Source organism: Tenrec ecaudatus, chromosome 1, assembly GCF_050624435.1.
Source record: "Tenrec ecaudatus isolate mTenEca1 chromosome 1, mTenEca1.hap1, whole genome shotgun sequence".
Lineage (NCBI taxonomy): Eukaryota > Metazoa > Chordata > Mammalia > Afrosoricida > Tenrecidae > Tenrec > Tenrec ecaudatus.
This window is the reverse complement of record NC_134530.1, coordinates 6469787-6530354: the sequence shown is the minus strand read 5'-3', so window position 1 is coordinate 6530354 and position 60568 is coordinate 6469787. Positions and strand designations below refer to the sequence as shown.

At 54.8% G+C, this 60568-nt stretch overlaps 3 protein-coding genes across 4 annotated transcripts; 2 read left to right on the top strand and 1 right to left on the bottom strand.

Moving 5' to 3' along the window:
- Positions 1 to 398: 398 nt before the first annotated feature.
- CRB3 (crumbs cell polarity complex component 3) lies at positions 399 to 3010 on the bottom strand. The gene is made up of 4 exons (XM_075535715.1): positions 2851 to 3010; positions 1665 to 1744; positions 1037 to 1180; positions 399 to 694 (listed from the first exon to the last, which is right to left on the bottom strand). The coding sequence occupies exons 1-4, from the start codon at positions 2930 to 2932 to the stop codon at positions 623 to 625; spliced, it is 378 nt and encodes a 125-aa protein (XP_075391830.1). The 5' UTR covers positions 2933 to 3010; the 3' UTR covers positions 399 to 622.
- A 5333-nt stretch (positions 3011 to 8343) lies between these two features.
- SLC25A23 (solute carrier family 25 member 23) lies at positions 8344 to 31514 on the top strand. The gene is made up of 11 exons (XM_075545635.1): positions 8344 to 8957; positions 9988 to 10114; positions 12618 to 12705; positions 17122 to 17233; positions 18094 to 18252; positions 18329 to 18481; positions 18573 to 18680; positions 20384 to 20551; positions 28329 to 28479; positions 29632 to 29812; positions 30173 to 31514. The coding sequence occupies exons 1-11, from the start codon at positions 8802 to 8804 to the stop codon at positions 30324 to 30326; spliced, it is 1557 nt and encodes a 518-aa protein (XP_075401750.1). The 5' UTR covers positions 8344 to 8801; the 3' UTR covers positions 30327 to 31514.
- A 9321-nt stretch (positions 31515 to 40835) lies between these two features.
- On the top strand, positions 40836 to 49898 carry KHSRP (KH-type splicing regulatory protein). Of its 2 annotated transcripts, none has more exons than XM_075545615.1 (19): positions 40836 to 41181; positions 42801 to 42897; positions 43494 to 43532; positions 43742 to 43781; positions 44451 to 44500; positions 44730 to 44801; positions 45257 to 45314; positions 45460 to 45634; positions 45714 to 45812; positions 45904 to 46002; positions 46087 to 46189; positions 46306 to 46406; positions 46504 to 46648; positions 46721 to 46881; positions 46966 to 47075; positions 47428 to 47516; positions 47598 to 47798; positions 47897 to 47974; positions 48058 to 49898. In XM_075545615.1, exons 1-19 carry the CDS (start codon positions 40942 to 40944, stop codon positions 48333 to 48335), a joined length of 2235 nt encoding a protein of 744 aa, XP_075401730.1. In that variant the 5' UTR covers positions 40836 to 40941; the 3' UTR covers positions 48336 to 49898. The 2 variants fall into 2 exon arrangements, with proteins under 2 accessions (XP_075401730.1, XP_075401739.1); XM_075545624.1 differs by lacking the exon at positions 40836 to 41181 and adding an exon at positions 41471 to 41491.
- Positions 49899 to 60568: the final 10670 nt, after the last annotated feature.

Genomic DNA, 60568 nt, shown 5'->3' with positions numbered 1-60568 from the left:
TTACACGTTGGACTGAGATCAGCAAGGTTGGCAACCCAAAGTCACCAGCAGTTCCGCTGGAGAAAGACAGGTTTTTCTACTCCCATAGGGAGGTACAGCCTCAGACACTCACAAGAGGGGCAGTTCGAGCCTGTCCTAGAGGGTCGCTATGAATCCACATCCACTCGATGCCAGTGAGAGATTGGCTCCAAAGGCAGGAGGTGGGGGGAGAAGAATGTGGCAGGAGCCTTCATTTGGTACCTGGTGGTACCAAAAGGCTTGTGCCTGAGGTCGGCGGTTTTCCAACCCACGCCTGGCAAATGGTTCCCATCAAAGTCACAACTAAGCAAACTATCCACAGGACACAGCACACTTCTACCCTGTCACACACATGGGTCAGAATCAGCTCCCATTCAAGAGCGGGTTGGCTTTCTGTTTTATTATTATAATTATAATGAGATCACTACCAATGTTATAAAAAGGGGGAAGGAAAAAGACTCCGGCCCTCAGGGGCAGTGTTTAAAGCACCTTCATCCTTTTCTACAGTTTATCAGAGATGGGGGGTGGGGGGTCTGTGTGCCCAGGGAGAGATGTGCTTTTTCCCTGCAGTCACACATCTGGGAGGAGTGGGGTAGAGGGGGACCTAGATGGGCAGGCAACCCCGCACTGTGTCCTTCACGTCCTGGGGGGGCCGGGCCTCGGCTGCGTGGGAGCACTGAAAGGAGAGGGAGAGAGGCGGGTGTTGGGCCAGCTTGGTGGGGCCGATGCCAGAAGAGATGGTGCAGCAAGCAGGATAGTGGGTCCCCAGCCCCTGCACCCCAGCTCCAGGTGAAGTCAAGCACAAGGGGCAGGCATGCTGCGGGGTTTCCCTGGCCCACGAGTCCTTCAGAGTTGTCAGAGGCCCATCTCATGGGTGCTGAGTGCAGTTCAGGGCGGCGGCGGCAGCAGCAGCAGCAGCAGTGGCGGTGGTGATGGCAGCAACAGGCCCCAGGGTTCAGATAAGCCGCTCCTCTGGCGGCAGCTTGAGGTTGGGGGGCGGTGGAGCACGGGCACCCACCTGCTCCTCGCTGCTGGGTCGGTAGGTACCCTCTGTCTGCCGCTTCTCCCGGAGCTTCCGCACGAGCAGCACCAGCCCCACGGTCAGGAGCAAGGCACCCAGGAGGGAGAAGACCACAATGATGGCTGTGAGAGCCTCCTGGGACTGTGGAGAGAGGATGGGGTGACCTCCTAGCATCTCAGGCCTCAGCTAGGGGCTCTGCCTATCCCAACCTGCACGTCTTTGGGGGCTCCTCCTCCCAGCATCCACCCAGATCCACCTGCCATTTTGGGGGTTTTTATCCAGGACTCTTGAGCTCCACCAGCCACTGGTACTTCTACTGCATACCTGTCACCTGGGGGCTCCTGCTACAACACACCTGTGAGCACACCCCCTACCTGAGAGGTGTGGAGGACTCTGGACCCCCTATACTTGCCACACTTGAGATCCTTGTCTATCTCTACCCACACCCCTTCCTGGGGTTTCCAGGTCTTTCTAGCTTGAGTCTCTTGGTTTCCCCCTGACCTGGAGGCACATCTCTCCCTCCCTGCCCCGTTCACCTGCCAACCCTAAGATTTGAAACCCTTCAAACTTGCCACATGTAAGGCTCCTGACTCACCACCCCCTCTCACATTTACACTCAACTCACCAGGCCTCCCTCAGAGCCAGAACTCGTATTTGTAGAGGTACTGTTCTCATTTTCTCTGGGGTCCAGTGGTGGGGTGGCGGCTGGGATGGGGGCTAGGGAGAAAGATGGAGAAGAAAAATTAATCCCCAATGCTTCTTTCCATCTCAATTGAAAGTCTAATCTGTTCTGGCTCAAGACAATTCCGTGTGCCTCGGACAAAAGGGATGCAGTGTAGGAGCTTCCACGGTGGATTTTTTTTGGGGGGGTGGGGTTGCCAGGCCTTTCTTCCTAGGTACCCCGCATTAAACTGGAGCCCTTAATATCTTAGTTAACCGCCCAGCAGGCCCCGTTAACATTGTCCAGCGAGTCTTCTCTCCTTAATGAGGCCATCTGAGTGCTCCCCAGCCCCACTCCCACACACACATAAATCTGCTGCCCTGAGCAGGCCAGGAACTCTGGTAGCACAGTGGGTTATTTGTTCCGCTGCTAATCACAAGGTCAGCAGTTCAAAACACCAGCCACTCTAAGGGAGAAAGCTGAATCTTCTACTCTAGTGAAAAGTTTCAGTCTTGGGAGCCCACAGGGGCAGTTCTAATCTGGTTGGAGGTGAGTTTGGTTTTTGGTTGGCTGCTGAGAAGAGCTGCCCTCTGCCCCCAGGGAGTTCCTGAGTCCAGAAATCCTTCAGGGAACAGATAGTTAGTTTCCCTCCTGCTGGGCCCTAGGCCCTTTCAAATCTGGGCGGGTTCAGGCTTTAAGCCACCGTGCCCCTCCCCCTGGGCTCTCAACCGGAATCCAAGGACTCTAATGGTAGGTAAGTTGCAGCACACCGATAAGGCCAACCTGGTCAACAGGGACTCGGGGCTGGAACCCTAACTGCCCAAGTCACCTCAACTTTACCAAGACTCAGAGAAGGCTCCCGTCCTACCCCACCAGCCCAAATCTCCAGCTGTGTCAGGGACCGGAATTCTGAAAGACTGGCTCTGACCTGCCAAGGAAAGGCCTATTAATTGCAAACCCTCCACCCTGATCCTGATGACCACTGGCTCCCGGCTTCTGGAGGGGCTGCCCCAATCCTCAGCCCTCCTATGTCTCAGTTACCAGCACGTCTAACTCGTGCCCTCCGGGGTGTACCCTGCCCCCAGCAGGGTCCCCCGAGTCCCGGCCCCTCCCCTCGCTGTCCGCCACCCCTCCTCCCACTGGTACCTACTTTGTCCCCAAACCTGGTCCCAGGGGCCCGGCAGCAAAGGCAGGCCGAGCACCAGGAGCAGTCCCAGGCCGGGGCTCGCCATGGGCTGGGCGACGGGTGGGTGGCGCCGGGGACAGAGCTGCTGGCGCACGCCGCTCCTACCGCATCTCGGTCCCGGGGATGGGTGGGGGGTGGTCCCCCGCCGCCGGGCACCTGAGGGGCAGGAAGAGGAATGAGGCCCTGCGCTGGGAGCCGGGCTGCCCCGGGGCACAGCCCAAGGGAGAGGCACCAGGCCACTGAGAGTGCCGCCCCGCCCCCGCCCCCGCCACCGGAGGTCAGAGATTAAAGATTAACCCAGGGCCGCGCCATCCGGGGCCGGGGACCCGGCAGGGGACAGGGCCATTAGGCCCAGCCGCGGACCTCACCTGCCTACCTGGACCGGGGTGTCTCCCACTTCACACCGGTTCTTGTCTGGGTCCCTCGCTCGAACCCTCGGTGTGTCTGTCTGTCTGTCTGTCTGTCTGTCTGTCTGTCGCTCGCTCGCTTGCTCGCTCCGACGTCTCCGAGCAGCTCCGCCCGCTCACGTGACCCGGAAAGTTTAGTCACTCACCTGAGAGTCGAGCGCACTTCCGGATTATGCACCTGAGCCTGGTGAGGGGGCGGGGCCGGGCGAGGGGCGGGGCCTCGGCCGACGCACCTGTAACCCAGCTCCCACCCCACCCCTTCCTGCCGTGGGTCCGCAGGGGGCCATCACACCTGTATTGTGAACACACCTGGGGACAACAGAGGTGAGACACATGGGGCAGGTAAGCACCTGTGCATGAAATGCTTCAGCCAGAGACAGACCCAGATGGGGAGCCCGGAGTGAGGAAAAAACCACCACCAGAACGGTCCACACCTGCATGGAGCTACACCTGTATAGAACACACCTGAACAGATGTTCATGTGTAAATAGAGGGGCCGCAAAAGGAGATGGATTGACACGGTGGCTGCAACAATGATCTCCTAGGTATAACTGTGAGGAAGTTGCTGGACCAGGCAATGTGTTGTGCATAGGGTAAGGTGACCAGATTTTAACATTGGTAAAACGGGACACCACTGACGGTGGAGAGGGTTGTTCTTGATTAAAAATTTGTTCTATATTGATCAACAAAAATTTTCATAGAACGCAAAAATAGTATTGTAATATTTTTAAATTTTCAACATAAGTACAATTTACTAATGTAATACATTTAAAATGATGTTTAGTATTAATTTATCCTTTGACATATTTCTCATTTGAGGGAACTTTTTAGTAGGATGCTGTCGTTGTTTAAAAGGTCATGAAAATTTTCAAAAGAATTTGTTAAATTATATTTCACACATAAAATGACTTTCAAAGCCTCAACACTTGTGATTTTTCTGATGTCTACACTGTATTTACCCTAGAAAAAACACTTTCAGTCGCAGCATTAGTTCCTGATAAGGACAGCGTGTATTCCACAATTTTAGTGCATTATTGTATGGAACATGGTTTGTTTCAAAATGATGAAATATTTCTAACCATTTGTTCTCTATTGTGATTTTTGATGATGCCCAAGATTTAACCTTTTCCTTATCAATTATTTTTTAATAATGATACCTTATTAAGAAGATCATTTTCAGAAATATTACTATATGGGAAATTTTGAGTCATATGATCGAATGACTTTTGCATGGCAGAAAGAATGATATTTCAAAGCACTTGGAGGCACAGAAACATAAAAGATTTAAATACTGCTGCATCTTCCTCCAAAATACAGGAACTTTTTCAGAAAACAACTTATGGAGATGAAGAAAAGAAATTACCATTAGCAGAATAGCTGATTTGTTGACATCCCTTGTTTAACTAGCACTAGCACACAGTACAATGTGTATCATCTGAGAGACAGTTACAAAATGTTTTCGTCGTTGCCAATGCCAAAAAATGCCATTGTTCATTAAGACCAAACAATGGTGGTCGAATTCTAACAACTGATCAACAATGCGAACTTTGATAAGCAGATCTCCATAATCAGTGTTCAACAACAGCCGAAAACCATATATTCCCTTCCCGTTCTCCCGCCATTCCCTAGCTTGTGGTGCATTCTTTCCAAAAATCGGGACTTTTTTAAAACGCCGCGGGACGCAGGACAAATTGTTAAAAAGCGGGACTGTCCAGCCAAAAGTGGGACACCTGGTCACCTTAGCATAGGGTCGCTATGGGCTGGAACCCCCTCATGGCGCCTAGCAACAAGTACTAGAGCAAGTACAGTCCACTTTTAGAGATGTGTCTGACTTCTCTAGTGACACTATCCTAGCAGGGGGTGACTCTAAAATTGATTTTCCTCAGTTTCTCACTCACTGCCATCAGGTCAGTGCTGACTCTTAGTGAGTCCCTGTGGGTTACAGTACTGGAGTAGAAAGCCCTGCCTTTCTTCCACAGCGCTGCTAGTGATTTCGAACTGCCAACCATGCAGACGGCAGCCCAAATTTGTAACCACTACACCACCAGGGCTCCTCTTCCCATAGCTTAAGAGCCTAGAAGTCCTGACTCTGAGAGCCTGCTGTTGAGGAGGAAGGCTCCCTGTCAGCTCTGTGGGGGGCTCCTTCTGCCTTCATATGCTGTGCAGTTATCCAGGTGACTTGGGATCTCTCTCTCTCTCTCTCTCTCTCTCTCTCTCTCTCTCTCTCTCTCTCTCCTTTTTCCCTCCCTCTCTCCTGCTTGGTCTGTCTTTTTATATCTCAAAAAAGATTGTGTCTGGACACATCCTCTGTGAATGTGTATCCTGCCGCCTCTTCGGAGATCATATCCTCCAGGCATAGAGTGGAAGATTTACAACACATATTTGGGGAAGGATAATTCAATCCATAGCATCCCATCCTTGGCCCTTCCCAAAATATATGCCCTTGCCTCCAAAGTTCTTAAATCAATTCCCCAGTCCCAAATCGCATCTTCGGAATCCTCTCATTCAAACATGGGTGGAACCTTGGGCAAAGGGCATGATGGGGCTACAACACACTGAGCTGCTAAGCAAAAGGTGGCCAGTTCGAACCCACCAGTCATCTCTGCATATGACTATCTGCATCTGTTAAGATTTACAGAAGTCCTTAAACTTAAGTAGCCTGCCATCCCCTTTTCAAGGGAAAAAAAAATCAGCGCCCACACCCCACCCTGGCAATTAAAAACTTTTGGATTATAGGTTGACCATCATTCAGGATAAAGTTTGAACTGAATTCACTGCCATCAAGTCAATTCTGACTCAGAGTGACCCCACAGGATGGGGGGGGGCCTGCTTCTGTGGGTTTCCGGAGACGGTAACTGTTTATGGGAAAAGCTCTTGTCCCTCTTCTGAGTAATGCCTGATGTCCAAACTGCTGAACTTGTGGTTGAACGCTCAACGAGTCACCCACTACAGCAGCTGGGCTCCCGGGATAAAGTGTAGGTGGCTGCTTTGGCAGCGCGCCTGGATCATTCTAGTCTAGGGGTGTGATTGCCCACTTTGGGACACACTGGCTTGCAGCTTTGGAGATCCACAGGGGAAGTTCTACTCTGTCCTTTGGGGTCTCTGTGAGTCAGAATGGAGTCCGTGGTAGTGAATCGGGAAAGACGTCGGAGTTGTGTGGCGGTGGTTGTTGGGTGGCATGGACTCACGACCCATCCTCACTGTCCTCCTGATGATGCAGACCACTGTTGCAAGCACGGTGTCAATCCATCTTGTCCAATTCTTCCTCTTTTTCTTTTTTCTATCATTTTACCAGGGCCTCAGACAGCTCTTATCACATTTCATATCCCTTGTGTCAAGCACATTGGTACATTTGTTGCCATCATCCTTTTCAAAACATTTTCTTTCTACTTAAGCTCTTGGTATCAGCTCCTTGTTTTGTTCCCTCCCTCCTCTACCCTCCCTCCCTCCTGAATCCTTGATAATTTAGAAATTATTGTTATTTTTTCATGTCTTACATCAACCGTTGTCACCCTTCACCCACTTTTCTGTTGTCTGTCCCCCTGGGAGGGGACTTATATGTCGATCATTGTGATCGGTTCCCCCTTTCTCCCCCCTCCCCAACCTTCCTCTTCCCCTCCTGGTATCACGACTCGCATTATTTTTCCTGATGGGGTTTCTCTGTCCTGCATTCTCTTATCTGTACCTGTGTACATGCTCTGGTCTATCCAGATTTGTAAGGGAGAATTGGGGTCATGGTAGTGGGGGGGGGTAGGAAGCATTAAAGAATTAGAGGAAAGTTGTATGTTTCATCGGTGCTATACTACCTGACTGGCTGTCTTCCTCTTTTTCCATGACCCTCTACCAAGCATGAGGGCCTTCTTCAAGAACTGGCCTCTCCTGACAACATGTTCGAAGTACATGAGATGGAGTCTCAAGTCCTTGCCTCTAAGGAGCACTCTGGCTGTACGTCTTCCGAGACTGATTGGTTTGTTCTTCTAGCACTCCATAGTCTTTAACTACCATAGTTCAAATGTCTGGTTCTTCTTCTGTCCTCCTTATTCGATGTCCATCTTTCACGTGCATAGAAGACCGTGGAAAATACCATGGCTTGGGTCAGGTGCACCTCACCCATCAAAGTACATACTTGCTTTTCAACACTCTGAAGAGATCTGGTGCCCCCGCGGGTTTGCCCAATGTAACGGTCGTCTGATCTTCTTGACTGCTGTTTCCATGAGTCTTGATTGTGGATCCCGACTATATTTTTTAATAAAAAGCGATAAATTAATAAGCAGGCCCCTGCTGGAGAGTCTAGGATGAAGGGTGAGGGTGCAGGCTCCCTTCTAGGGCACACAGGGGTGGTTACGGATCTCAGATCTGGTTATGCCCCTTATAGGGGTTTGGCGAGCACGGTTCCGAGATGTGAGTAAAAGGCTTGGCATGCGAAACGTGCTACTCCGAAAATGTGAGCTTTTGTTATTAGTATTCGCTGTCGGTGCTGCGCGCGCCCCGCCCCGCCCCTAATGGGGAGCGGAGAAATTGCACCCGAAACTAGTGGGAGGAACTTTCGGCAGGTGCAGTGAGCATGACAAGCTGGGGCCCTGCCTCCAGCGTTCAGCCACCCGGTCCTCAGCCGCAGCCGAGACCTGCACTCGGGGGGCACCCCTCCAGGCCAGTCCGGAGAGGGCAGTCGTACGGGAGTCCAGATCCGGCCGCGCCCCCTTTAAGACGACTCGGATCGCTGTGCGGCCGCGGAACCAGACTCTGTCCTGGGTCCGCCGGGAGGCCCCGCCCAGGTGGGAGGAAGCGGGGGCCGGCCCTGGCCAATAGGAAGACGACTCTGCAGCCGCGCCGTGTGTTGATCTTGCGTTTCCCAGGCAGAGGGAGACGAAGAAAAGAGTCGCGCGGGAGGCTTGCAGGCCGACTGGACCCACCGCGCCTTCATCTCCCGTTTCTGGAGCGGACTGGGAAGCCGTGGGGAGGAGCGGGCGGGCGGGCAGGGGAGGACCAGATGGCCGTGGTTCTGACGCCCTCCGGGAAGAGGCAAGAACTTTCGTACCTGGACGAAATTTGTAAGGGGGAGAGGGAGAGCAAGTGGAAAGAGACCAGCAAACCTGATCCCTGACATCTCCTTTGAGAAGGGGGTAAACTGAGGCACACAGAGGCGGCACTCTAGAGCCAGAACTGAGGTCATGGTTCTCCCCGCCAGCTCCTACTGGGACTCAAGCGCTCCCTCGGAGATTGTCCCCGATTGCCCTCCCCACGCCCCCAGCTCCTCCCCTGGCCCCTACCCCCAACCCCCACCCCCACCCCAGCGCAGATCGGAGGAGGAGACGCAAGTTCTGGGGCGGGCGGCGACGGCTAGCTGCTACCACCTCCAGCGAGTGGCTGAGCCCCGCGGGCAGCGCGCAGGCTGCGGTGGCCGGGACCCGGGAACTGGCCCTGCGGGGTCCCGGGGGGAAGGGGGAGCCTCGCCGCCCCAGCTGAGGCCGCCGCTGCCGGGCCTCCCCTCCCCCCCGGGCTGGCGCCATGCGGGGGAGCCCGGGGGACGCGGAGCGGCGGCAGCGCTGGGGGCGCCTCTTTGAGGAGCTGGACAGTAACAAGGATGGCCGCGTGGACGTGCACGAGTTGCGCCAGGGACTGGCCCGGCTGGGAGGGGGCGACCCGAATCGCAACGCCCAACAGGTACTGGCGCTGGGACCCGCGCCTGGCTCCCTGCTCTCGGCCCCCGGGTAACCTGAGCCCCTGAATGGTGCGCCCTGAGCCACTAGGGACAGCCTGTGGCCTGATTCCAGGACCTGTGTGCACCCTGAGCGCCTCTGTCCCCTTCCCCCTGCTACGTAGGTCTGGGCCTAGACAGAACCACAGAGGCCCCAAACCTGCAGTACAGCAGGCGACAGCCCGAGCCCCAGCAAGATGAGGCTGCCTGGCGGGGCATGGAGGGGTCCCCTTCCCTGCCTCCTGCTTGAGACAGACACACTCTCTGGACTCTCCAGGAAGCCCCAAACATGCTCTACTCCCACCTGCTGCAGACACACCTTCCACCTCCCACCCCTGCTGCTTCACCCACCCACCCCCCACTGGGCACCCACCACCCTCCTAGCCAGCTGCCTCAGCCACTCTGTTTACTTTCTCTCACCTGCCCTTTCCTGAATGTAGTGCAGTGCTCCCCACTGCCCTGCCTGGGGACACATCTATCAAGGCAGGGACCCCACCACCACCTGCAGCGCCTGCCCTGCACCTGTAGCCCCACATGTCCCTGGTGAGCCTCTGTAACATCCCCTTTAGCCCAGTCGTTCCTGTTCCAGGTCAGAGAACCACAGCCTTAGACATTTAGTCAGTTGGCTTGGGTCTGCCCTGCCCCTTCTGCCTAGAGATGAGTTTTGATAGGAGCTGGAAGGACAGGCCTGAGGGCCAGAGCCCAAGGCCACCACTTCCCGGCTCAGTGCCCTTGAACTAGCTATCTGACCTCCCTGCACCTCACCACATTTCGCAGAAAACTAGACAGTTGGTGTCCACCCCCAGGCCTGCTGTGGCCTTGGGCATCTTGCTGGGAAGTGGACTTGGGGGGTGGGGTGCTGGGAGAAGGGAGACTTTCTCGGCCCTCTACCCACTTGGCTGCTGCAGGCCCTGGGCTCTAGAAACAGGTGGCTGGTTATAGCCCCTATCCCACCACCCCCTGAAGCCCTTTCTGCATCCCCCTTCCCTGTGCCAGGGCCTCACCCCTGAGGACCATGCTGACCCCGAGGCTGGCCTGGACCTGGAGGAATTTTCACATTACCTGCAGGAGCGGGAACAGCGCCTGCTACTCATGTTTCACAGTCTCGACCGGAACCAGGACGGTAGGGCAAGGCTTCTGGGCAGGGCTTAGGGCCGAGGGTGCCCAGCCACCAGGGGGACAGAGCTGGCATGCTGGGCAGAGCTGAGAGGGAGGGAGGCTGCTGCTCCTGTTGACTCACCTGCTATTTTGGGAGTGCTCCCCACCCCCACCCCCCAGCTAGTGGTTCGAAACCCAGCCAGCCCATCCTACCTCTGCTGTCTTGGGGTATGACACTGCCCCTCCCCATTGACACCCCTGTGTGTTCCCCAGAGACAAAGGACCCTATGCAGCTCCTCCAGTCCTTATAGAATCACACCCCACCCAATCCCCTCTTCTGCTGGGTCCCTCACATTGCCTCTCAGTCCCCTCTTGAGAGCCCCTGAGTCCTCTGTGACCTGCATGACCCTGCATGGCCATGACCCTCTGTGACCCTGCATGAGAACTTGCTCCAAAGGGTTTGGTTGGGTTTTTTCCCCCCAAGTTGTGACCTTTTCAGAAGCAGATTGCCAGGCTTTTCTTCCGAGGGACCTCGTGGTGGGTTTCGAAAGGCCAACTTTTGGGCTTAGCTGTTTGCGTCACCCAGAGACTGACTGCTCTCTCTACCATTGGGGTTGCTATCAGGGGTCATCAGGTATGCTCTAACAGACAGCGACGCCAGGCTCGGCAGCAGGAAACGCTGCCTATTCCTGCACAAGCCTGACATTAGTGAGGTTTGAGCTCATTTCCAGCATACTCACTCCCTACAGTGGAAGCCTGTTCCCATTGCGGCGACCCTACAGGATGGGGTAGAACCGCCCCTGTGGGTTTCAGAGACTGCAGCTCTTTATGGGAGTAGAAAGCCTCGTCTTTCTCTTGTGGAGTGGCTGGTGGTTTCAAACTGATGACCTCGCAGTTGGCAGCCCAACACATAACCACGGCGCCATCAAGGCTCCATGTATGGGTTCTCTAGGGCTACCATTAACAAAGGCACCGTGTGTTAGCCTGGGTAGACTTGAGAAACAAATCCAGAGACACTCATATGTGTATGAGAGAGAGCTTTATCTACAAGGAGCAGTTGAATATTGAGGAAACACCCCAGCTCAGGCCAGATCAAGTCTATAAATCTGATATTAGCCTATATGTCCGATACCACTCTATAAATTCCTCATCAGGCTCATGCAACATATGCAATGACACCAAATACAGGAATACCCTGGGCCAATGGATGGAGAGTCTTGTGGATCCAGTGGCAGTAGAAGCATCTCAGCGCCGGCAGGGGTCTCCACATGGCTCCTTGGGCTCTAGTGTAGCTCCGTGTGTCTTCCCAACAGGAATGTGTCCCAGGGAGACAGCCTGAGTCCCGTCCCGCCTCCAGAGAGCTATTTATTTCCTTAGCGCCTCCAAATGAGATCATCAAGCTGTGACCTGATTGACAGACTAAACTTTACCCTTTGACTCCTAAGTCTCAAACTGACAACAGAATATGTAACGACCACACCCACAAATTATTATGGTGAGCAGATTCCGACTCAGAGTGACCCCATGTGGCAGAGCAGAAGGTCCCAGGGGTTTCCCGAAACTCTTCTCTACAGAATCTGATGGCCAGGCCTTTCTCCCGCTGGACACTGGATGACGTTGTGCTGCCAGGGCTGCTCCTCACAGTCTGGGTGCCCTACAGTCTGGGTGCCCTAAGGAAAGGAAAGGTCAATCGCCTTAGGTCATAGAGGCTGGAGGTCAAGGGCCAGGGGTTGGTGGGGTGCTCACACACTCCAGAAGGACAGCTGCTCCAGCCTCTCCCAGCTCCTGGGGCCCCCTTGGCGCAGCCCTGCATTCGGGGCCTCCATTTTGCCCTTGGCGACCTTCCCTACCTGTCTGTGCCTCTATAATTTTCTCTTCTCAAGAGAAGACTCGGGACCCTCTGTGGGTGGGACCAGTCGTTGGCAATGAGCTGCCAACCTAAGAGCAAGCCGTGGTGGTGCAAGAGGTCAGAGGTCGGGCCGCTGACCGCAAGGGCTACACGGTTCGAACCAGCCAGCCAGCTCCTCGGGAGACAGACACCTTCTAGAAAGTTTCACAGACTTGAAAAAGTCCCGAGGGCTCACTATCAGTGTTTTAGCAACGCTGTAGGACCGGGTAGAACTGTCACTCGTTCCAAGAGTAGACAGTCCCATCTTTCTCCCGAGAAGCGGCTGGTGGTTTCAAACTGCTGACCTTACCTGTTAGCAGCCCAGTGTGCAACCACTACACCAACCAGAGCTGGCAGACTCCTGTAAAGACAGCTGCCCAGGAAAACCTATGGAGCAGTTCTCTGCTCTATCACACGGGGGCGCTAGGGGGCAGAATCTACAGCAAGTCCTTCAGCAGGGCTGAGGAGCACAGTTGGATATTGGTACTCCATCTAGCCTGCCTCCTATTTACTGGTCACGTCTCCAAAGAGCCTATTTCCAAACAGGGTTATGATCTGAGGTACTGGGGGTCAGGTCGTTAGTTGAGCTGATTGGAGGGCACTGTTTGAGCCCTAACCCCACCTGGGGTCCTCTCTGCAGGTCACATCGATGTCTCCGAAATCCAGCAGAGTTTCCGAGCGCTGGGCATTTCCATCTCGCTGGAGCAGGCCAAGAAAATTCTGCACAGGTGAGACCTATAGCAACCCCATGTAAAACAGAAGGCAACCCTGTTCTGATGTTGGAGCCCGTTGTTGTAGCCGCTGTGTCCCTCCATCTTGTCCAGGCCTTCCTCTTTGTCGCTGCTCCTCCACTTGACCAAGCAAGATGTCCTTCTCCAGGGACTGGTCTCTCCTCACAACATATCCGAAGCACGTGAGACCAAGTCTCGCCATCCTTGCTTTTAAGGAACCAGTCTGGCTGGATCGTCCAAGGCAGATTTGTTTCAGGGCTAGTCCCTCGTATCTTTCCTATTCCTTGCTCATCCCACCACTCAAATGCATGGATCCTTCTGGGCCCTTCCTTGCTCCTGGTTCATCTTTCGTGTGAGGACAAGGCAATGGAAAAGACCGTGGCGTGGGTCAGACATACCTTAGTCTTCCAAGCGACGCCCTTGCTCTTCAACACTGTTGAGAGGTCTCGGGCAGGAGGTTTGCCCAGTGCAACATGCCCTCTGATCTCCTGACTGCTGCTCCCATGAGCGTTGACTGGGGACCCAAGTGAAATGCAGTCCTTGCCAACTTCGATCTTTTCTCCTGTGGTGATCATTTCTTTTAGGGGAATCCATACCAGACTAGCCGCAAGGAGTTGGCGATTGACCGAACCAAACACACAAAGAATAACTCATGGCATTGAATCCATGCCAACTCATGATGACTCTTCAGAGCAGGGTAGAACTGCCCCTTGTGGGTTTCTGAGACTGTAACTCTTTACGGGAGTAGAAGACCTCATCTTTCTCCCTCGAAGTGGCTGGTGGGTTTGAACTGCTGACCTTGTGATCAGTGGGCCAGCGTGTAACCCCACTACACCGTAAGGGCTTGGTGATTAAAGATGTCCCAAATACCCAGCCTCTCCCAAGATGCTCTTCAGCGCTGTTCCCCACTCCCACCCCACTCCTCCTCCCTTGAGGATGTGCCCCCCACATTTCTGAGTTCTTCGATTCTCTGCAACATCCCACAGAAACTCACACCTTTGAGGAAATGTCCCACATAGTAGTGAGGGCTGTTCAGTCCAAAATCCAAGGGTCAGATAGAGGCAAGCCAAACCCAGGGGCCAGAAGCCAAATGGGTCCAAATGTCACAGCAGGGCTTCTTGCCAAAGCTTAGCTAGGATCTAGAGGTCGCTTTCCAGGTGAGGCGATGGTGCCGGAACTGTGCTTCCAGTACACACCGTTGTTGTTAGGCGCCATCACGGAGCTCCCAGCCCACAGTGACCCCATGCACAAGGGAATGGGATACTGCCCGGTCCTGCGCCGTCCTCACAACAGATCCGATGCTTGTACCCAGATCAGTATGTATAGTCGTGGTGCCTTACCCTACTTCCAAACTCAAACTCACTGCCATCGACTCGATGGCGGCTCACAGCGACCCTAGACCCTGTAGGCTGGGGCAGACTGCCCCTGTGCGCTTCTGGGAGTGTAGCTCTTGAGGGAGTTGAAAGAAAGCTCGCCTTTCTCCCATGGAGTGGCTGGTGGTTTCAAACTGTGGGCCTTGTGGATCACAGCCCATTTTGTAAGCACTACGCTTTAGTTTTAAAGATGTCCTCAAGGGAAAAGGGTGGGACTTGGTTTACACTCTCTACTAAGCCAGGTTTTACTTAATCCCACCCTAATCTTGTGCATCAGCACAGCAGAGAATGCCCTGCAAAATGGGATCACAACCCCAGGCTGGAGTCCAGAAGTATAACACATCACTTACGGAATTGTGGCTGGAAGGGCCATCTTAATGGGACTACACCTCACCTCCGTTTATCATGATGTTATCTTGTGGTCCAGTTGTGAGTAGCTGGGGTTATCAAACCCATATACCCCAGGCCTCTCCACCTCTGGGAAGGTGTAACTATGGATGGAGGAGGGATGTGGGAGTCAGACAGATCTTGGGCCAGCAGCTTCACCTCTGTGACCCTCGGTTTCTTCCTCTGAATAATGTGGGTGATAGGGTTGCCCCGGTAACCACTGCACCGGTTTCTTGTAGTTAGTTGACATCCAGTCAGCCTCAGACTCACGGGATCCCTTGTACAGTGAGTCCAAAGGCTGCCCCCTCCCACACCACCCGCAGGATCTGTCGCAGATCAAACCAGCGATCCAGAGGGTTTTCAGGGGCTGATTCTTGAAAGTTGATCACCAGGCCTTTCTTCCTAGTCCCTCTTCATCAGGAAGCTCCCCCTGACACCCATTCAGTCGCCTGTCAATATGTCAGCTTTCACGGATAGAGAAGGAGGCGGCCTTGGCCTCAAATGGAGGGTGAGGATTCTATCGTGGAATGGCCACTGCCCTGTTAATCCCCCCGGGGCTGCCACACACAAGCCCACACACCAGGAGGCTCCTAGCACAGAGCTTCCTTGCTCGTGGCTCATAGTGCCGAAGGCTGAAAGCTGGGCAGCGGAGTAACGGCCGTGTCATGGCGCCGGAGCCTTTGCGACAGCTTCTGGGATGGTTGTCCAGCCCTGGTCTCTGAGTCACATGGCAGGCATACTTCCTCCCAGGTTCGGGCCTTCCCTCCTCTTTCCCAAAGAGTCACTCTGATGGGACAGGAACCCCCCTATGCCAGCCAGTGAGTGCCTGACTGTGAATGTAACTGAACCCAAACTCTCTGCTGTTGAGACCGTCCCAGCTCATCTCAGTCCAACATGCCTTTCTGAGCTGTAAGTCTTTACAGGAGTAGAGAGCCTCATCTCTCTTCCATAGGACAGCTGGTTGATTTAAACAACTGACTTTGAGGTGGGCAGCCCCCCCTGTAGCCCACCACAGCTACACTGATCAAAGCTGAAACCCAAACTCCCTGCCATCGAGCCCATGCCCCCTCACAGCCACCCTTCAGGACAGGGTAGAACTTCCCCTGTGGGTTTCCTAGGCTGTTAGCTCTTTGCAGGAGTAGAAAGAGCTTCACTTTCTCCTGAGGAGCAGGTTGTGGTTTCAAACTTCCAACCTTGAGGATCTCAGCCCACTACAGCACCCGGGCTTGCAAAGATCTTATATCCAACCATGGTCCCATTCATATATCTGAAGCAAGGGTTAGGATTTCAGTTGTTTTTTTTTAAGCTGGGGGTGGGAAGGAGATACAATCCAGCCCCTAACAGGTTGTCACGAGGAACCAATAAACGACAACCCATGAAGCATGATTAGAACTAGTACTCACTCAAGACTGAACTCACTGCCTTTGAGTGGATGCCAACTCAAAGCAACTCGATAGGACAGGGTAGAACTGCCCCCCGTTGGTCGCTGAGACTGTAATATTCATGTGAGTGGATGACGCCACCAGGGCCCCTGAGCTAGGTCTAGAACTAGTAGAATCAGTATTGGTACTAGGTGTGTAAGGCACCCCAGTGGTGCTGTGGTTAGACAATGGGCTGCTAACCTCAAGGTTGGTGGTTCAAACCTGGCAGCTGCTTCTTCTCGGGAGAAAGGCTTTCTACATCCCTAAAGAGTTATCTCCTCAAACATTCTACCTAAGGCTGTTAAGAGTTGGAATCCGCGGAATGCCCGTGGGTTTGGCATTCTTCTAGGTGTGTGGGCAGAACTCCTGGATGGAACAAATGGTCAACAGGCTGAGCTGCCAACCCACAGGTTGGAAGTTCACCTCCACCCAGTGACACTGAAGAAAGGTCTGGCTACAAACTTCAGTGGGGAGTGGGTGGGGAGAATCAGCTCTGAAAATTCTACAAAGCACAATGCTCCTTTGACTCACAGTGCCAGGTATGTGCCTGTGGACCCCTGGTGAAGGCGGTGGGGAAGCGCTCCGCCTGCTAACAGGCTGACACTGCGAGCCCTCCCGCCACTCAGTGGAAGAAAGGCCTGGCCAACCGCTGGAATAAAGATGACGTCACATCCCTCTATCTACAATTGAGAGATGGGAGGAAAGTGGTTACTAAGCAGAGCGTTTGGGAGAAATGAGTATAGAAGATCAAAGGCCTAAGTCTGACTTGAACAGTGAAAACTTTGTCAGTAGGGTCCCCTGGGGGACCTGATCTGGTCCCTTGTCCCTATTAGGGGCTATCTCAGAGGTGCCCTGTCTTTGGAGCTCACCCTCTTGTTGTTCCATGTTTTCCCATTTTTCCATACAGGAAGCCCAGGATTGATGAACCTATAGAGGCAGCAAGTAGAATAAGGGTTTGGGGGAAGGGGGTACAGTGGTGGAGGGGTGGTGGTGAAGCGGACATGATGCCAAGGACTCCGTGTAGAAAAAGCATGTTTGGAAACGGATTGTGGTAGCAAGTGTACAATTCTGCTGACGTCATTGAACTATGGAATAAGGTAGATATTTATTTTAAGATGACATCACATGGGGTTGCCTCGAGTCGAGGGACAAAGGGTCCCTAAAACAGAAGCGGGCGCGTGCTGGCCCCGAGCCAGCCTCACCAAGCCCCGCCCCCGCCCCTCTGCCCCCAGCATGGACCGCGATGGCACGATGACCATCGATTGGCAGGAATGGCGAGACCACTTCCTGCTGCACTCGCTGGAGAACGTGGAGGACGTGGTCTACTTCTGGAAACATTCCACGGTGAGTGGAGGCCACTGCCCCCAGCCCACCTTGCCTATAGCTCCCCCGGGCTCGGAGGGGCGGGGCCAAGAGCCCTCCTTTCTCCCTGTTGTGGAGTTCAGGGGCCCCATTGGGGATGGTCTCTGCTCTCTGCTCTTCTGCTTTGCAAGGACTGTGCCCTGGGGGGACCTTGAAGGCAGGTTGTGGAGTGCCCCCTGCCCCCCTTTACCTGGCTTCCACTCAGTTTGTTGAGGTTCACGGCTGCTTTGAAGAGCCATCACCTCTCGAGTGTCGAGCGGGTTCTGGGGCGATCCAGAGCGAGATCCCAGAGGGTCCCTGGAGGGAGGGGCTTTGATGGGAAACTGGAGGTGACCTATAAGGGAGGCATGTCCTGGGCAGAGATCTACTGGGATCTGGCAGGATCGAGTGAGGTCGCAGGAGGGATCTGCCCATCCTCATTTGGAATCTTGGTGTGTTGGTGGGGGGGGGTTACCCAGGGGTCTACACATGGTGGGCACTAAGGTATGTTTCGCTGGGATTTGTGGGGTCCCCAGGAGGGATACTGGGACCTTTCTGTGGGAGATGGAGGGGCACAAGGGATGTTCCTGGTCTCTTCAAGGAAGACTCATCCCTGGACTCTGGGGTGACCTAGAACCCAGAGGACGCTCCTTTGTTTAGGACAGGGTCTTATGTTTGCAATCACACATACACACACACACACACATGCGCGCGCGCGCATTAAACTCACAGCTGCAAGTCCTAGATGCGGATGATAAAGTGGGGTTGGGTCAAGTCCCCCTACAGGTCCTGGATCTGAGTGATTAGGTGGGGTCGGTTCCCCCCACCCCACCCCACGTGACTTGACAGACCCCACCCCGCAGGTCCTAGACATCGGTGAGTGCCTGACGGTGCCAGACGAGTTCTCGGAGCAGGAGAAGCAGAGCGGCATGTGGTGGAAGCAGCTGGTGGCCGGCGCGGTGGCCGGCGCTGTGTCCCGCACCGGCACAGCCCCCCTGGACCGCCTCAAAGTCTTCATGCAGGTGAGGGGTCCTGGAGAGACCTCCCCTCACCCCAGGCCCGCGTGAGCCTTCCCAGCCCCCTTGTCTCCCTGCCCAGGTCCACGCCTCCAAGACTAACCGCCTGGACGTCCTGGGGGGCCTAAGGAGCATGGTCCGCGAGGGCGGGGTCCACTCCCTGTGGCGGGGCAATGGTATTAATGTCCTCAAGATCGCACCAGAGTCGGCAATCAAGTTCATGGCCTACGAGCAGGTGGGGGCTGGCGAGGAGGCCTGGTCGTGGCAGGTAGTGACCAGGGCAGGGCACAGGATGTTAAGGGACCTGTACCTCCTCCTACCCACAGATCAAACGGGCCATCCGCGGGCAGCAGGAGACGCTGCGCGTGCAGGAGCGCTTCGTGGCTGGCTCCCTGGCAGGCGCCACGGCCCAAACCATCATTTACCCAATGGAGGTGAGGAGGGGGTGGAGCCCACAGCAGGGCGGGGCCTGCGTAGCTGCTCCCTTTTGGAATGTGGCAATGGGAGGTAGGGTTTCCAGAGATAGAGATCAGGTGCCACCACAGAACTAAGCCTTGCCTGCTCCCACACCTTCCCCACTGTGATCCGTAGGGATCTCATTTGCAGGTTTGGAGAATTGGTTGGCAGGCATTTCTTCCTCATCTTAGCGTGGAAGCTCTGCTGAGCCCTGTCTGGCATCAAGCCCCACTGACAAGTAGGTGGGGGCTGCTCAGGGCCTGCCTTGTCTCAGCATAGAACCTGGGTTTCCCACATGGAAGGCAAGAATTCCACTTGGAGGCAAACCAACCAACCACACAAATAAACAAACAAACAAAAAAAACCACAAACACTGCCCTGAGTTCTTTCCGACTCTTAGCAAACGTACACAGCAGGGAGACTTGCCTCTGTGGGCTTCTGAGGCTGTAACTTGGTGGAAGCAGAAAGCCTCATCTTTCTTCCAAGAGGAGGCTGGTGGTTTTGAACTGCTGACCTTGAGGTTAGCAGCCCAATGCCTAGCCGGCTTCGCCACCAGGGCAGGACATTGGTTATAACTGTGTGGACGGTGGTGGGAGTCCGATGTCATCTGAGGATGCATGTTTAGCGTACTTGCTCCCAGAGAAAGCATCGCTCTCTCGTAACTGCCTTCAAAGAACATGATTTCTAGTCTCAGGATAGGGGTTAAAATATGAAAGTGACCAAGACAAAAGAAAAGCCACCTCAAAGCCAGTAAATGAGATCAGGATGGGGGTGACCAGTTCAGGGTGGACATGGTGGCTTCAGTGTTAGGGACCCAGGTTCCTTCGGTCCATCACCTCGTTCCACCACCTCAACTTAGAGCTTCTACCTTGTGGATCAAGGTGACCACCTGTGGTCCCATCATCACACTTACCTTCCAGCCAGCCAGGAGGAAGGAGACATAACGGAGGGGCATATACCGTGCCTTTAAGGAAGGAATGTCCTCCTATGGGTCCCAGTCTGTCTCACTGGGCCAAGACTGAGTCACATGGCCCAACCCTAGGGCATCTGGGAAATGTAGTCTGTTATTCTAAAGCTCACGTGCTTGCGCTTGACTGCGAACCCAAAGGTCATTGGTTCAAACCCTCCCAGTGGTGCTGCAGAAGAAAGGCCTGGTGATAGGAGCCAAGTGCATTCTACTCTGCAATGCATGGGGTCACCAGGAGCGGGAGTCAACTGCACAGCAACAGGGTTTTCTTTTGCTTGGTTTTATCACCATTAAGGGGGCGGTCGCTAGTGGGTAGACACGATTGATGTGCTCAGCTGCTCCTCGAAAGGTTGGTGGTTCGAGTCCAGCCCAGACTCCCTGGCAATCTACTCGGTCTTCAAAACATTAGCCGTACGAAGCACAATAGCTTCGTAGTTCCCGGGGTGGTCAGGAGTCAAGATAGACTCTCGTGAGCACTGGTGGGATTGAGGGAGAAGGGACAAAGCAGAGGACAGTTGGAATGTCAGGATGTCAGCTGCCTTGAGTATCCCAGCAGGCATAGTCATTTCAGGGTACAGAGTTTGCAGGGGTAATGGGAGAGTCGAGGGTAAGTGGTTTTTAATTGAATTGTTTCCAGGATGCCTGGTTGACAAAGAGTAACTCACCAGGAAGGGGCAGCTCTGCTGGGATAACCACTGTCCCGGCTCTCCCCAGGTGCTGAAGACGAGGCTGACTCTGCGCCGGACGGGCCAGTACAAGGGGCTGCGGGACTGCGCGCAGCAGATGCTGGAGAAGGAGGGGCCCCGGGCCTTCTACCGCGGCTACCTGCCCAATGTGCTGGGCATCATCCCCTATGCGGGCATCGACCTGGCCGTCTATGAGGTCTGGGGCAGCACCTTCTTTCCCTGATTCTCCCTTGGGTGTTTGCCCCTCCTGGGGCGGGCTGGGGAGGACAAAGCCGTGGAGGAGCGGAGCCCCAAGGTCGTGTCTCCCAGGGCTGAGGTCACAGAAGGGGGCAGGGGGTGCCACTTGAAGAGCAGGCACTCTCTTCCTCCCTCAATTCATGATGCTGGTGCTTGCCCGGTTGGTGGCCCCAGGCCTGACTTGGCGCCTTTCTCTAACAAATATCTCTGTGTCTCTCTTCCTCTTCCTCAAACTCAGAAAGTCATTAGGTTTAGGACCCACCCTCTACCTCGATGAATGGACTACGTGATGTCCACTTTCATTTGGGAAGCTGTGAGCATGAGGAGCCTTGGTGGGGTAGTGGGTTACTAACCGCAAACTAAGTTCAGAACCACCAGCCGCACCCCAGGAGAAAGACATGATTTCTACTCCTGTCAAGGGTTATAGTATCGGAAACCGACGGCGACAGTTCTACCAGGTCCTGTAGGGGTCGCCATGAGTCAGAATCGACTGGAGGGCAGTGAGGGTGATGAGTGAGAGTTTCAGTTTACAGTATAAACCCAGAACCACAGCCATTCGGTTGACTTGGACTGACAGGTTTTCTGAGAGTGTCAATCTTTCTGGGAGACATCAGCCTTGTTTGTTTTTATTTCCCCCAAGGTGAGTTTGAACTGCCAACCTTGGCGGTTAGTAGTCAAAATACCTCACCCACAGCGCCACCAGGGCTCCTTGGATGGCATCGTGGCAGGCCATTGTATCAGATGAGCGACCATTAGAGAGGGCAGTGGCAGGAAGCTTTCCCCCCAGGTGTGAGACCCAGGATCCACACCTGCCCAACACACTCATACACGGCGACCCCATGTATCAGTGGAGGGCTTCTGTGTTGCTGAAGGGGTTTCAGCAGGAGCTTGAGATAGGCTGACTCTGGGGAAGAGATCACCAGGCCTTTCTTCCTGGTCTCACCTAAGCCTAGATACTCCACGGAAACCTGCCCACCCTGGGGACCCTGCTGGTGTTTAAAAGACTGAGAGCAGGAACACCCCAGCTGCCACAGTGTGGCAGACTGATGGGTGTCAGGGGCGGGACTAGAGGGGGTGGGCGGGGAGTGGGAGGTCTCCGAAAGTGATGTGACCCACCCAAATATTCCACGACTCCCTACCATCGCTCTCCAAGGCCTTGCCTTCCCAGCAGTCAGACTGGTGTTAGTTGCCATCACGTGGTTCCGACCCATTGCGACCCTATGCACACCGGAACAAAGCACTGCCCAGCCCTGCACCATCCTTACTGTTGTTCCCGTGCTGGAGCCATGGTGTCAATGAATATCTCATCGAGGCCCTTCCTCAGTTACTGCCTCTCTCCTTACTACGGAGCCTAGAGGCAGAGCGGTTCCTGGTTTGGGCTGTGATCAGAAAGGTCCGCAGTTAGAAACCAACTCGAGAGGAAAACAGGGCTTTTGACGTCTGTAAACAGCTAAAGTCTAAAAGAAAACCCCAGAAAAGTCTCGGAAACACGCAGGGGCAGTTCTACTCTGTCCAAATGGGTCCCTGAGAGTTAGCATTGACTCTGTGGATGCACGTTTGGTTTGGGTTGGTCTTCTACCGTACCGAATATGATGTCCTTTCCCAGGGACTGGTCTCTCCTGACAGCGTGTCCAAAGTATATGTAAGATGTTTCGCCTCTAAGGAGGGCTCTGGCCGTACTTCTTCCAAGACAGATCAGTTTGTCCCGTTATCCATCCGTGGTGCCTTCAACATTCTTCTCCAGCTCGCAGCTCAAATGCATCCATTCATCTTCAGTCTTCCTTATTCAATGTCCAACCTTCACCTGCAAAGGACAGGCCATGGCTTAGCTCGGGGCACCTTAGTCCTCCAGGTGACATCTGTGCTCTTCACTTCTCTAAAGACTTGTTTTCTTATAATAAATCATTTTATTGGGGGCTCTCACAACTCTTAGAACAAGTCATACATCAATTGCATCAAGCACATTGGTACAGATATTGCCATCATCATTTTCAAAACATTTTCTTTTTACTTGAACCTTGGATATCAGCTCTTTTCCCCCTACCACCCCCAGGAACCCATGATAAATGATCAATTATTATCTTCATATCTTCCACCACCCACTGTCTCCCTTCACTCACGCTTCTGTTGTTCATCCTCCTCAGGGCAGGGGAAGGGGTTATACGTTGATACATTGATCATTGTGATCGGTTCCCCCTTTCTCTCTCTTCTTTCCTCACCTCCCCCCTACCCTCATGGTGTATCGCTGCTCTCGTTACTGTTCCTGAGGGGTTTACCTGTCCTGGATTCCACGTGTCCAGAGCTCTCATCTGTGCCAGTGTACATGATCTGGTCTAACCAGATGTAAGGTAGAACTGCTCATGATAGTGGGGTGGAGTGGTGGTGGTGGTGGCGGAGCATTAAAGAGCTAGAGGAATGTTGTGTGTTTCGTCTGTGCTGTACTGCACCCTGGATGACTCGCCTCTTCTTTGTGACTCTTCTGTGAGGGGATTTCCAATTGTCTATAGATGGGCTTTGGGTCTTCACTCTGAACCCCCTTGTTCCCATCAATATGACTATTTGTTTGGGGTCTTCTGATGCATGATACCTGATCCCATCAATATCTCATGATCACACAGGCTGGTGTGCTTCTTTCATGTGGGCTTTGATTCTTCTCAGCTAGATGGCCGCTTGTTTAACTTCAAGCCTTAAAGACCCCACATGCTACATCTTGTAATAGCCGGGCACCATCAGCTTTCTTCACCACATTTGCTTATGCACCCATTTTGTGTTTATTGATCCTGTCGGGAAGGTAATCATCACAGAATGTCAGGTTATTAGAACAAAGTGTTCTTGCATTGATGGAGGACTTGAGTAGAGGCCCAATGTCCACCTGCTACCTTAATTCTTAACATATAAATATCTGTACACAGACCTAGATTCCTATTGTTACATATTAATATGTTTACATGTATACATGCCTATATGAATACCTTTATAGAAGTCTTTTGACTTCTAGTTCTTTCCTCTAAAGAGCTCTTGTGCAGCAGATTTATCTAATGCAACTCATATTTTAAAAAATTTTAAAAATCATTTTATTAGGGCTCATACAACTCTGATCACAATCCACACATACATCAATTGCGTAAAGCACACTTGTACATTAATTGCCCTCATCATTCTCATGCAATTCATATTGTGATCTCTTGACTGCTGCTTCCGTGAGCACTGATTTTGGAGCCAACAAGATGAAATCCTTGACAACTTCAACCTTTTCTCTATTCTCCCCGTCTGCACACACCTAAATGAGACAGAGACTCCGTTTACTCATCCCTCCACTCGCCCACTTATTCAATCATTCAGCATATATTTTCTGACAGTCCCCAAGATCCCAGGCCTCCCACTGGCGGAAGGACATGGGTCTGACCCTGCGGCCTGGCCAGACTGTCAACCTGCAAACAAAGCAGTTTCAGATCCTGGTCGCTGCTCAGAAAACCTCAACAGGATGCGTGGTCACCAGTCACCGTGGGGAGAACGGGGATGGGGCTCCTCTGCCCACCTCGCCCAGCCCCCACCCTCACCAACCAGGAGAGGAGCCTGAGCCAGGGGGGTGTGGAAAGGCGGAGTAGCATGGTTAGACTAGACATAGGCCCCCAAACTTATTTGTCCTACTTCCCTCATTTCAGGACCAAAAATGGTTCCGCAATCTCTGCTGTCAATTCAAAACGACATTTGTACAAAGTACCCTCATGCAGGATAAACTCATTGGGGTCAGCTTGGGCGGCAGCCCCTCCATCGTTCCAGCATGTCTCAGCAGGGGGCGGTAGCACTGCTTTGGGAAGCTCTGGTCAAGAGGAACCAGAGGGCAGCTACAGAGAAAGATGGGGCTTTCAGGGCCTGGATTAAAGAAAGAGACTTCTGGTCTAGGAACCCACAGGGGCAGTTCTACCCTGCCCTACAGGGTCGCTGTGGGTCGGAATGGACTTGATGATAGTCAGGGCTTGGTGGTGAGGAGTCTGGGGTTATCCCAAGTGTAGTAGGGGAGTTGGGAGCAGAATGAAGGGGTGTAACCTTAGGGTTCAGTTCTCCCGTACTGCTGTACCAGAAATATCACCAGCGCGTGGCTTTCATGAATGTATATTCTCACGCAGTTTGTTGTTAGGCACGATCGAGTGGGTTCCGACCCAGAGGGACCCTGTGTACCACAGAACAAAGCGCTGCCTGGTCTTGTCCCATCCTCACAATTGTTCTCCCAGCTCGATCCCATCATTGCAGCCACAGTGTCCGTCCATCTACAAGAGTAGAAAGCCACATCTCTCTCCCGAAGACCAGCTGGTGGATTTGAACTGCTGACCTTGGGATTAGCAGCCCAACCCGCAACCACAAAGGCCATACCACAAAGCACAAGGGGAGGTTGTTGAAGCTGGGAAGGTAAGACCGACAAAGGCCACTTATCCCTCCCCATGTCCAGGCCAGGCATCACCAATCTATCACAGCAGTCATTCTTCCTGAGTCCCTTTCAACAAGCTCCAGGCAGCCATTAACAATGGATTAGAACAGACAAAGGGACTGAAATCTATGAACCAGCCCAAACCTAAGGCAAGGTGTTTGTTTTTTTTAAAGGCACGATTAGGGTGGAGACCCTGCCCTTTCAAAGGCCTTGCAGAAGGTTTCCAGAGGGATTGCTGTTGTTAGGTGCTGTCTTGGTCAATTCTGAACCCTACCAGGTCTTGGTGCTGCTGGATCACCGAGGTTCATTCTACAGGATTTCAGGGTCCAAAGGATGGGCTCCACTCCTGGTTCTTGGTGGTGACGTGATTCCCCCCGCCTTCCTGCTTCTGAGACTTTGTACCTAGCAGGATGGTGTTCACAATGAACCTTGGTCCACTCTCTCACAGCTGGACCCTATAGCCCAATCAGTAGCCCCCATCATCTTCTTCCCCGCACCCATCAGGGAAGGGAAAGAGAAGGTTGTTTGGGCAAGGTGGCCACAAGGTGGCTCTGGCTAGAAGAGCCACATTCAGTGTTCATTGCATTGCACACCTGCCCTCAGGAGGTCTGCTTGTGGCACCTTGGGAGCGGTCAGTGGCGGTAGCTGGGCACCATCTAGTTCTGATCTCAGGGCCAAGGGCGGGGCTCATGGGATCTGCCAGAAACGTGGGCTAATTGTTGCCACTTGTCTTCAGTTTTCTTCACTCAGTTTCCCCCTGAATGTGCAGAGACCAAGAGTCGCACCAGCAGAAGTGGCTCCTTAGGCGCTTTGAGACCCCAGGGAAGACCCACCTGAGGAAGATGTGGAGCGTGGTTGGGGAGTTGGGTTTGTGTTTTTGGTGTTTTAATATTTAGAGAGTTTTTCCTTTGTGGTCGCTGTTGCTGAGAATACACACAAGAGGACATCGACCAGTGCCACAGATTCTAGGAGTCCCGCTCCTGCATGACATTCTTCACGTTGGGGCTCCGTTCTCGCCCCCCTTTTCTGAGTTGTCCCCCTCCCATGACCGGGACCTCACTGCCCCTAAATTCCTATGGAATCTTGTGACTTGGTGTCCTCCATCTCACCCCAAGAAGGCTTTCACAGGAGCACAATGCTCCAGGAGGTCTTTCTTCGCAGTGAAGTAAACTGTGGGTTTGAAAGACTTGAGGGGCTATTTGGGGTCCATGACTTCAAGATGACCTCATGGCAATAGTGTGTCCGGCGGTGCTCTAGCTTCCTGGATCCAGTGAGTCTGCAGTCCTTGGGAATTTTTTAAAGGCACGATTAGGGTGGAGACCCTGCCTTTTCATCAGGTAAAAGATGCCATCGAGTCCTTGATTGAGATGTTCAGGCGTGGTACCCGGGCATCATCTAGTTCTGCAGGCCTCATGGCAAAGGAGGCGGTTGTTCACGGAGGCCATTAGCCACACATTTCATCTGCTTCTGCAGCTCCGACAAGCCTCCTTCCTCTGTTGCTACAAGGGAAGAGAGACCATTCCCTGTACTTTGGAAGCCCAAGAGCTGGAGTTCTGATTCACCAAGGCCTATCAGTTGTCATCACGTAGCCTGAAGGTTTCTTCAGGGGGCAGCCATTCCCCAGCACTTCCTGCCCGGTCCTATCTGATCAAAGCAGCTGGACTTGCCCCAGAAGCAAGTCCTCAGGCCAATAGCTATGGACGCTGGGAGCTGGGAGGTTTGAACTGAGATAAGGGCCTATCACAGGTACCTGCTATGTTGGAGGGTGTATTTGTCTCTGGTGGCTGCTGTGACAGAGGACTATCATTTTAGTGACTTACCACCTGGCTGTTCCGGGGTGTCAGAGTGAGGAGTGGGGCTCACTGGGTTGCACCCAGGTGTGGGCAGGTCACCATTCCTTCTGGAGGCTCCAGGGAAATTTTCTTCCCATGGCTTTCCCAGTGTGTCCAGGCTACTGGCCTCCCTGGGCCCCGGCCCCACCCATCGCCATCCAAGCCTGCATGGTCGCATCTTCTAGTCTCTCTCTCTGGACTCTGTCCAGGGTCATATCGCCGTTCCTTTTGACCTTCTCCCTCAAACACACGGCCATCGAGTGGAGGCTATTTGTGGCGACCTGATAGGACAGGGTAGACCGGTCCCCGTGGGTTGCCAAGGCTGTGCCTCTTGACAGGAGTAGAAAGCCCCATCCGTCTCTCCTTGGAGCGGCTGGTAGGTTCAAACTGCTGACCTAGCACTTAGCAGCTGTAGGGAACTCAAACTTCTCTGCTCCCGTCTTGCCATCGGGTGGGTTCTGACTCACAGCGACCCCATGTGCAAGAGAAGGAAGCCCTGCCTGGTCTGTGCCACCCTCACCATCGTTGCCATGGTGGAGCCCACTGTAGCGGTCCTTGTGCCCATCCATCTTGTCCAGGGCCGTCCTCTTTCCCGGGGACCCTCTGTTTCTCCGAGCATGAATGGCGTCCCTGGGTCAAGGGCCGGTTCCTCTTGGTAAGAGGTTCAGAGCCCGTGAGCACTTCTCCGTTTCTGACTCTTGCCAGGACTCCTCAGTCTCTGGGGGAGTACAAAGGGGTAAGTGTATGGCTTGCTAACCGAGAGCCTGGAGGTTCAAGTCCACTTGGGTACCAGGGAAGAAAGGCCAGGTGATCGCCTTCCCCCCCAAACCAGCCATCGGAAGTCCTGTGAAACCCATTTCCACTGTGACCAACCTGGATGTGCCACAAGTCAGAGTCTGTGGGACAGGAACTGGTTTCCATGTGATGATTGGGACCCGCCCCAGTCACCTGCCTTCTCTGTCCTTCCCTCAATGACACCGAGCCCGAAACAGAAGAATCAACACACATGAACGAAGATGCTGGCAAAAAACCTTGAAAGTACCCAGGCCTGCCGAAAGAACAAAGAGGTCTGTCTTAGAAGAAGTCTGGCCAGAATGCTCCTTAGAGGCAAGGCTGGTGCAGCTTCATCTCATGTACTCTGGGCATGTTGCCATCCAGAGAGACCAGTCCCAGGACAAGGTCATTTGCTTAGGAGAGTGGGGAGGCAGAGAAAGAGATGCAGGCCCTCGAGGAGATGGGTTGGCACAGTGGCTGCCACCACGGGCTCAGACATGAGAACAATGGTGAGGAGGCGCAGGAAGGGGCAGTGCGTCCCTCGGTTGGGTGTGGATCAGGCTGCTAAGAGTCGGTACCAACTCCAAGGCACCTGGCGATTCGATGTAGAGCCAGGGACACATACACACCTGGCAGACCTGCAAAGCCGGGGTCCCTTGTCATCCACCAGCCTGCCTGCCTTCCTTCCTGCCTCCCCCCAGACCCTGAAGAACCGGTGGCTGCAGCAATACAGCAACGACTCGGCGGACCCCGGCATCCTGGTGCTCCTGGCCTGTGGCACCATCTCCAGCACCTGCGGCCAGATAGCCAGTTACCCCCTGGCCCTGATCCGGACTCGGATGCAGGCCCAAGGTGAGGCGGGCCCCAGGGCTGGCCAGCGGCCTTTACCTCCGTGTGACCGAGAGAGCTGAAATTCAAAAGGGAGAACAGAGGTCACCAGCAGTGGAGGGAGCCAGTCTCTAAGTGTCCGGACACCTGGGCTACTCATTTGCAAGGCAGGGTAATCCTAAGGGAGTGCCTGGGGGCCTGAGTGAAGGAGGGGCAGGGCCAGGCGGCCTTTGGCTTTTCTTTGTACTGTATTCTGGAGAGGAGTCCTGGTGGGACTCTGATTGTGTTAGGCTGCTTGCTAACCACAAGGTGAGCAGTTCAAAACCTCCAGCCACTCCTCAGGGGCAACACAGGGCTTTCTCATCCTGTAAAAGAGCTGTGGTGTCTGAAACCCACAGGGACAGTTCTACCCTGTCCTATAGAGTCACGGTGAGCTGGAATTGACTCAACACACGTTGTATCCTTAAGGGGTCCCCTCTGGGCTCAGGAGCCTGGGTGGCACAGTGGGGAATGCATTGGGCTGCTAACCATGAGGTCAGCAGTTCGAACCAGCAGGCACTCGGCAGGAGAAAGGTCAAGCTTCGACTCCTAGAAAGACTGGCAGCCTCGGGAACCCACAGGGCCAGTTCGACTTTGCTCTGAGTTGGAATCAAGTCAATGGCAGTGAGTTCGCTTCTGGGCTCACCAGATTTGCAAACTCCCTAGAGAACTTCAGCTCCAGCATTACAGGCTTTTCACTAAGACATAACTGGTTTGAAACACCGCCGCTGCCCTGGGGCTCACAGGCAGGAGGGGCAAAAAACGATGCTAAGCACAGGTGTTCCACAATTGAATAGGAAGAAGGGAGAGGGGAGGGATCAGGAGAGCTTCCTTCAGGTGGCTTTCAAGGCCATGAGGTGAGGGGTGAGCCAAGGAGGGCAGGAGCCTCCCAGTCAAGGACACTGCTCTGCTCTAAGCCACATGCACATCCCCAAATGCAGGCCCTTATAAGGGGCATGGAGTGAGAAGGAGGGCAGCTAGTGGAAGCCCTGATTCTGAGTGGTAGGTCCCACTGTTCTGGGGGTCTAGCCTTGGTCCTTGCTGCTGCAGTGGCCAGGCCCTGCAGGGGGAGAGAGGGCAGGGCAGGGGGGGAGGGTGCAAGAGGCCTTTGGGGCTGACCTGCCTCCCCCCACACAGCCTCCATGGAGGGCACCACCCAGCTCTCCATGCTGAGCCTGCTCCGACACATCCTGTCCCAAGAAGGCCTGCGGGGCCTCTACCGGGGCATTGCTCCCAACTTTATGAAGGTCATCCCGGCTGTGAGCATCTCCTACGTGGTCTACGAGAACATGAAGCAGGCCCTGGGGGTCACGTCCAGGTGAGGGGCCCGAAGCCCGCCCCCAGGAACCCTCAACCCAACTATGGCATCCCCCTTACCTCAACCACATAACACTGGATCCCACATTTGAGACCCTGGGTTCCACTGCTGAGGTCCTGGGTCTCTGCCATCCAGCCGTGGGGACCTTACTTGCATGACCCACGTCTAACGTCCTGACTGCCAGATCAAGTCCCCCACGGTCTCGTTCTTAAATTCTAACCTCCCCATGTCACTGGGTCTTGCTCCTGACTTCCTAGCTACTAGATTCCCACCTTCCCCTGTCCTAATCACTGTGATCCGCACAACTTAGTTGGTGGATCCTAAGCCTTCAACCACATATCCCCAACACCCGTCTTCCAGCTCTCCCAGGCTCCAGATCCAGTGTCCCATGTTGTACTGGGTCTTTGACCCCCGATCCTGCCATCAAGCCTCAGAACTGCAGGATTTAGGCCTGGGTCTCCAGGCCCAGTCACTGGAGGCTAGAGAGGGAGAAGCCGCAGTCCCCGGATGCTGACAATGGATGCCTAGATCCCGGGGCCCCAACCACTGGATCCCCCCTGCCCCCGCACTCACTGCTGGATTCCCAAGTCCCTCTACCTTGACCATTGGACCCCAAATCCCTATGTCTGCACTGCTGGATGTCCTACATATCAACCACTGTACCCCCAACCCCCAGCACTGGATCCCAGATCCCTAAACCCCAACCCACGGGATCCTGGTACCTCAAACCACAAACATGAGAGGCCAACAGCACAGCATCAACCAGATCCCTGCACTGCCGTCAGTGGGAGGATCCCAACTGTGCATTCCAGATCCCTTGATCACATGAGCAGGCTATGACCCGCATCCGGGAAATCAATCACTTGATTCCGACTAGTTGAGCCCTGAATTTGAATCTAACTCACCCAGGCACTCAATCCCCAGTCGTCAGACCCCAAACTCTAGGTCCAGGGTCCCACCCCACCCCCACCCCCAACACACATACAGGACCCCACAGTCTTGGGAGCCCAAGGAGATGCCCATGAGAGCATGACCCTGGGGCCCCACCAGAAGCATGGGAGTTCTCCACGGTCCTGACTCAGCCCAGGCTGAGGAGCAGGGGAAAGGGGTGCACCTGCCACTCCCTGCACGGCCTCCACCCAATCCTCCCTTGTCCTCCTCATTCTGGATGACTGGTCCCTCAAACCCCCTCCCCACTTTATAGACAACTTCCCTCTGGATTTCTCAGGGGCTGGTAAGGAGCCATTCTGAGGTCAGGGGGCCAATGAAGGAGATCCCCCACCCTCCCTCACCCCAGCACTGCCCAGTGCTTCCCAGGCTTTGTCCCTCAGGCCTCAGAGAGTTGAAAGCCTGAAATGCTACCCCGTGGACCCCCTGCCATGGACCCCAGTCTCAAATTATGCAACAACCCCAAGGCCAAGTCTCCGTTCCTATCAGAGGAGCAAGCACCCGGCCTCAGTCCCCGCTCTTTCTCCTGTTTCTGCACTTTATGTTAAAGAGCTGAGGGTCGTTGGAAGTGGAGGTCTTCCCCCTCCACTCCTTACTCTCTGGGGAGACCTGCTTAAGGACCATAGCAGAGGAACTGAGGTGTTGGGGGGAGGCTGGAGGGCCCCCATGGTGTACACCTCCCTCCATTCACGCCGTGCCCCCTTCTGCCCATGTGTATTACTTCATAGGAAAAACAGCAGGAAAAGCATAAACTTTCTAAGCTCTTTCCTTGTGGTTTTTACTAAAGGGGGTGCTGGGTGGGTTGGGTAAGAGGTCATGGAGCCGTCTCCCTCCCATACAGTTCCACGAGACCAAGAAGTGACCTCAGTGGCCACATCTATAAACAGGGAGCAAAGGGAGGAGCCCACATCCTTGGATGGGCCCAGTCATGAACTCGCTGGGGTTTGAAGCCACCGGGCACAGGGACTACGGCAGAAAGGCCTGGCAATCCATGTCTGAAAGCTGATGAAACAGCTGGTGACTACGCCAACCCCCCATCCCAGCAGCCACTTCCATCCATCTGCAAACCACACTGTGGCAGCCCGTGCCAGGGCAGACTACCCGCCGGGAGCAATTAACCTAAAAGTCGACACCAGGAGGTGGGGGGCGGGGGTCGCGACGATGAGGGTCTTCAGACGTTCAGAAACGGGGTGGCCTAGCCTTCACTTCTGTAACTCGCCTCTCGGGTTCAAACCAGCCACCTTCCAGTGAATAAACCAGGCCTAGACCGGTTCCCATGGAGAAAATCCCGTGGCGTAGTTCCTCCTCGGGAACCAGTGAGGACGCCATGCGTGGGGCCGGACTCCAGGTTGGGGGACGAGCCCAAAAGCCTGGGCAGGGAGACAGGCCTGGAGATCTGCTTCTGCCCAGAGACCAGCAAGAAAGTCCTTTAAGGCACAGTTCTACTTGCTACCACTGGGGGGCGCAGTGGGCCAGTCTGACAACCGCTTATTTATGGGTTTGTTTTCACTGTAACACATTTGGTAGGTTTGGGGAGCCAGGCAGGGGCCCCCATGGGGCGGGTGTGCAAGGGTTCAGCTGCAAACCTAAAGTGTGAGGGTTCAAGCCACCAGCCCTTCCGGAGAGCGATGTCAGCACCCTTGGTGGCAGTTGGACTTGCCACCTTGGGGTGGCTCTGAGCTGGGGCTGTGGAGTTTCCTGCCACACACTGGGGTTCACAAGGACCTCTGTGACCTCACTGGCCCCTGGAGGCCTTAACGCCCTGCAGACGGCTCCTACTTTGAGACGACAATGGCGACTCGACCTGACAAGATGCAGCAGTGTTACTCTTGGGCAAAGACCCAATTGCAAAGATTCAAGACCTTTTTATCCCCCAAAATCCAACCCCGTGCCCATCCCCACCACCACCCACCCCGCCCCTGCCCCCTCCACCTTCCCAGGACTGGAATTCCCCGAACACGGTCGTTCACGGGCCTGTGTTCAGCCAGGTGGCTGACCACAAGCAAAAGCGTGCCTCCATCCAGCAGGTAAGACTCAGGGTTCAGCCGGCAATGTTGGGGGAGGAGAAAGCTGCCTGTGCCCTGGCCTTAGCTCCCTATGTCCGTGTCAAAAGGGGGGGGCTTTGTCAGTCAGGCTCCTATTCTCTCACAGGAGGCTGAGCGGATTCTAACAGAATGAGCCTATGGGACAGAGTGGGTTTCTGAGGCTAGTGATCTTTCAGAGAGCAGGCAGCCTCAACTGTCTGTTGAGGAAAGGGCTGGTGGGTTTGAACCCCTGGCTTTACTGTTAACAGCCCAACACATAACCTGTGACACCACCAAGGCACCGAGTTAGGAGACTACAAGTCCAAATTCAGAGCTAGCTCTCTCTCTCTCTCTCTCTCTCTCTCTCTCTCTCTCTCTCTCTCTCTCTCTCTCTCACACTCTCTTTTTCCTCCATTTATGCTTCAGTGGTCTCTTAGAGCTCAAAAGAGATGGGCTCAGAAACCTCTCTGCACTCATGTCAGAAACTCACTGCCATAAATCCGTGCTGACTCACAGTGACCCTACAGGACAGGGTAGAAGTGCCCCTTGGGGTCCGGAGACTGGAGCGCTTTAAGGGAGTAGAAAGCCTCATCTTTCTGTGGAGCGGGGGGGGGGGGGGAGAAGGGCTGGGATTAGTCACTGCTGACTTCCTGGTTAGCAGACCCAATGCATGACCCCCAGGAGGCCAGCAGGGCCCCTATCACAAGTGTGGTGGTTGACAGCATGTTGACAATGTGAGGCAAGGCAGAAAAGGCCGACTATCACACAAAGGTGGGCCATCTCAAAAAACTGCCAAATCAAGAAAAATTTAAATTATCATTCAAAAAAGATGGACCCTCTCGGGAACTTGCCGGGGCAGTTCTACTCTGCGGGCAGGGCGGCTGTTGGTCAGAGTTGGCCCGATGACAGTGGGTTTGGCTGGGTTTAGCCTGGTCCTCTGTAAGCTTCCAGTCTGCTCAGCCCTGAAAGACTCCATGCAGAAGAATGCACCCATCACATCTGTCTTCTCTTGCTGGTTGGTGTGGACTGCTGACCGTCCGGTGAGCAGTGGGGCGCTTACCCACTGCACTTACATGCTGGTTAAGTGTGACCATGATTATCTTTTGGGGAGCACACCTCAATTCCTAAGCCCCTCCAGTTAAGCTCAGAGTTCCCCCTCCAGGCAGAAGGGACTAGCGTGAGCTTCCCACCTGGGCAAGGAGAGGAGGGACCATGACACTGGGTGGGGATCTCTACTAGCCGACAGCTGTTGGATATCGGTGAAGTCCTGATGGTTCCCATGGGGGACACAAGGATGGACAAGGAGGGGGCCTGGTGGAAGTTTCTTCTCTCAGGAGCCATGGTGGGGGCCGTGTCCCACACCAGCCAGCACCACCCCTCTGGACCGGCCCAAGTGCACATGCAGGTGAGGGTGGGGCAGCAGCTGCAGCCACTGGGGCACAGAAAGCAGGGCAAACCGGGCTTCAGGGTGGGGCTCTGGGTATTGGGGATACAGAAATGAGAGTGTGGTTTGGGGGGGTAGGTGGGAAGCTGAGCAGAGGGGAGGTGGCAGCTTGGAGTGAGGGAGGGAGTCTGAGGGTAGAATGGGGCTGGCTGCGGGCCAGATGGGGAGCTGGGAGCTGCAGGCTGGGCTGGGTTGAGAATGGAGAGGGCTTTGGGGTGGGGTTTGTCCAAGGGTCAGGTCTTTTCCATCCTCAGATTCACTCTTCCAGAAAACACTGTATGAACCTGCTGGGGGTGTTACGGAGCCTGATCCAGGAGGGGGGCTTCCGCTCCCTGTGGCGTGGCAATGGTATAAACGTGCTCAAGATTGCCCCTGAGTATGGGATCAAGTTCCTTCTTTGAACAGGTAGGAGGGATGGGTATCTGCAGCCCCGCCCTCCGGATCACCCACCCCCTGTCCCGTCACCCCTCTGTGTCCTTAGCTCCTTTCCAGGGTGGGTTTGAGGCTGGAAGGCCCAGGAGCTGGGCTCACCCTCCTCTCTCTGACCCGCAGTGTCAGGCTCACTTCGGGGAGTCCTCGAACCCCATCTTCCAGGAGCGGATCTTGGCGGGGTCTCTGGCGATGGCTGTTTCCCAGACACTCATCAACCCCTTGGAGGTGAGTGAGAGCCTGCTCAGTGGGCGGCCTCGTGCAATGAAGCGACCACAGCTTCCACATACTGAGCAGTGACCCGCGGGCCCCAGGTTCCGTGCACAAAGCACCGTATTCAGCCCTCACCAGGCCCCACCGCATGCTCCATTTGGTTGGGGGTTGCTGTCAGATTGGCTCTGATGCTTGGTCACCTGACCGTAGCATTCTTGGGTACCTCCTATGCATGTGACAGCTGGACGTTGACTGAGAAAGACTGCAGAAGCATCGATGCCCTTGAATGATGGTGCTGGTGAGGGATATGGTCGGTTCCCCGGGCTGTCAAAAGAACCCCCAGATCTGCCTGGGAAGTAGAGCCAGAATAATCTGAGGCCAGGATGGTGAGACTTTGGCTCCCAGACTTTGGCCACCTTCCTGGAGAAGGACTTCATGCTTGGCAAAGTGGAGGGCAGCGAACCAGAGCAGGGCCCTCAAGGAGATGGGTGGACACAGCGGCCGCAACCCCAGGCTCAAACATCAGAAGCACAGTAAGGATGACTAGGATGGGGGGGGGGGTTCCTGCTGCTCCAGTGAGTCCCTGTGAGTCAGACCCAAGTCCCCAGCACCTCACAGGAACCACTGCGCATGACAGCAGGGAACACTGCGCGGACAGAGACACCCAGTCCCCTTTGGGGATACTGTTAATCCATCTCTGGGAAGCTGGCCCTTGTGTTTTACTGACCTCCTCCTTTCGCAACCCGGACATCTTTTTTATCACCACTGGGTCTCATGGTCGCTCAGCCAAAGTCTTGCTGTCCTCACATCTGAGAAGGCTCTGCTGGCATTGCCCTAAGCCGGGCTCCTCCTTCTGGTGGTACATCGTCCCGATACTGTTCTTGCCAATCCTTCTAAGGCATCGACTGATTGCCCAACTGTTACGTGCCTATGACGTTACCATGGCTCCCAGCTGAGTCCTGCCTGTGGCATTGTGGCTCTTTTCAAGAGGAGTTTTGCAGAAGTGCCCAAGGCAGTGGTCCCTTGAGTGCCTGATTGTGGCTCCAGGGGGCGCTGGTGGCAGATCTGAGCCAGACGGAAACCCTTGCCTGCTTTGCTCTTTGCATCACACTGTTGTTTCTCGGTCCAGTTCTGAGGTCGTTGGTTTCCTCTGTGTTGGGGTGCCATCCATTCTGACGGCTGTAGTCTTTGATCTTCATCGGTAAGTGCTTCCAGTCGACTTTCCTCCCAGCCAGCAAGGCTGTGTCCTTGGCACCCGGCAGGCTGCTCAATGGCCTTGCTCGGCTCCTGATTCCACGTGCTTGTTGGCATCGCCCAGCATCTGGGATCACTGTCTGCACACAGGATGGAATCCTGAAGACGGAGGGGATCCGGCGTTGAAGCACACCTTCCCTGGTTTGAAACCATGCGGTCTTCCTGCCTCTGCTCATGTGTTCATATGAACGTGGGGACACAGCTGGTCTGGTTCAGGGAGCGTGAACATCAATTGTTTTGTGTTTCTGGTGTCCAGCGTGGGACCTAGAAGGTTTTCACTCCCTGTGTGTAGTTGACAAGGCCAGGGATGGCTGGGAATACAATCCCAGACAGTGCACCTGAGGCACAGTTGCCACCCGTCAGTTGGAGAGGCTGGCACACAGCTGGAATGGTTTCAGCAGAGCTTCTAGACCAATGCTTCCCAGAGTCGGTGGTCCTGACCCACCCCGGAGGGAGGGGGGAGGGGGCCCAGCTGGGAAGACCCAGTGAGGCTGCAGAAGCAGATCCCTACACGTTATGTGGAATCATGGGCTGTAGTACTACAGTGCTGCATTGCCAGCGGGGCTCAGAGTCACGATTTTGTTCTGAAAGGGGGCGGAAGGCACAGTAAGCTTGGGGCCCACTGTTGTACCAGATAGACTAGGAAACAAGGGCTGGCCATCTACTTGCCCAACTCGTGAATAAAACCCTGTGGGTCCACCTGCCTGCGGGTGAGGGGAAGGGACCTGGGGAGGGCTGGGGAGTGTCTGCTTCCCTGAGGCAGGGGTTGCCTTGAGGCAGGGCTGGCTCCAGGGCGCTTAGCCCCACATGTCCCTCTGCACTGCACTGCCCGGGCCCCAGGGCAGAGCTGCCCATAGGGGTTCTGTGGCCGTCATCTTGATGGCACTGGAGAGTCTCACCTTCCTCCTGGGGGCCTGAATGGCCACCCTGTTGTTGAGCTGCCCTCCCAGGGCTCCTTGAACCGGGGCCAGAAGCACAAGTCACCTCATGAGCACCACTGAGAGCAGCTCCCTGACCTCCCCGCCACCCCAGGTGCTGAAGACTCAGCTGACACTGGGTCAGACAGGCCAGTACCAGTGACTGGGTGAATGTTTCTGTCAGATGCCTTGGTGCCAGGGGATCCGCTCATTCTATCTCAGATATATCCCAAACATAGGAATTATACCCTATGCCTGTGACCTGGTTGTATACAAAGTTGGCGGTGGGGGGGGGGGCGGGTCCCATAGGGGCAGTGGGGTGGCCCAGGGCTAGGACCCATTCTGAGCCTTCTCTGGTCCCCTGCCCCTTACAGATGATGAACATCTAGGACACCACAGGGAAGAACATCCAAAACCCCCAACAACTTGGCCGGGAACATCTGTACCCTAACAGTGTCCACAGTCTGCAGCCAGATGGCCAGCTACCCACTGACCTTGATCAGAATGGGGATGCAGGCTGAAGGTCTGCCCGGCCCCAGTGATGCCTACCTTGTGCCCCCATCGAATGTCCTCAGCACCCTCTCCCCTAATTCTCCATAGGACTGCCTTTGCCGCCCACCAAACTCCCTGAACTCATACTTACCTCCAAATCTGAAATCCTGCCCCATTTTCCCTCATTCCCAAAGGTGACCTAACCCCATGCTACACCCCACCCCCACCCATGCACACTTTCCTCCTGACCTTGTGACACACCACTTGCCCATGAGTACATGGCCACCATACACGTTCACATGTCAGAGTGGAACTGGGCTCCCGAGGGCATCGCAGGGACCGTTTGGGGAAGTCCATCTCCAGGCCTTTCTTCCATGGCATCTTCTGGTGGGCTTCAACCTGTGACCTTCCAATTAGCAGCCGAGCCAATTTCCCATGTGCAAACCACCCAGGGACGCCAAGACATAGGCACCCTACCCCCAAATGACCCAGCTTCCTCAAATCAGACTTAACCCTCGAGTGATCCCCTAATTACTCCCCATACTTGTCAAGTCAGACCTGCACTGTAAAGTCAATCCAGGGATTCTCACTGACCCTAATGGACAGAGCAGAATGCTTCTGAAGTTGTCAGTCTTCATGGGAGCAGACAGCTTCATCTTTCATCAGTCGATACTGATTCAGGGGCCCTAGAAGACTGGGTAGAACTGCCTCTGTGGGTTTCTGAAACGTAACATTGTTACAGGAGTAGACAGCCTTGTCTTTCTCCCTTGGAGGGGCTGGTGGGTACAAACTATTGACCTTGAGGCTAGCAGACCAGACTCAACCCACTTGGCCACCTGGGATTCCTTGATCTTTAGAAGCTCCTCCCACCAGCATCCCCCAAAACCAACTCCTCAGATCCAGTTTCCACACTGCCTTGATAACCCCACCCCAACCAATCCGAAAGCCTCAAAACAGAACCAGGGCCCGCCCTGACCCTGACAAAGCCTCTCTCCAAAGTGCCCCCGAACACATGGCCAAAGCCCTCGCCAATCACAGGAGTCCTCACCCCCTGTCACCTGTCTGAGGGGACTGGTTTTGAAACCCGTTCCCTACATGGTACCTTGAAAACGGCTCCCTGAATCAAGTCCTTTGCTGCCTCCTCCACGCTATCTCATTTCCTCTACAAGTCTCCCAGACCCCTGGCTTGGCCTGCTGGCACCCCAACTTCTACTATGCTATGTGGATAACTTGGCCTCATTTCCCATAGATACTGATGAGGGGTGAGAACCCCATCATGCAAGGAGTCTTCTGGCAGATCCTGGCCCAGTTGGGCTGGCCTGGGCTATACAGAGGCCTGCCCCCCCCCCCCCACTCTCCTGAAGGTGCAACCCACTGGAGGAATCAGCTACTTGGTTTATGAAAACATGAACATCCCTGGGAGGTTAGCAGAAAGCTGAACCACAGGCCCAGAGTCCGAAGGAGACAGAAGGGCTCAGTGTCCCCTGGCCCCAAATAACCTTGCTGTTTCATCCATGTGGAACAGCTTTGGGAAAGTGTGCTGGAGCTCTAGACCAGAAAGAAGCTGGAGGTTCCCTCACTGGAGTACAGGCCAGGACTGCAGTCTGGATCCTGCCGGGAATAAGAAAGCATGCTGTCGTCTCAAGGGCCTGAATTGGGAAATAAAGGATGTGCTTGGCTACGTGTGTCTGGGACGGTGGGCCTAGGAGGAGTGCTAGGAACTCAGAGCTCCAGTGGTGCTGTCAAGTAAGCACTGGTCTGCGAACTGCAAGGTCAGAGGTTCACAAACAACAGACACTCTTTGAAAGAGGAAGTTCTCTGCTCCTATTAAGTTTGATACCCTGGACAACCGTATATAAAGTCACTGCGAGTTCAATCTATTTGATAGCAGTGGGCTTTATTGATTTTAGGAGGGGGTGCTGGGGTCCTCAAATTCCTGGGTTTGGAAGAGGAATGGGGTGCTTGGAACTCCTCATTCTAAGGGGTACATGAATCCCAAGGCCCGGAAAGAAGAGTACTTGGGATCCTCGAGTCTAAGGGGGGGAGCATGGATCCTCAGTTCTAAGAGGGAGGCACCTGGGATCCCCAAATCTAAAAGGGAATTTCAAAATCCAGCAGGGGAGCAGAAATTTTTCCAGGTGAAGAATATGGTGCTGGGAATCCCTAGGACAAGAAAAGACACCAGGGAACCTGGTCCCTGAATCCTAAAGTTGTAAATTAGGATATTGTCAGGGTTCAGTAGCAAGATGGAGGCTGGGATCTGATCTTGTGATCTTAAGGCCTTAATGGAAGAGTGGGGTGGTGGTATGGTAATTAGAAACTAGGATTCCCATGGTCTGAGGATGGACCAAGGGGTCCTGGATCACTAGGGAAGTCTGGAGTATGGAATTCTAGGGGTCCTGGGAGAGAAGTGGGGTAGGGGACCTACACCCCAAAGAGTCACGGGGGAGGAGTTACTCTGGAACCACCATTCTCTGGCAGCTCCTGAACCTCAAGCCGGCCGCGTGCTCGGCCTACCTAACCGGACGCCAAGGGCGCTAAACCCAAAAATCAGGCCCGATTTCGTGTATCCCGTCACCATTGCCCACGTCGCCTGCCATTCACGTGTTCCCGCCAATCCAGTTCTCCCTCTTAGGAAGGTTGCCGCCCACTGAAGCTGTGTTTTCATTGGCTCCCACCAAACCCAAGCACCTGTATCGCCTTCTTCCCAGTGGCCGCAGTCACCTATTTCCCGCCCCCTCACCTCAGCCAATGGCTGCATTTAGAAGTCAGGGCTAGAAAAGGATTCTGGTTAACAGGGAAAGCAATCAAGTGTAAATCCAACCTCATCAAGTCGAACTCCTCAGGGATTGGCTAGAGCTAGCTAGCGTCTCCTCAAGGCCGCCCTCCATTGGTGGTCGTCACGACCATCCCACGGGGCGCCCGCCTAGCCTGTTCAAAGGGGCCTCTCGAAAGCCCGTCCTTTCAGCCCACTTGACTCTTTGGAACCGTCAATCCAGTCCCGAAGCCGCCCAGCGAAACTGGAACTCCAGCTTCATTGGGCCTTCCGTCCGCACGGATCGCCTCGATTTCCCCGCCCAACACCGGCAACTCGAAGTCCATTGGCTCTCAGAGATGTCGAGTACTCCGTGCCTCCCGCCCACTGACGGCCGCTGCTGTCCGATTGGCTGTTCGCCTCCAGGGCCCGCGATTGGTGTCCGGGGAGCGAGGACCGTCTCCCATTGGTCGCACGTCGCTGTCCGTCACGCTGCCGGCGGGAGGGGGAGGTCCCCTCCCCCCTCGTCCTCTTCCCAGCCGCTGAGTTCCCAGAGTGCTCCGCGGCCGTGTAGAGCGAGGCCTTGTTCCCGCGTTGAGCCGCCGCCGCCTCCTCAGCTTCTTCCTCCGCGCCAGGCCCGGCCCTGCCGCGCCATGTCGGACTACAGCACTGGAGGACCCCCGCCCGGGCCACCGCCGCCGGCTGGCGGGGGCGGGGGTTCCGGGGGAGGCCCTCCGCCAGGCCCGCCGGGTGCGGGGGACCGGGGCGGCGGCGGTCCCGGTGGCGGCGGCCCTGGCGGGGGATCGGCCGGGGGCTCCTCGCAGCCGCCCGGCGGGGGCGGCCCAGGGATCCGCAAGGACGCCTTCGCTGACGCGGTGCAGCGGGCCCGCCAGGTGAGGAGGCCGCGGGCCTGAGGGGCGCGCTCGCGGCCCGGCGGGCGCGCGGGGGAGGGGTCGGGAATCACGTGCGCGTGCCCGGGGTCGCCGTCCGGGGTGGGCCGGGGTCACGAGCGGCGTGAGTTGCCTGAGGCGGGGATCCTCCGCGAGTGACCCAGTGACACAGGGAAGGGGGTGTGTGGGGGTCCCGCGGCGCGAACTCGGGGTGAGCAGAGGACCCTGAGAGTTCGGGAACACCCCCCCCCTTTCCCCTCAGGACCAACGAGAGTTTCACCCGTGTCCTGGAATCAAAAGGTCTTCCTGCGGGGTGGGTCTGCCGCGCCTCTCCACCCCAATCAGGGTCGTGCTTGCCCCCCTTCTGCCGCTTTTCCGCGCCAGGCGGGGCTTACTTAAGTGGAAGTAAAAAGTTCTTTGGGTCTAGAAAGTGATGAGGGGGCCAGGACTCAGGCTATGATAGGAGAGAGGGGGGTCTGCGCCCCAGTCTTCGGAGGCCGGTGTGACACCAGGTTAGTGTCTGTCAGTCATTGGGGAGATCCAGCTCCCGGAAATCTGCTCCCCTATCATCCATTCGGCTAGATGAGAGGTCCTGTGCCTGCAGGGCTGGGAGGGCCCCTCTCCTGCTCCAGGACAGGATTCTCTGATGGCCCCGGGCTTGTCTCTGCCCTGGGAGCTTTGGCTGGATGTACGTCTTGTCTTGTCTTTTGGGGTGGCGTCCGGTGAGAGCCTGAATGTGGAGGTGCACTGTTGGTTCTTAGCACAGGGATTGTTTCTTCCAGAAAAGTACCCTGTTGGGTTGCTTTAAATGGTCCTTTACATGTTGAAGATACATCATGCCTTCCCAAAAGAGGCGTGTGGCCCAAGTGAAGCTTGCCGGGTACGGGTGGCACCCAGGGTGAATTGGTGGTTCCAGTAGCTCTGAAAGAGAAAAAGGGGTGAGGATCTACCTCTATATGAAATATAGGCTTGGGGTACCCAGGGGGCAAGGCAGGTCTACTCTGACCCCACCAGGCCACTCTGGTAGGTACCGACTCACCTGCAACAAACAGCCTTTGGACCAAACCTTTCCCTGGGACGGGCTAGGCCTAAAGGTTGTGAAGGAGAGGTAGCCTGGAATTGGGGGTCTCCAGCATCCCAGAAGAATGGTCATCCAGTCCCAACTTTGGAGCCTGCCGGGGAGCACCTGGAACTTCCAGGTGCCCAGAGCCGCTGTCCCAACACCAGAACCAATGTAGGGAGAGCTCTGGAAACTCAAGCAAACTCACTCATGAAGCCGATCCCCACCCATAGCAACCCTGTAGGACAGGGTAGAATTGCCTTGGTGAGTTTGACACTAACACTGTATGGGAACAGAAAGCCTCTTCTTTCTCCCATGGACTGGCTGGTGGCTTTGAACCACTTATCTTGCAGGTAGCTGACCAACACATCGCACTGTACCCAACTTTGTTGGGTCATGTGCCACAACCATTGGACTCTGTCCCATGTTGGGGACAAAACAGTGGGAAAGTCTTGGTTCTGGGCCAGTGGGGTATCAGGGATGGTAGCCGTCAGGGACCCCGAGTTAGGCCCCCAGCAAGACCTAGTGGGTTGGTAACCGAGTGCTCCTGCTTTATTTCTAGATTGCAGCCAAGATTGGAGGCGACTCAGCCACCACCGTCAACAACAGCACGCCTGAATTTGGATTTGGGGGCCAAAAGCGACAATTGGAAGACGGAGGTAACTTGTGACTCCCCTGAAGTAGGAAGAGGACTCACGGGCCAAGCACCCAGTGATTTTGTTTGGAGGTGGCTCAGAGTAGGGAGGTACCAGCTGCACTTTGGGCTTTTAAACTGTCAGCAATCCCTGCTTTGTTCGTTCATTCCTCCTTTGTGCTCGGGCCTGCAACCTGAGGTGTCAGGTAGCCGAGAGGAAGGCTGCTTTTATGGGGCAGGGGTCTGAGCAGCAGTTCCCAGGTTCCCATCCCTTCTGGGGACTGTGATATATGACAGCTTTGTGGAGGCTTGTGGCATCACCCACCATGAAGGGCCAAATTATAGATCCCTGCCCCCTCTGAACCAGGCTGGTGTAGCGGTCAGCCGCCACCATCATTGTGTGTGTAGCGGTCAGCTGCCACCATCATTGTGTGTGCTTCTTAGAAACAGCTGTATGACTGGACTGTTTGTCCAGGATGGGGAACCTCTTGTCTCCCGCAAGCATGGTCTCTTTTAGGGGCCAATCTGGGCTGTTGGTCTCTAGGACACGTGGCACCTTGGTCGGGTGTGAGGCCAATGGGGTGGGTTGGACTGCAGCTGACTCTCTCTCTCTCTTTCCAGACCAACCTGAGAGCAAGAAGCTGGCCGCCCAAGGAGACTGTAAGTCCAAGGGGTTGCGTGGGCCAGAGGCTTCCTGGCTGGGAGAAAATCACGTGGAGCAGGCCACAGCTCACCTTTTGGGGGGGGGGCAGGTGTTGATAACCCTGGAACCAGGCACATTGTGGAGTTGAGGGGCTCTAGGGGCTGGACTACATTGGTGTTCCTTTGAGAGATGCCTGGCCAACCTTCCTTTGACTTTCTCTTTGCAGCAATGAGCTCTCAACTCGGGCCTGTCCACCCACCTCCAAGGTATGTTGGGGTCCTGTCTGGCTATGGTAGGGGTTCTCTGCAGGGAGCTCCAGAGGACCAACCCTCAGTCCTGAGCTCATGTCAGGGCAGTGGGTGATAACTGTGGACTGGTGGAGCCTGGAGACTTCTAGCCTTTTTGTGGTGCCCCTTAGGCTCAGGTGACTAATGTCCCTTACGAGGGGGGTTCTCCCAACGGGTCAGTGGCATAGTGGGCCACCCATTGGGCTGTTCACCGTAGGTCACCAGTTGGAATCCCCCAGCTGCTCCAATAAAGATGGAATGGAGTTGTCTGTTTCCTCGAAGATGTACTGCCTCAGAAACCTACCAGGACAGTTCTACCCCTTCCTGTAGTGTTGCTATGATTGTTCCTATGTGGTCTAGTGGGCCAAGGGTGTTGAGGAGCATGATGTAGGAGACCGATCCGTCCTGTTAAAAAGAGTCGGCAGGTTGCCTCTCAGGACCCAGGAAAACTAGGCCTCCAGTGATGGTGCCCTGCTGTGGATGCAGAGCCTCTGCTGAGGGCTGGCTCTTTTTTGTGCAAAGTGAAGGGTGATGTCGGGTCTGGGGTAATCCTCCCTGGGTGAGGGCTGGACTTATGTCCCCAAACCCTGGAGAGCCAGCTTCTGCCCCTCCCCCTAGCCCCAGACTGACCAAGGTGTCTCCCTATAGGACTTCGATGACAGAAGAGTACAGAGTCCCTGACGGCATGGTAGGACTGAGTAAGTGTGGGGCAGTGGCCAGTCTTTGCCACCTTGGGATAGATGCCATTGTGTCTCCTGGGGCACACAACCCAGGAGCCTAAGCTCTGAAAGGGCCCCTCCTGTTTCTGCTCTGGGTGTCCCTCAGCCGGCCTGGGCCCTGTTCAAGAAGTGGCTGTTTTCTCCCTGGGTGGGACTGGGGACCCTCGAGGTTCCTCACCCGCAGTCTCTCTTTCTTTTTCACCCCAAGTCATTGGCCGAGGAGGTGAGCAAATAAACAAAATCCAGCAGGACTCAGGCTGCAAGGTCCAGATCTCGCCAGGTATGGCAGCCAAGTGGGGGTGGAGAAGCTCTTGTGTCAGCCAGAGAGACCACTGTTGGGGGTAGGGATGCGGGAGGGTGATCCCAGGTGTGCCCTGGAGGAGGTTGTCGGGCGGCGGATGGGGAAAAGGGAGGGTGTGGGCTCCTCAGGAGACCTGGTGACTGCTCTGAGCCTGGGGGGTCAGCAGCTGTGGTACAACCAAGCTTGGGCTTTAGTGCCAACTCATTCTGGTGGCCAGTTCCTCTAGTTTGTGCCTCCTGTCTCTGAGCTGCTGGCGCCCCGTGGGGGTATGTGACTCCCTGTCTTCGGGGCTGTGGGTTCCTCAGCCCTGTCCTCATGCAGTTGTAAGCAGTCTGCTCTTGGTCTCCCCTGGGGCAGCTGCCAGGTGCTGAGGTGGGCAGGGTCTCTGAGATGTTCCCAGGGAGGACACTGACCCTGGTTCCCCTTCTTTGCAGACAGTGGTGGCCTTCCAGAGCGCAGCGTGTCCCTCACAGGAGCACCGGAGTCTGTCCAGTAAGTCCCCATGCCTCTTCCACACTTGAGACACCTGTGCTCTTTCTCCTTCCTTGGACTCTCCCTGGGACGCTTACTTCCCTCTGAGCTGGGTGGGCCCGGGAGGACCCTGCCCTCACTGAACACTTCCTCCTCCTCCTTTCAGGAAAGCTAAGATGATGCTGGATGACATTGTGTCTCGAGGCCGCGGTGGCCCCCCCGGACAGTTCCACGACAGCGCCAATGGGGGCCAGAACGGCACCGTGCAGGAGATCATGATCCCTGCAGGCAAGGCCGGCCTGGTCATTGGCAAAGGCGGGGAGACCATCAAGCAGCTGCAGGTGAGGTGGCCGGGCTGCTCCCCAGGAGCCTCCCCTAGCCCCTGAGGCTGCCAGCGCTCACCTTCCCCTGGCTTCCCAGGAGCGAGCTGGGGTCAAGATGATCCTCATCCAGGATGGCTCCCAGAATACTAATGTGGACAAGCCCCTGCGCATCATCGGGGACCCCTACAAAGTGCAGGTGAGCCCACCCAGGGGGTGGTGCACTGTGCCCATGGGCCTGAGGCTGTGGAGACCATGCCCCCTGAGGACCATACCCCGTCTGTTCACAGCAAGCCTGTGAGATGGTGATGGACATTCTGCGGGAACGTGACCAGGGCGGCTTTGGAGACCGGAATGAGTATGGGTCACGCATTGGTGGCGGCATTGATGTGAGTGTGGGCCTCCCCAGAGTGGGCAGTGGGCATCAGAGGGGGAGACATGGAGCTGGCTTTCTCACCTTCACCTCCCTGCAGGTGCCGGTGCCTAGACACTCGGTTGGGGTGGTCATTGGCCGGAGCGGGGAGATGATCAAGAAGATCCAGAATGACGCTGGGGTGCGAATACAGTTCAAACAGGGTCAGTCTGTCCTCCAGGGAACCTCCACCCCCTTCTATGTCCCAAATTCCATCTTCAGAGACTTGGGCTTCCCACTGCCGCAGGACAGTGGGTGAGGCTTTCTTTGCTTCTCACAGATGATGGGACGGGGCCTGAGAAGGTAGCGCACATCATGGGGCCACCTGACAGGTGTGAGCATGCAGCCCGCATTATCAATGACCTCCTCCAGAGCCTCCGGGTAGGTTCCCCCCCTCCCCCCAGCCCTAGGTTGACCTGGCCTTGCAGGATCACACCTAGGCTCACCCTACCCCCCCGCCCGCCCGCCAATCTTGCAGAGTGGTCCTCCAGGACCCCCCGGCGGCCCAGGCATGCCCCCAGGGGGCCGGGGCCGAGGAAGAGGCCAAGGCAACTGGGGACCCCCAGGTGGAGAGATGACCTTCTCAATCCCCACTCACAAATGTGGACTGGTCATCGGCCGAGGTGGGTACCTCCCCTATATCCCCTCCTTGGCCTCCAGGCCTATGCCTTTTTACAACCCTACCCCCACCCCAGGTGGTGAGAACGTGAAAGCCATAAACCAGCAGACGGGCGCTTTTGTGGAGATCTCTCGGCAGCTGCCACCCAATGGGGACCCCAACTTTAAGCTGTTCATCATCCGGGGCTCACCCCAGCAGATCGACCATGCCAAGCAGCTCATTGAGGAGAAGATTGAGGTGGGCCAGGAGGGGCCCTGGGGTTGGGGGACTGCTGCCACCTGCCCTACCCCACTGACCTCTGGCCTGTGCTCCTTCCTGTAGGGTCCTCTCTGTCCAGTTGGTCCTGGTCCTGGAGGACCTGGCCCTGCCGGCCCAATGGGGCCCTTCAACCCCGGGCCCTTCAATCAAGGCCCACCAGGGGCACCCCCACAGTGAGTATTCCTGCTGGCTGTCTCTTAGTGTGGGTGCTGTCCTTGCCCCACCCTGGGCCACCGCTCCCCGGAGCGCCAGATCTGGGGTCCTCCAGACTGTCCATCCACTCCTGAGGCACCCTGCCCGTGGGGATTGGTGGAACTGTCTTCAGGAAGATTGCTGTGGCTGCTTGATTGGTTTTGCAAGAAGGTAGCTAGCCCTTTTTTCCGCAGCACCCCACTCAGGCAGTGAGGTGTTGGGTCTGGAGGTGGGCCTGGCCTCGTGCCCCCTTCTCACTAGCCACCCTTCTCTATAGACAGCAACCCCATCCAGGAATGTACCTTAACTTGTGTTTCCCCTCTCATTCTGCAGTGCGGGAGGCCCCCCTCCTCATCAGTACCCACCTCAGGGGTGGGGTAACACATACCCCCAGTGGCAACCGCCTGCCCCTCATGACCCCAGTAAGTAGCTGGCCCCTGGGGTGGGGTGGGGCTGAGTGTCTGACTGCCTCACCCCTGAGCCTGGTCCCCTTCCTCCTTCAGACAAAGCTGCAGCTGCCGCAGCTGACCCCAATGCAGCCTGGGCCGCCTATTACTCCCACTACTACCAGCAGCCCCCTGGCCCCGTGCCGGGCCCCGCACCGGCCCCTGCGGCCCCCCCAACCCAGGGTGAGCCCCCACAGCCTCCGCCCACCGGCCAGTCGGACTACACCAAGGCCTGGGAAGAGTATTACAAGAAGATGGGTGAGTGCGTAGTGCGGCGGTGGCCGTGGGGGGAGTGTGAAAGCATGCTGCCACCCCTGAGCTACCTCTTACCCTGAGGGTACCCTGGCTCCCCACAGGCCAGCAACCACAGCAGCCTGGAGCCCCTCCGCAGCAAGACTACACGAAGGCCTGGGAAGAATACTACAAGAAGCAAGGTGAGGTCAGGGGCCAGAGAGGTCAGCGGGGCTCCAGGGTGGACCCCCAGACCCCTCCCCTCACCTGTATTTCCTCCTCACAGCTCAAGTGGCCACTGGAGGGGGTCCAGGTGCGCCCCCCGGCTCCCAGCCAGACTATAGTGCCGCCTGGGCTGAGTATTATCGGCAGCAGGCAGCTTACTACGGACAAACCCCTGGGCCCGGCGGCCCCCAACCGCCACCCGCACAGCAGGGACAGCAGCAGGCAAGTGGGAACTGCCACCCTCCTCCTCCTCCTTTCTCCTTCCAGCCCCCGGCTACCGTCCACCCAGCTTTAGTGGGCAGTGCCGGCAACCCCTTTCCCTGCGGGGTATGCCCCTGATGCCTGCCGCAGGCTGAGGTCTCCGGGAGCCCCCGCCAGCCGGGGGGTGTGCGTGCTGGGTCCAGAGGCTCAAGGAGAGGCCTCCGCCACCAGCCTGCTTGTTCCTGTGACGCTGTCACGACGTGGGGGGCACGCCCGAAAGACATGGCGGGACTCTGGAACTGGTGGGTAGTGGGGGGAGGGGCAGCAGGCCGCACGGGCCCGCTGGCTGCTGGTCGGGCCGCCAACTTGCTCCCTCACCTGGCTGCTCGGGAAAAGACAAAGTTTGTTTTCCTCTCTGCATTACTTTTTTGGTTTTTGTTCCTTTGGTTCTTGGCGTTTTAGACCCATGGTTCCCCCACCCCGCCCCTGTGTCCAAGTGACTGTGGCAGGTGACGCCAGCGTGGGGCCAGTGCTGGCTCGCTGGGCAGGGTGTGGGGAGGCTGCCTGCCTGCTGCTGTGTCCCGGTCTTGTCTGTGAAGTGGGCATGACGATCGTTGCCACCTTCCAACCTACCTCACAGGGGTGTTGTGGGGACACCGTGAGCTCAGAAATGTTGATGTTATGACGCGCCGGGAGACTCCCTCCCCTGCCCCCACTCTGCCTCTGCTTCTCTCTCTCTCTCTCTCTCTCTCTCTCTCTCTGCCTCTGCGGCCCTGCTCCCCTCCTCCTCACCATCCTCCCTCAGGTGGCAGTGAGCAAGTGAGCACATGGCCTTTCCTCAGGACACACGTCCGCCCCCTCCGGAGTGACCCATTCCTATCTCTCCCCTCTCCGCAGGCTCAATGAATCGAATGAATGTGAACTTCTTCATCTGTGAAAATCTTTTTTTTTTTTTCCTTTTTTCCCATTTTGTTCTGTTTGAGGCTGTTGTGTTGTTTGGTTTTTCTTTTTGTCTGGCGAGAGCGTGATGGTGGCCATGGGGTGAGGGCAGGGTGGCAGGTGGGTAGGCAGGCTCTCACGCTCTCACCGTCCTATCTCGCAGTTTTTTCTTTCACGAGCAAGGGCTGCCCTGTTGAACCCGCCACAGGAGATAGTGAGGGCCAGAGCTCTGCGAAATGAGAGAGAGAAAGAGAGAGAGAGAGACAGAAGCAAAAGATATCCTATAAAATGATATATATATTAAAAATCTATCCCCCCCCCCCAACCTTCCTGAAACTGCCTCTTTCAGGGTATCACAATTCATTTTTCTCCCCATACCACCCTCTGCCCTCTTGTTTTAAAATAAACTTTTAGAAAAGGAGATAAGGGGGGAGGGAACCAAGTCACTCGCTATTTCTTTTTTTTTTCTTCTTTTTAGTTATAGTTTGGAACATTCCTTGGACCAGGTGTTGGTATTTCAGGAAAAGCCCCCCCCCCCATTCCTGTCCTTATCCGCCTAGCCCCTGGGCCTCTTGCTCTTCTCTTGCTCCCTCCCCCCCCCCAGCTCAGCTCCCCACTGCCCCCCAGGACTGGTCTTTCGTGTTTCATCTGTTCAAGAGGAGATTGAAATTGAAAAAGAAAAAAAAAAGAAAACAATTGTATGGCAGTTTTTACTTTTTATCGCTCGTTTTTAACTTCACAAATAAATGATAACAAAACCTCCCCGTGTGTGCTGGGTGCTGTCTGTCCCCCACCCCTCTCCTGTCTGTGGTTCTAGCTGTTGTAAACGCCCGGCAGTGGTGATTGGAAACACGAGCGCCTGTGGTCCCCAGTGTTCGTGTTTCTAAAGACATGAATAGAGAAGCATTTTCTGCTTGTGTATTGTGCTTTCTTACCTTTCCCTTTAGGGGAGGGGGTGGGTGAATAAAGTGCTTTTCTGTTTAAATGCTGTGTGCTGGCTGCGAGTGCTAATTGTAGGGGAGGCGGCCACGCCTGGTCCGGAAGGACAGTACGATGTCCTCCAGGGGTGGGGAGCAGCCCAAGGGACAGCAGGGTTCCCATGGATTCAACCTGCTAGTGTATGCCTGCTTGGCCTCCTGGGAGGCGGCCACTGACTCTAGCCTAGGAACGGTTAGAGGGGCCTGCTTAATGGGTGCCTTGCCTGGTTGGGAGGGGACAAGGGCCAGGTCAGTGCACTCTACTCCGTGGGGCTGCATTCTAGCTGCCTGGCCACCAGCCTGAGTGACAGCGGCAGTGACACCTGCTGCCTGCAGGTGGGGCCATCACAGCCCCACCTCCTCTTGGCAATTTGGCCCAGGCTGCCAGAGGGCAGGCCTAGGTCAGAGCCCCTAGTGGGAGGGCATGGCCACATAATCTCACCCTGTGGTCCTGAGTTCCCATCCAGTCCTGCTCTGGGTCGGAGGCGCCCGCCTGGTCCCACCTCCCTCCTGGCAGACTCTCAATGACAGAGCAGCACTTGGCAAAGATGGTCTCCGGAGCCTCTTCTGCCAGGATCTGAGCAGCAGGAAGCATGAGTCAGTGGGATGCTGCCTGGATCCTCAGTTAGTGGGGGTAGAGGGTAAGCAGGCCCCCCACCCTTATAAGAACCAGGGCCTTAGACTGGGGAGGGGAGGGTGGGGTGAGTCATGGACATCTTCAGGGCTGCGCTCTGAGGGGCATAATGTGTGGCAGGTAGGGTCTCAACATTTACTCTTCATGGAGGGTCAACCCCGACGGGCATGGCAGTCCCTGGCTTTGGGAAAGCCTCGCCAGGGAAGAGCCAGTGGTACGTGCCTTTCTCTCCCCCCCACGTCCCCCCATCTCATCCGTAGCAGAAGGGGTCCTGAAGGACAGGCAGGCCTCATGTATTCCCCATGTGGCTGGCTTTGATGTGGGTGCGGGTGACCTTGGAGAGACGGCTTTCTGCCTCTCTTTCGTCTCAAACTCACAAGGCACTTCTGCTTTGTCATCTAGGGTCCCTTGAGTCAGATTTGACTCAGTCGTGAGTTCTGTTTGGGTTTTGGTGGGTGACCAGTTGCCACAATCTTAGGGTTGGTTACTATCTTGCTGTTTTTGGGAGCCCCAACCTACTTGCTTTGGGAACCTGGGGGTCCAGCAGTGAGCAAGAGACCAAGCTCACTACCATCAAGCCAGTTCTGACTTGGTGACCCTATAGAATGGGGCAGAACTGCCCCCTTGTGGGTTTCCAAGACTTATTCTTTATAGGAGTAGAAAACCCTTCCTTTGTCCCATAGAGTGCCTGTCGGTTGGTTTTGAACTGCTGATCTTGCAGTTAGCCCAGCTAGAAACCACTAGGTCACCATAGCTGAAGATGGCAGGTTCAAGCCCACCTGGCTGCTCCCTGGCACATGGTTTGGTCTTGGGGAGCGCTTTAGTCAGGCGATGAAAGATGAAAACCCCATCTCCATCCAACATTCCCTTCGGGGACCTCCGTTTGCTGACTGAGCATTCGTTAGTGGAAGCAAGGCGGCCCACTGTGACTTCAGACACACTGAGCTTCTGGCTCTGGCCTCTGCTTGACCCTCTGCTAGAGACTGAACAGCACCCACTGCCACGTGAGACATGTCCCCAAAGTTTTGTGGGTCGATGTTGCAACGAATCTCACAATCTCACAATGCAGGGGAATGTCCTCAAGAGAGGAGTGGGGAGGTGGGGGGTGGGCGCAGAGCTGAAAAACATCGTGGAAGAGCTGGACATTTGGGGACATCTTCAGCCTCCCACTCCTTGTGACTAATCTGATACTAGTTTTTCTAAAAGACACAGACTAAGGGGACCCCCAGACTCAATGCCTGGAAGTCATTTCTAAAACTTGAATCTGCCATGGGTGGGTTTAGAAGATAAAACACTGAGTCAGATTAGTCTGTTCTGAAAGATAAATAACCAATGAGACCACTGTTAGTTAATTTTTTTAAAAGCGAGGTTTTCATACTAAAGGACCAGACGTCACGCTTTTGGCGGGACAGTCCCGATTTTTAACAATATTTCCCGCATCCCGTGGCATTTTAAAAGCGCCATAAAGGGTTTTTGGCTGCCATGTGACTATTTCACCAGGATATGAGTTTTACCAATGGTGTCCCGCTGGTGTTCCACTTTACCAATGTTAAAATCTGGTCACCTTATACTAAAAGAATAAATCTTTGATTTGGAGGGAGTGGCAAGGGGAGAGAGTAAAGGAATTCATTTAAAAAATCAAAGAAGGTAGCCCAAGAAGCCATTGCTGCACTAAAGATTTGGACCCAGACACCATCTTTTTCTGCATATAATTCACCCACGGGAAATGTATACAGTTCACAGGCAGTGGTCGCTGGGGCCTAATACTGGAGGGGCTGTATGTGTGGGCAGGTTGCTTGCATCAGACAGAATAAATGGTGTTTGCCCCCCAGTGCTCTTACAAGGAGCTCTCTGTCCCTGTGAGTGGGCTCAGGTGAGGGGCTGGGGCTGAGTACCTGAACGGCGTGGAAGCAGGGAGGGAGAACGGGTGAGTCTGAGGTGACGTGCAGGTACCTACGTTTCTCAGCAGGTTCTTCTGCTGGTAGAAGGTGAGCAAGGGCTGGCACAGGGCGTAGTGGGTCTCCAGGCGCTGGCGGACAGTGGCCTCACAGTCGTCGGCCCGGCACTCCAGACGCCCTCGCTGCTGCACCCTCCGCACCATGGTCTCCATGGAGCAGTCGAACACGATGACCACGTTGGGGGCCCGGCCCACCTGGGTACTCGAGAGAGAGGGGAGGAGGTGAGGAGCCTCGCTCAGTTCCCAGACATCAGGACTCAAAGAAAGCATGGCCCCGGGAAGGAGTGCTGAGTTTCAGGTCCCTTATATCTTAAAATTTCAAGTTTTTGTCTTAATGTATCTATTCTTTGGTGGGGGGCGGGGGGTGATGGTGGTAGTGGTGATGGTAGTTGAGTGCCATCAAGTGAATTCTGATGGGTCAGGATCTACCCTGTGTGGCCCAGTAGACCCGCTCCTAAGCCAGGGGCTCATTGCTTAAGCGCTCAGCTGCTGACTCAAAGGTTGGCAGTTGGGATTCACAAGCTGCTCGGGGGAGGAAAAACCTCTGGGTATCTGCTCCTGTAAAGATGTCAGCCTTTTGTAAAAGCCCCTAATAAAACAAGTTATTAAAAAAAAATTACTGCCCTTCAGGTCTGGAACTGAACCTGCCCGTGGCTTAACTTCCAGCAGAACCATCAAAACCGCTGCCAGCGAGTCTGTAGTGACCCTAGAGGACAGGGTAGAACTGCCCCTGTGGGTTTCCGAGGCTAACTTTCCAGGAGCAGACAGCCTCATCTTTCTCCCTTGGAGCAGCTGGTGGGTTCAAACTGCTAGCCTCGGGGTTAAGCCACTCCTTCGGCAAGAACAAGACAGGTGTGTGGGGTGAACAGGATCACCTTAGAGCAATCAGTCATAACCCGATCCCAAGGGCAGCATTTGCCCTGGGATGGCAGAGCAGGCGGGACGGAACGGGTCCACACCAGGATGACGTGGTGGGAACACAGGGACGCTGTGGGGACTGCAGTCCATGTCACAAATCAAAATGTCCATGAACTGTTGAATGGAAAACCAGCTTCCACCCAAAGTACAGTAAAAAGGACTTGTGCTTCCATGTACAAACACACACACACACAGATGATGGCTTTGGAAACCCTATGGGGGGCAGTGCTCTGTCACAGGGTCTCTATGGGTCAGAACCGTTTTGACACACGCAGATTGCCACTGGTGGTCCCAACCACCGGACCACACAGCTATGGTGAGCAGCTGATCTACAGCACCAGCAGGAGGTTCTAAAAAACACACCCATGAGAACTCTCTGGAGCATAAGGGTCCTGCCCCGGGGGAGCCACCAGCCATCGGGGACACAGTACAACAGCAGCAGCCAACAAACAACCTGGACCCAAAGTCAAAAGACCCACGATAGAACCAGCAGTACCTGCAGGTCCATGTCACCCACCTGGAGGGGACCAGGATACTGGTGGCCTGTTGGTTCCCTCTCTAGCCTTCCCTCCCCTTTTTATGCAAACACTGGTTGATTTTTGTCTTACTTGATTCCTGGAGCTTGGAGACCATTCCTTACCAATGGGCTTCAAAAAGTTTGTGGGAAAAATCCTAGTGTGTTTCCATGCCGTTTTTTTTCTGACAGACTTCTATTTTTTCCCTCACCCACGACTTTTCATTGTGAATTGGATGAAGGTTTACAGAGCACATGATCAATTTTCCATTCAACAATGGTCACACTCCTGTTGTCCTTCAGTGCAACCCCCTCTAGGAACCATCGCTCCTCCCACTTCCTCCCTGTGTTTCCTGTTTCCATGTAAATGCTGCCCCCTTGATCTTACATGGTTGTGTGTTCTAAGGTGTGCATACCTCCTTCTGCTTGTTGCTTCCCTGTACAGGCCTGTTTCCACACACGGGAATTCCCCTCCAACCGGCACATCACACACATACCCCTCTGCCATTGAGTTGATTTGGCCTCATAGTGACCCCAGAGGACAGAATCGCATTGCCCCCGTAGAGTTGTCAGACCTTATGGAAGCAGGCTGCTTCATATTTCTCCCTTGAGGAGGATGGTGAGTTCCAACCACTGAATACTTAGCAGCCCAGTGCCGCCAGAGGGTCCTGAAAATGATATTTAGAAGCCAAGCTAGGGTAAGATGGAGTGTTCATTGTTACTGGGGTGTCGTTGCCCAGAGCACGGGGCCCTGGGGGGCAGTGGTTTGAGGGCTTGGGTGCTCATTGAAAGATGGGTGGTTCTAGCCCACCGGCCACTCAAGTAGAGAGTGCAATATGGCTGTCGGCTTCCATAAAGATTCACGGCCTTGGAAACCCGTCAGAGCAGTCCTACTCTGCCCTAAATGGTTGCTGTGAGTTGTGGAACTAAGTCCCTCTCAGAGGGTGGGTTGTGTACACACATGCATTTATAGAGATGGTTGTGTCAGACTGTGTGTGCATATGCTAAGGTTGAGGTCTTACCAATACCTCCAATTCCAATCCAGTACCTTTGGGATCTTTCTAGTCTTCCTCTCCAAGCAGACCCCAGTGGTATTTCCCACAATGCAGAGAATGTTGCCATAAAACAGGTCACATGCATGTTTGGGTTTCTCAGTACATAAAGGAAAGTTACGTGTAGGACATGCACGCCCACTGTCACCCTCCTCCCCCCCCCCCGCACTATTCACGAGAACAAAATGATGAGAACCACTAACATGCCCATCCGCGGGAGAATGGAGAAGAGCGTACGGATACGCAGACACGCTGGACCAAAGTGGTGACAATGAGAAACAAACGATAGAAGTCAAGGGGTTTGTCGTGCTTGGATCCACAATCAATGCTCACGGACGCAGTAGTCAAGAGATCAAATGATGCAGAACATTAGGCAAATCTGCACACGGTCTCTTCAACGGGTCGCAGAGCAAAGGTGATGCTCTGAGAACTAAGGTGTACTTCACCCCGCGGTCTCCTCTGTGTGCAAAAGTTGGATAAGAAAGACCAAAGAATCGAGGCATTTGAAGTGTGGCGGTGGTGAAGAACAGCGCAAGTACTCGGGGCTGTCAAACTAACCAATCTGCCTGGGAAGGACAACCAGAATGCTCAGAGGCAAGGATGGTGAGACTTCCTCTCACTTACTTAGGGCATAAGGCCAGGAGAGGCCAGTCCCTGGCAAAGGACATCAGGCTTGGCAACGTAGAGGGGCAGCAAAAAGATGGATCGACACCGCGGCTGCAACCATGGGCTCAAATGTAAGAACCATTGTGAGGATGGTGCAGGACCCGGTACAGGGTCCCTGTGCATCAGAACCAACCCGGGAGACCCTGGAGGACCTGATGCTGAGTGAAATGAGTCGATCCTAAAAGACGGTTGTATGAGGCCACTCTCCTAAAAAGTCAAGAAAAGGTTTCGCACTAACATAACCCTCTGATGGGGTGGGGGTGGGGGTGGGGGTGTGAGAAAGGAAGTCATCCGTTAGAGAACAGACAAAGTTAACTTGAGCGAAGGGGAAGGGAACATCCAATAGGAGGAGGTTGGCAACCACAACAACAAAAAATGATGGAGGCAGGGGAAGACCCTGGGAGGTTTTCAAGAGTTAATACTTGCAAGTACTGTTATATCCACAGTCTCACAATCGGGGGCATCTACAAGTACATGCTGAAATAGACACCGCAGGCTGCGGGAGGAGGAGCGGGCATATGCCCGCAGGTAGACGTAAGTGTGAGAGAGGACATTTGCGTGTATTTAACTTTGTTGCAAATATCTACATGCATGTGATGGAGCTTATGGGAGGCAGAGTGATGAATGTTCCTAGACATAACCAAACACTAAGGGAATGAGTTCCTGGGCTTACGGGATCAGGCCCACAGGCTCATGGGCACCAAAGTCAATTGGCCTAACAAGTTCTCAAAGGCAGTCAGTGTTCTACATCCTACTTTGGTCAGTAACGACTGGAGTCTCAAATGTCTCCCTCTTGGTAGCCATCTAGGGTGTAACTACGGGCTTGTCCCCATCTGGAGGAAAGGAGAGACGAAAATAGAAGAACATTAAGTTTCCACAAACCTGAGACCAGAGGAACTAGATGGTGCCCGACTATCAGTACCAACAGCTCTGAAAGGAGTCACGTGAGCAAATCCTGGAGAGACTGTGAAGAAAACGTGGAATAAAACCCCAAGTCATAAAAGAGATCAAGCTCACAGGTTGGATAGAGACCGGTGGAATCCCCAAGACAGACTATGGCCCTGGGTCACCCTTCAAGTCTGGCACCAAACCTACCTGTGTTAGAATAATCCACCTCGCAAAATCCAAAGGGCAGCATCTGCCCAAGAACAAAGAACACAGCCCTGGGAAAGAAGGAGGGATGGAAACAGGAAGCGGGGAGGAAGTGAGGTAAGTCAGAGGACGCCGCTGGGTGAGTCAGTCCTGACTCATCTCCACGCTGCTCAACAGTCAAACCTGGGCCATCCTCACCATTGTCCCTGTTTGAGCCCGCAGTGGCGGCCACCGTGTCCATCCATCTCACGGAGGTCTTTCCTCTGCTTCGCTGACCCTCTACCAGGGACCGCTCCCTCCTGACCACATGTCCAAAGTACCTGAGATGAAGTCTCGCCATCCCCACTTCGAAGGAGCCTTGCAGCTGTGCTGCTTATGAGACGGACAGATCGCTTCGTTGTCCGGGAAGAACGCGGCCGTCCAACTGTGCCGCACAAGGTCGCCTGACACCAGACACCAGCACGGAGCATCCTGTAGTAGTGTGAACCTGTGGGAGTCTCCCTGGGCAGGAGAAACACTTTAAAGTGCTCGGCTGCTGACCCCAAGGCTGGAGATTGGAGCCCAACAGAGGTGCCTCCGAAGAAAGGCCTGGGTGCCCCCACAAGCTTTCCCAGCAGGGGAGGCTGGAGGCAGCCTGTGGGTCGTGATAACATCAAAGGAAAGCGGTTGGCAGCAAGTTATCGTTATTGCTCAGCTGTTCCCAACTCCTAGCACCAAGACCAGACAACCGAACTCACTGCCACCGAGTCCCCTCTGACTCACAGCGACCCTATAGGGCAGATGAGACCTGCCCCTGTGGGTTTCCGAGAGGGGAACTCTTTATGGGAGCAGACAGCCTCAACTTTCTCCCAGGACGTGGCTGGGGGTTCGAAAGGCTGACTCGGTGGTTAGCAGCCCAACTCGTGACGTGACCCGGAATGCCATGGGGGCTCCTGACCCCGCGCCGCACACAGCTGCACAAAATGCTACCCAGCTCTGCTCTGCGTGCTGTGACTCCACAGGGGTTTCCAAGGGCTGTTTCTGGGAAGTCCATCGCCAGGCCTTTCCTCCTAGCCCACCTGAGTCTGGAAGCACCACTGAGTCCTGTTCGGCACCCTAACCACACATAAGCCTCCACCACGGACAGGCAGGTGGTGGCCAGACATGAAGTGCACTGGCTGGGCATAGAACCCGTGTCTCCCACGCGGAAGGTGAGAATTCCACCACCGAGCCAGGCTCGGGTAGATTGGAGAGAGAAGGGCCGATGATTGACGTTTGAATATCAGTCCCCAAACCTTCCATAGATCACAGGGGTCCCATCTGCAGCCAATCATGAGAGTGTCTCCTTCAGTTGAGCATGAGGGGATGGGGTGCATGAATCGGGGGCAGACTCCATGATGGCTGCCAACCACATGTGGCACTCTGGTAAACTCAGAAGGGGCAACAGGCAGAGTTCTATGCGCATGCCAGATTTTAAAGTGACAGCAGCACCCAGCAAGTCGGTTCTGACGCACAGCAACCGCCCAGTTCTCAACGGCGCCGTCCCCACCACCGTTCTTGAGTTTGAGCCCATGGTTGCAGCCACTGGGTTTGTCCATGTTATCGAAGGCCTTGCTGTTTTTCACAACCTCGCCAATTTACCAAGCATGATGTTCTTCTGCGGGGACTGGTCTCTCCTGACAACATGTCCGCAGGACAAAGACAAAGTCTCGCCATCCTTGCCTCTAAGGAGCAAGGAGCTCTGGCTGTACTTCTGTCAGTCCAGGACTTCTTTGCCAGCACCACGATTCAAGTGCATCGATTATTTCCCCCTCTTTCTTATCCAACGTCCCCATGCATATAACGGGATGCATCCGCCAAAACAAGGCTCCAGGGATGGACGGAATTCCCATCGAGCTGCTTCAGAAAGCCGAAGCCGCACCGGAAGCACGTACCCGTCCATGTCAGGACATTTGGAAGACCGCTACTTGTACCCGGTCCAAAGAAAGGGGACCGACAGAAGGCTCAAACTGTGGAACAAGAACATTGATCTCGCACACCGGTAAAATGTTGCTGAAGGTGATCCGACAGCAGTTACAACAGCACCCGGACAGGGAGCTGCCGGAAGTTCAGGCGGGATTCAGAAGAGGAGGTAAAACAAAGGATCTCAGGGCTGAGGTCGGACGGATCCGGGCGCAAAGCAGGAAGATGCTTGCTTGTGTTGCACTGGCTATGCAAAGGTATTTGATTGTGTGAATCATAACAATCTGTGGATCATCTTGAGAAGAAGGGGGCTTCTGTAACACTTCCTTGTGCTCCTGTGGAACTGGCACCTGGAACAAGTTGTGTGAACCGAACAACGGGATACTGCTGGTTTAAAATCAGGGAAAGTGTGAGTCAGAGTTGTCATCTCACCATACTTGTTCAATTGGCCTTCTGAGCAATCATCAGAGAAGCTGGATTATATGAAGAAGACTGCAGCATCGGGATTGGAGGAAGGCTTATCAACAACCTGCGGTACACAGATGACACGACTCTGCGTGCTGAAAGTGAGGAGGAATTGAAGGAAGCACTTGCTGATGTAGATCAAAGACAGTAGCCTTCAGTAGGGATTACAACTCAACATAAGGAAGACTAGAATCCTCCTAACCTGTTGGACCAATGGGTAGGGTCATGATGGAGAAAAAGTTGAGGTTGTCAAGGATTTTGTCTTACTTGGATCCACAATCAATGCTCATGGATGTGATAGGCAAGAGATCAAAAGATGTATAGCATTAGATAAATCTAAAGACTTCTTTGGAGTATTGAATAACAAAGATGTTCCTTTGAGGACTAAAGTGCACCTGACCCAAGCCATGGTATTCTCCATTGCATCATATGCAGGCGAAAGTTGAGCAATCGGTAAGGAAGACCATAGAATAATCGATGCGTTTGGATTGTGGTGCTGGACAGGACTACTGAAAGTACCATTGACTGCTGAAAGGACAGACCGGTCTATACTGGAAGAACTAAGGCCAGAGTGCTCCTAAGAGGCAAGGATGGCAAGACTTTGTCTTACATACTTTGGACATGTTGTCAGGAAGGACCCATCTCTGGAGAAGACATCTGTGTTGGTCTGGGTGGACTAGAGAAACAAATTCATAGGCGCACTCATATGTGTATAAGAAAGAGGTTTATATACAGGAGCAGTTGAGTATTGAGAAAACATCCCAGCCCAGGCCAGATCAAGTCCTAAGTCCTATATTAGCCTATATGTCTGATAACAGTCTATAGAGTCCTCTTCAGACTCACGAAACATGCAATGATGATCACAGGCCAGTGGGTACAAAGTCAGGGCGGTAGATGCATCTCAGCGCTGGCAGGGGTCTCCACACGGCTCCTCCAGTTCCCAGGGCTGCATCAGGGTCGGTCCATGTGGCTTCTCCTCAGGGACGTCTTGCAGGAAGTGAGTCAGGAGAGAGTCTCCCCTGCCTCCAAGGAGGAAATCCAGGAGTTCCCAGAATTCTCAGGAGAAGGCCATGTCCACAAAGAGGCCTCATTGGCTATGACCCGATCGACAGGCTACACTCCACCCCTTCACTCTTAATAATCTTCTCAAGTCCCACATTGACACCAGATTACGTAACTACCACAACATCACATTTGATTGTAAAGTGGCGGGGCG

What these genes read in the sequence shown, in the direction of transcription:
- CRB3 (XM_075535715.1), bottom strand. Translation starts at nt 2,932, where the DNA reads ATGGCGAGCCCCGGCCTGGGACTGCTCCTGGTGCTCGGCCTGCCTTTG. An exon ending in GGACCAGGTTTGGGGACAAA is followed by an intron (nt 1,745 to 2,850) that starts GTAGGTACCAGT and finishes CCCCCATCCCAG; the next exon opens with CCGCCACCCCACCACTGGAC. An exon ending in CTGGCTCTGAGGGAGGCCTG is followed by an intron (nt 1,181 to 1,664) that starts GTGAGTTGAGTG and finishes CTCTCTCCACAG; the next exon opens with TCCCAGGAGGCTCTCACAGC.
- KHSRP (XM_075545615.1), top strand. Translation starts at nt 40,942, where the DNA reads ATGTCGGACTACAGCACTGGAGGACCCCCGCCCGGGCCACCGCCGCCG. An exon ending in TGGACTGGTCATCGGCCGAG is followed by an intron (nt 46,649 to 46,720) that starts GTGGGTACCTCC and finishes CCCCCACCCCAG; the next exon opens with GTGGTGAGAACGTGAAAGCC. An exon ending in TCATTGAGGAGAAGATTGAG is followed by an intron (nt 46,882 to 46,965) that starts GTGGGCCAGGAG and finishes TCCTTCCTGTAG; the next exon opens with GGTCCTCTCTGTCCAGTTGG.
- SLC25A23 (XM_075545635.1), top strand. Translation starts at nt 8,802, where the DNA reads ATGCGGGGGAGCCCGGGGGACGCGGAGCGGCGGCAGCGCTGGGGGCGC. An exon ending in GCCTCAAAGTCTTCATGCAG is followed by an intron (nt 18,253 to 18,328) that starts GTGAGGGGTCCT and finishes CTCCCTGCCCAG; the next exon opens with GTCCACGCCTCCAAGACTAA. An exon ending in CCATCATTTACCCAATGGAG is followed by an intron (nt 18,681 to 20,383) that starts GTGAGGAGGGGG and finishes GGCTCTCCCCAG; the next exon opens with GTGCTGAAGACGAGGCTGAC.